Below are 72,089 nucleotides of genomic sequence, written 5' to 3'. Positions count from 1 at the left end.
ACTCTATATTATTCTCTACTCTACAATCTCTGTAATTTTCATTCATATATTATTGTCCAAAATATTGAAATAATTTCTTCAAAATCCAATCTCCAATTATTTGTCCAAATTATTGTGAATTAATTTCTTCAAATTCCAATATCTAATTATTCTCTCTAATTTTTTTATTCAATTTTCCAAGTTACATATTATTTTCCTATAATGGCAAGTAGAGAAAACTCAAGTTTCACTAAGGGCAGTGGAAAGATTGGAGAAACATAATATTCATTTATCCCTATAAACGACATCTTCGATTTCACTCCTGACGAATATAAATAAATTACGTTCAAGCATTTTTAAACGAAAAATAAATTAAGTTGAGGACTTTTTTTTTTAAAAAAAAATTAAGTTGAAAACTTTTTTTTTTTAAAATAAATTACGTTCAAGTCTTTTTTTAAAAAAAAACTAAATTTGATGTAGACATAATCAGTTCGCTGAATTCGTTGCTCTCCACAAAAATAACCTTTACAAAAAAATAAAAAAAGAAAAAAAAAGAAAAAAGAAAAAACACACATCTAATCTTTATCATCCTCATCCTTGTAGTGATTGATTCAAGATTTTGGGCTAGATTTTTCATTTTCTTCTCCTTTCTTTGTTGCTCCTCCCTCAACCTTTACAAGAGCAAAGTGAAGCCTATTTTCAACTCTGAAAGACCATACTTGAATTAGATCCTCTTGATGGAGTCCATTCTTTTTCTTAAGAGAATTCCAATGAGTTCTAAACACATAAGAAGAAGTTGTATTCCCATTTTGCTTTGGATAATCCCATTGCTTGAGTATCATATCACTAACATCAAGGCAATGCTCAATAATCTTCACTTCTATTTTTTTTTTTTTAATCTCATCCATTTCAGCTTCGTTCAAAAACTCACAAAAAATTTGATATTTTGGCATTGAAAAACGACTGTTACCATCTCCTTCTTTTCTCTATTAGTAACTTCCAATCATTACGTCTCATCTCTATAATCTTTTTCTTGAATCTTTGAGGTAGTTCAGGTTGTGAATTCTTTATTGTAACTTTCCTTTTCTTGCTTTCAGTTTTAGTTTCTCCTTCTGCTTCTTCTTTTTCTTTTGATGAGCTCCTTCAGATTTTCTTTGTCTCTTGAAATGTGTACTGAAACCTTTTTCTTTTCCTGGAAATCTGCTACCCTCTTTAAAGATTTTAATTTAATCAACCTTTGAAGCTTTTCCTCTTTCTCCAATTTAACAAAAGCAACGTGTGCAACTAACACTAAAGTATTAAACTTTGACCTGTCTCTAGTAATATTTGCATTGTTAGCCTTCAAATCTTCAAGAGTTATCTCTACACTATATTATTCTCTACTCTACAATCTCTGTAATTTTCATTCATATATTATTGTCCAAAATATTGAAATAACTTCTTCAAAATCCAATCTCCAATTATTTGTCCAAATTATTGTGAATTAATTTCTTCAAATTCCAATCTCTAATTATTCTCTCAAAATTTTTTATTTAATTTTCCAAGTTACATATTATTTTCCTCTAATGGCAAGTAGAGAAAACTCAAGTTTCACTAAGGGCAGTGGAAAGATTGGACAAACATAATATTCATTTATCCCTATAAACGACATCTTCGATTTCACTCCCGACGAATATAAATAAATAAAGTTCAAGCATTTTTAAACAAAAAATAAATTAAGATGAAGAATTTAAAAAAAAAAAAATTAAGTTGAAAACTTTTTTTTTAAAAAATAAATTACGTTCAAGTCTTTTTTAAAAAAAAACTAAATTTGATGTAGACATAATCAATTCGCTGAATTCGTTGCTCTCTACAAAAATAACCTTTACAAAAAAATAAAAAAAGAAAAAAAAAAGAAAAAAGAAAAAACACATATCTTATCTTTATCATCCTCATCCTCGTAGTGACTGATACAAGATTTTGGGCTAGATTTTTCATTTTCTTCTCCTTTCTTTGTTGCTCCTCCCTCAACCTTTACAAGAGCAAAGTGAAGCCTATTTTCAACTCTGAAAGACCATACCTGAATTAGATCCTCTTGATGGAGTCCATTCTTTTTCTTAAGAGAATTCCAATGAGTTATAAACACATAAGAAGAAGTTGTATTCCCATTTTGCTTTGGATAATCCCATTGCTCGAGTATCATATCACTAACATCAAGGCAATGCTCAATAATCTTCACTTCTAATTTTTTTTTTAATCTCATCCATTTCAGCTTCGTTCAAAAACTCACAAAAAATTTGATTTTTTGGCATTGAAAAACGACTGTTACCATCTCCTGCATCAATTTTGTTATTCTTTTCTCTATTAGTAACTTCCAATATTACCTCTCATCTCTATAATCTTTTTCTTGAATCTTTGAGGTAGTTCAGGTTGTGAATTCGTTATTGTAACTTTCCTTTTCTTGCTTTCAGTTTTAGTTTCTCCTTCTGCTTCTCCTTTTTTCTTTTGATGATCTCCTTCAGATTTTCTTTGTCTCTTGAAATTTGTACTGAAACCTTTTTCTTTTCCTGGAAAATCTGCTACCCTCTTTAAAGATTTTACTTTAATCAACCTTTGAAGCTCTTCCTCTTTCTCCAATTTAACAAAAGCAACGTGTGCAACTAACACTAAAGTATTAAACTTTGACCTGTCTCTAGTAATATCTGCATTGTTAGCCTTCAAATCTTCAAGAGTTATCTCTACTCTATATTATTCTCTACTCTACAATTTCTGTAATTTTCATTCATATATTATTGTCCAAAATATTGAAATAATTTCTTCAAAATCCAATCTCTAATTATTCTCTCTAATTTTTTTATTCAAATTTCCAAGTTACATATTATTTTCCTCTAATGGCAAGAAGAGAAAACTCAAGTTTCATTAAGGGCAGTGGAAAGATTGGAGAAACATAATATTCATTTATCCCTATAAACGACATCTTCGATTTCACTCCCGACGAATATAAATAAAATAAAGTTCAAGCATTTTTAAACGAAAAATAAATTAAGTTGAAGACTTTTTTTTAAAAAAAAAATTAGGTTGAAAACTTTTTTTAAAAAAAATAAATTACGTTCAAGTCTTTCTTAAAAAAAAAACCAAATTTGATGTAGACATAATCAATTCGCTGAATTCGTTGCTCTCTACAAAAATAACCTTTACAAAAAAATAAAAAAAGAAAAAAAGGAAAAAAGAAAAAACACATATCTAATCTTTATCATCCTCATCCTCGTAGTGACTGATACAAGATTTTGGGCTAGATTTTTCATTTTCTTCTCCTTTCTTTGTTGCTCCTCCCTCAACCTTTACAAGAGCAAAGTGAAGCCTATTTTCAACTCTGAAAGACGATACTTGAATTAGATCCTCTTGATGGAGTCCATTCTTTTTCTTAAGAGAATTCCAATGAGTTCTAAACACAGAAGATGAAGTTGTATTCCCATTTTGCTTTGTATAATCCCATTGCTTGAGTATCATATCACTAACATCAAGGCAATGCTAATTAAACTTCACTTCTAATTTTTTTTTCATCTCATCCATTTCAGCTTCGTTCAAAAACTCACAAAAAATTTGATTTTTTGGCATTGAAAAACGACTGTTACCATCTCCTGCATCAGTTTTGTTATTCCTTTCTCGATTAGTAACTTCCAATCATTACCTCTCATCTCTATAATCTTTTTCTTGAATCTTTGAGGTAGTTCAGGTTGTGAATTCTTTATTGTAACTTTCCTTTTCTTGCTTTCAGTTTTAGTTTTTCCTTCTGCTTCTCCTTTTTTCTTTTGATGAGCTCCTTCAGATTTTCTTTATCTCTTGAAATCTGTACTGAAACCTTTTTCTTTTCATGGAAAATCTGCTACCCTCTTTAAATATTTTACTTTAATTAACTGTGAACCCCTCCCCCGAAAACATAGGCATATAAATGCATATGACTAAGGGCAGAAGTGCACGTGAATGTATGAGTCGCCACCTTGTTTAATTATTTTAGGGTAAACTAGGAAAAAACCCTAAGTTGACTCCAATTTTAATTACCTACTTACTAGATTAATTATCCTAATGTTTAAGGCATGGTTTGCGAACCCGAGGTGGATCCCGAGACTATGTCATGCTGATGAACTAACCGATGAATGAATGCTTTGTAGGTTAAATGATGTAATTGGACCAATGAAAAGCGTTTAAGTGATTTTGACTTGCCGCTCGGGGTTAAATCCCGAATGTGCCTACGTACTTCCGTTTGAATGGAAGATCAAAGTCAACGTAGTTCGATTGGTCTTTTTTAAAAGGGCTTTGAATGGGTATGCTTTATGCATGAGTGTGTGTATGCTTTGTGCATTTTGTTTAGGCATTTTGCCAAAATTTGATTGATTTGATTAGGCGTTTGTTGCCAAAAATGTTGATTTAAGGCTTTTAGCCAAAGAGATTGATATAGGCAATTGTTGCCAAAAATTGATGTGATTTAGGCGATTGTCGCCAAAATTGGTTATTTGAAGGCTTTTAGCCAAAAAGAGTTGATTTAGGCAATTTGTTTGCCAAAAAGGTGTTGATTAGGCGATTGTCGCCAAAATTGATTGATTTAAGGCAATTTACTTGCCAAAAGTGATTAATTGAAGGCTTTTGCCAAAAACTTTAATTTAAGCGATTTGTCGCTAAAAAATGGTTAATCTACTTATACGCAATTTGTTTGCCAAAAGAGATCAATTGAATTGCAATGTAGGCAATTTATTGCCAAGAAAAACGTGTTTAATTAAGGCTATTTAGCCACAATTATCGATTAATTGGGCTTAAGACGAACCGTTCGAAATAAAGGCGATTATACCATAGTCATTAATTAACGAGGTACTTTTAGCCAATATTGTCGGATTTAGGCTTTAACACCACGATTATTAATTAACCGGGCATTTAAGCTTAATCATATTTAATTGAGGCAGTTTATTTGCCTAATGATGGCGTGAATGCATTTATGCAGTTGTAGAATTAGGAGTAGAAGAGAAACATGCATGAAGTGCTAAAATTAAATAGATAGGGTTTAGTTATTACCTGATTTAATCGACGACCGCTTCTTAGCTTCAACTTGAAAACTCCGAATTAAGCTCCTCGTTTGGAGAATATTAATTAATTTAATTCAATTTAAGTGACCAAGTATCACAACAATAAAATAATAAAAGCTTATGCTAAATGCAGAAAAGCAGTAAAGAATCGCAAGGAGCGTAAGGGAGAAGGAGCGTCCGTCAACACAGACTGAGTGAGTCAAAACGGAGTGCTGGGGACAATATTTATAGGCAAAAAACAGACTGCAGGGCGGCAGCTGCCGCCGGGAGGGCGGCCGCTGCCGCCGAGGAGTGCGGCAGCTGCTGTTGCGTCAGGCGGCCGGAGCCGCCGTGACCGGCGGCCGCTGACGCCCTTTCGGCAGCCGAAGCCACCGTGTCTGGCGGCTTGGGCCGCCGGGACCGGCGGCTGGAGCCGCCGTGTCCGACGGACGCCGCCACCGTGGCTGGCGGGTTTGTTAATTTTTCATTCTGGAGGCTTTTTCAGGAGTTTCGGACCTCCAAAAAATATTCCGGGACTAGTTTCGCGATCCTCGCGACGTCCCGGACGTTTTAAGTACCATATTGGCATACTTTCGGTAAATTTCCAAAATGACCTCCGGTCCGGCCAGACTGTTTGCAGGTCGGGAAAACTGGCTTTTTGAGCCTCAAAATTTGAGTATTCACAGTTGCCCCCCACTGGCTATCATAAAAATGATTTATGAGAGCGAATGGCTGTCTGAAGGAGCAAATTTTGAGGATGGGCAGAGGAGGAAACCCCGCCATTTTTTTTTTTTTTCTTTGAAATGAAATGATCAAATGCATGGATTTATGTTTGCAACTTAAAGATGTTTTTGCCTCTTTGAGGACTTAAAAAGAAAATTTGCCTCTTAGAGGACTTGAAAAAGATGTTTTCCCCTTAATGAGGGCTTGAAAAGAGATTTTGCCTCTTAGGGACTTGGAAAGATGTTTTGCCTCTTAATGAGAGTTTGAAAAGAGATTTTACCTCTTAGAGGACTTGAAAAGATGTTTTGCCTCTTAATGAGGGCTTGAAAAGAGATTTGTTTTATTTTTGTTTTTTTCTTTGAGAACCAAGGGTCCACCTAAAGTCGAAATGATCAAATGGCTTGGTTTTGGATGGAAAAATGGTTGGTTATTGGTTAGGGTTTCACCCTAGGTTTTATGTAAAAAAAAAAAAAAAAAAAAAAGGTTAACCATTAACCAGGTTCTACCCTGGGTTTGTGTAAAAGAGATTGACGATGGTTGGGTTTCACCCTGGGTTGTGTGTGTGTGTTTTTTTTTTTATAACACTTGCCCCTGAATCCGACTTGGAGGATTTTGCCCCCTGCTCGAGAGAATTGATGCCCTTATTAGCTGAAATAGAATTTCTTCTTAATGAAAGACTAAAAATTCCATGATTACTTCTGTGATGGGAGAATGGTGAAGGTTCTTATCACTTCTTGCCCCCAAAATGGTGCTGACCATGGAATACTTCAAAACATTGGTGTTGCACTTGTCCAATCGATTGAGGAATCAAAGAGAACAAACCAGTTATATGACTCGAGGAAACGGACAATGTGGATGACATCGCTCGTCTGAAAGGATTGAAGAAACGATGGTCCGAGTGGAGACGAGGTATTAAAGAATTACCTCTCAACGATTGTGTTTGACATTTTTTTTAGGGTTGTTTTGGAAACCCCGGGGATTGAATTGACATTTTCCTCTCTCTCTTTTTTTTCGAGGAATGACTCAAAGAGTGACGCTTTCAAAATGAACTTTTGAGAATGACTAGATTTTTGTGACTCGTTGTGGAATGACCACTGGTGATGGAGACTTGATTTTAGAGACTCATTGGAGACTCGATTTAGAGACTCAAATTTTTCTTGTAGCGAATTTTGACTCGAAGGAACTCAGTGATTCCTGGAAAAAATGATTTATATACTCCCAAGGAGACCTTTGAAAGGGATTTTTATTTTTTATTTTTGCCTTAACTTTTGCCCAGTAGCCGCCCTTTCGGGTTTTCGACTCTAGCAGGCTCTTTGCCCTAACTTTTGCCTAGACCGCCCTTTCGGGTTTCAGCCTAGCGGGCTCAATTCTTACCTGAAGTCGTCCTTTCGGGTTTTCAACTCCAGCTTTTATTTTTCTTTTCTTCTCTCTTTTTTTTTATTTTTATTTTATTTTTTATATTGGCAAAGAGAAAATGCTATTTATGATGCAAACTTATGTTTGTGACCGCGCTTTTGCGGCTGCCTACGTATCTCCAAGAACTCTTCGGGGGATGGGGAGAATCAGGTCTTTCGTAGTTCCTTTCGGGATGCGAACTCCGTGCTCGGCTGGTGCGAAATTCATCTCCGACTTGATGTTAGTGCGGAATTCCTTTCCGTCTTGGTGCGGAATTTATTTCCGACTTGCTGTTGGGGCAAAATTCAATTCCGACTTAATGCTGATTGTGGAATTCATTTCCGATTTGATTTCTTCGGGATTCCTTCCCGACTTGATATTAATACAGAATTCATTTCTGACTTGATTTCTTCGCGGGATTTCTTCCCGGCTTGATGTCTTTGCGGGATTCCTTCCCGACTGGATGTCTTTGCGGGATTGCTTCCCGACTTGATGTTGATGCAGAATTCATTTATGACTTGATTTCTTCGCGGGATTCCTTCCCGGCTTGATGTCTTCGCGGGATTCCTTCCCGGCTTGATGTCTTTGCGGGATTCCTTCCCGACTTGATGTTGATGCAGAATTCATTTCTGACTTGATTTCTTCGCGGGATTCCTTCCCGGCTTGATGTCTTTACGGGATTCATTCCCGACTTTGATGATGTTGAATCAACTTATTGACTCGAGCTCGTATGATAGTGATGACCCTAGGCGAATCTGACTTTGTTGTTGTAGTGGTTTTACCACTGGTTGACTGAAATATGACTTGTATTCATCACAAAGAGTTTTGAATACCCACATTGTGGTGGTAACTTGAGTGGCTTGAGTGTTGAAGAAGCTTTTATGCTTTGAGTTTGTGGCTTCGCCATGTTTGAATTCTTGAGGTTAACTTGATCCCTTTTCTTGAACTTTATCTTCCTCCGAATTTGAAACTTATTTCCTCAATGGTTCTCCTCTCCATAAGGAATTTTGAGGAGACTCTTCCTTTTCCTTGTTTTGAGAAATGATCCTTGTTTATAAGGACACTTGTACTTGTGCCATGCCTGGCGCTTGATTTTCAAGGTGTTTGTTGTCATCCAATTTGTGGACATGACTGCTTCTTTTAACTTGCTTTTTCAAAATGTGAGCAGCCGCTTGGTCTTTGTCCTTATGGCTGAAATGATTTGTCATCTACCCTTGATGGGCTTGAATTTAACAGAGAGCTTGCAGTTGACCCGTTTTTGACAACTTGATTTCCTATAGCTTTGTCCTTGATTTCTTTCTTTTGTGCAGAAGTTCCTTTTGACCCATTTTTTTCTTTTGCTTTGTTTGCTTCCTTTTGACCAGGGGTTCCTTTTGTCCCGTTTTTCCTTTTGCTTGCTTAGAAGCAGCCTCTCCATAAAGAATTTCGAGGCAACTTGATTATGAGATGACTTGAGTAGTGTATGGATAGCATTGTGACTTCGTGCAGACCCAACCCAATTCTAAACATAACTTCTTTATTCTGTCGCTTTTAAGCTCAAAATTCAGACACCTCTTTGTCGGAGCATCTTCCATTCCTAGGTTTTCGGAGAAACCATTCTGGCCCTAACCCCTTCAGCCGGCTTTGCCTTGGTACTGTTTGAAGTCTTGCGCACCCTTTGCTGGATCCTTTCCATGATTACCCTTCAAAACTTCCCCTTTGATGGTGCTTCTTAGGATGCCCCCAACTTTGATTGATGCAGAGCAAATGAATGCATTTCTCTTTGCCAATTTTTATTATCTTTTTTTATCATCATTTTTTTTAATATTTTATTATTTTTTTTCGATTTTTTTTTTTGCTTTCACAGGAAAGGATAGGGAAAGAGTATAAACATGATTGGAATGTAAACTGATCCCTTTTTATTGATAAGACAAAATTTGTGTACAAAAGACACTTAGATTTATAAATTTGAATTGAATGAAAACTTGAATGGAAATGAAAATGAAAAGAAAAAACTAGACCCTAAAAGATAGACTCTAGGTGGACTGTGATGGACTAGGATTGGATTGACTGTAGTGACTTTATTCTTCTCGATGCTTAAATCGATCAGACAGGTTGTTGTTGGTCTTGAACAATTCCTTTGTTCTTTTGGAGGTTTGATCTCAACCTTCTCAGACACAAACTTCATTCATTTCTAAGAAAGGTTCGAAAGGATCGAACGATTCTTGTTCAACAATTTTTTTTTGCATTAATCCCATGGTTAGGCAAGGGATTGGTTGATGTTCAGCTTGCTCTTGGGGATGATGGACCCATTGTCAACTAGGTCTTGTAGACGGTTTTTCAAAGTCCAGCATGATTCGGTCTTATGCCCATGTCCATGATGGTACTCACAGTATTCATTGGCTTTGAAATTCCGGGGCAGGGGGTTTGGTAATGGCCTTGCTTCTAAGGGCTTCAGTAAATTTGCTTTCACTGCTTCTCGGAACACCAAAAGGATTGGCATGCTGAGATCAGTATATTGCCTCCTTGGCTTATTGTTTCCCAAATTCCCAACACGTAAAGGATTCGTGGGGATTATACTGGCTCTTTCATTTGTCTCACTGGACCCAGCATGATTCTGCTTCTTGTATGAGTCTTCTTTGAGTTGACCCAACTAGATTAAGTCTTCCACCTTAGTTGCAGTTGCAATGAGCGATTGGAACGTAGGCAAGTACTGTGTTTGAAGCTGTGACTGGTAGACAGGCAGTAAATTCTTGATTATTATGTCAACTTGTTCCTGTTCAGAGGGTCGGTTGATCATTTGAGCAGCTTTGGCTCTCCACCTCAAAAGGAACGAGGAGAAGGGCTCATTGTTCTTTTGTTTAGTGGTTTCCAGCTCCCTCCGAGTAACATCCACTTCGATATTATAATGGTACTGCGTGTTGAAAGCATTGCATATGTCCTCCCAATTCTTCATTTTGGAACGATCCAAGCTTACAAACCATCTTAATGCAGCACCAGTCAAAGATTGCTGAAACAACTGAGCAAGGAGCTCGCTGTTCAGGCCAAACGGGTTTAGGGCACCCACATACATTTTCAGGTGCGTTTTGGGACAAGTGGTTCCGTCAAACTTGTCCATGTTAGGCATCTTGAATTTTGTAGGTAATCTTGCTTCGGGGAACAAGGACAAGGAGTCCATGTCCACCACTTCCTTGTGTGTCTTTGAGGGCAGTAATAGACCTTTCCAACAATTCCAGCTTCTCTCTCATTTTCTGAGCTTCCAGCTTAGAAGCAGTTCCAGAGGGCATGTCATCAAGGGCAGGGTTTGGGGACGTCGGTGCAGCACCGGGTCCCTAATTGGAGGCAGCAGGATCATTTCCCCCAGCTAAAGCCCCATTTCCATTACCACTACCTAGTTCAGCTATTAGGGCAGTTCTCTGGGCAGCTAATGCCTCATTCATTCTAGTCTCTATTCTGGCTTCGAGTTGTTCCATGAGATTTTGGATGTCAGACAGTGATGCCATTGGTGCAGTCGGGGTTGTTGGACTTGTGGGTGAGAGCTCAGTTGGTGTTTCGGGTACAGGTGGTCTTTGGAGGGGTACCTGTGAAAGGACATAGTCAAAACGATTAGACTATCCTATATAAGGTGTTTTCATAGGGTATGTGAGATAGTGTGAGGTAGGGTAGTGTATGGGTAAGGTATTTGGACTTGACCCTTATGATGTGGGGTGGTATGACCAAACAATGTAGGGTAGTGTTGGTATAGGGAAGAATGACTTGACCCTATGAGATGGGACGGTTTGACCCTGTGTGGTAGGGTAATGTTGGTATGCTAGGACACCTAGGATAGGACCCAATGGGATGTGATAGGTAAGGTAGAGTGCTTAGGGCTAGACACCTCGACTTTTCGAAAGGCCCTAAGTTCTCAAAAATTTTTTTTTTGGGCCTTAGGAGCCAAAATGTGAATTTTTGGGCCTAAGGACCAAAATGTAATTTTCCAGTCTCAGGGACCAAAATGTAATTCTTCAGGTCTCAGGGACCAAAATGTAATTTTTCAAGTCTCAGGGACCAAAATGTGATTTTTCAGCTTTGAAATGGAATTTTTTTTTTTTAAGATTCTCTTTTTTATCATTTTCCAGACCCCTTTTTTTTTGTGAAGTATGGGATGAATGCGTGAATGCACACAACATCACAACATAATTCATTTTAATGGAATGATTCAGCATCATTGGGTGCATACAGCCCTAAAGGATAGGTTCTATAGGCTATGACACAAATAGAGGATTGGCTTATTAAGGGACCCTTGAACCTTGAGCATGGATATACCTAACTACATGTGAAACAAGGAGTTTCGCGTGGGTCCGACAGTACGCATACTCATGGGCCACCCCTAAAAGGATTAGGGATGGTTTGCGGTAACAGGGAGGACGCTTTGGCTGTCCATCGACATAATCAAAGAGACCTGCCGATCAGCGCTACTTGCTATCCAGACTCAGAAGTTTGAACAGAGAGAGAAGAAATTCATTTTTTTATGCAATGGAGAAAAGGATTCTCAATCGTGCAAATAAATCAACAAGTTAAAATGTTTTAATTAAATTGTACAAATTGAGTCCAAATTTCCTCATCTCGTATTCTTAAAGAAAGAATACTCGAGTCACGTTAGGGTACCCTGCAAAACAAAGCATAGTAAAATAATACCCTAAAGAAGGGCAGGTTAGTTTACACAACAATCGTAGTCCACTTTTATGCAAAAAGATTACATATATCTCCCCAGTGAAGTCGCCAAACTGTGAACCCCTCCCCCGAAAACATAGGCATATAAATGCATATGACTAAGGGCAGAAATGCACGTGAATGTATGAGTCGCCACCTTGTTTAATTATTTTAGGGTAAACTAGGAAAAAACCCTAAGTTGACTCCAATTTTAATTAACCTACTTACTAGATTAATTATCCCAATGTTTAAGGCATGGTTTGCGAACCCGAGGTGGATCCCGAGACTATGTCATGCTGATGAACTAACCGATGAATGAATGCTTTGCAGGGTAAATGATGTAATTGGACCAATGAAAAGCGTTTAAGTGATTTCGACTTGCCGCTCGGGCTTAAATCCCGAACGTGCCTACGTACTTCCGTTTGAATGGAAGATTAAAGTTAACGTAGTTCGATTGGCCTTTTTTAAAAGGGCTTTGAATGGGTATGCTTTATGCATGAGTGTGTGTATGCTTTGTGCATTTTGTTTAGGCATTTTGCCAAAATTTGATTGATTTGATTAGACGTTTGTTGCCAAAAATGTTGATTTAAGGCTTTTAGCCAAAGAGATTGATTTAGGCAATTGTTGCCAAAAATTGATGTGATTTAGGCGATTGTCGCCAAATTTGGTTATTTGAAGGCTTTTAGCCAAAAAGAGTTGATTTAGGCAATTTGTTTGCCAAAAAGGTGTTGATTAGGCGATTGTCGCCAAAATTGATTGATTTAAGGTAATTTACTTGCCAAAAGTGATTAATTGAAGGCTTTTGCCAAAAACTTTGATTTAAGCGATTTGTCGCTAAAAAATGGTTAATCTACTTATACGCAATTTGTTTGCCAAAAGAGATCAATTGAATTGCAATGTAGGCAATTTATTGCCAAGAAAAACGTGTTTAATTAAGGCTATTTAGCCACAATTATCGATTAATTGGGCTTAAGCCGAACCATTCGAAATAAAGGCGATTATACCATAGTCATTAATTAACTAGGCACTTTTAGCCAATATTGTCGGATTTAGGTTTTAACACCACGATTATTAATTAACCGGGCATGAATGCATTTATGCAGTTGTAGAATTAGGAGTAGAAGAGAAACATGCATGAAGTGCTAAAATTAAATTGACAGGGTTTAGTTATTACCTGATTTAATCGACGACCGCTTTTTAGCTTCAACTTGAAAACTCCGAATTAAGCTCCTCGTTTGGGGAATATTAATTAATTTAATTCAATTTAAGTGACCAAGTATCACAACAATAAAATAATAAAAGCCTATGCTAACTGCAGAAAAGCAGTAAAGAATCGCAAGGAACGTAAGGGGGAAGGAGCGTCCATCAACACAGACTGAGCGAGTCAAAACGGAGTGCCGGGGACAATATTTATAGGCAAAAAATAGACTGCAGGGCGGCAGCTGCCGCCGGGAGGGCGGCCGCTGCCGCCTTGGTCGGCGGCTGGCGCCGCCATGTCCGGCGGACGCCGCTGCCGTGGTTGCGGGTTTGTTAATTTTTTGTTCCGGAGGCTTTTTCGGGAGTTCCGGATCTCCAAAAAATATTCCGGGACCAGTTCCATGATGCTCGCGACATCTCGGACGTTTTAAGTACCATATTGGCATACTTCTGGTAAATTTCCAAAATGACCTCCGGTCCGGCCGGACTGTTTGCGGTCCGGCCGGACTGTTTGCAGTCCGGGAAAACTGGCTTTTTGAGCCTCAAAATTTGAGTATTCACATCAACCTTTGAAGCTTTTCCTCTTTCTCCAATTTAACAAAAGCAACGTGTGCAACTAACACTAAAGTATTAAACTTTAACCTGTCTCTAGTAATATATGCATTGTTAGCCTTCAAATCTTCAACAGTTATCTCTACTCTATATTATTCTCTACTCTACAATCTCTGTAATTTTCATTCATATATTATTGTCCAAAATATTGAAATAATTTCTTCAAAATGCAATCTCCAATTATTTGTCCAAATTATTGTGAATTAATTTCTTCAAATTCCAATCTCTAATTATTCTCTCTAATTTTTTTATTCAATTTTCCAAGTTACATATTATTTTCCTCTAATGGCAAGTAGAGAAAACTCAAGTTTCACTAAGGGCAGTGGAAATATTGGAGAAACATAATATTCATTAATCCTTATAAACGATATCTTCGATTTCACTCCCGACGATTATAAATAAATAAAGTTCAAGCATTTTTAAACGAAAAATAAATTAAGTTGAAGACTTTTTTTTTAAAAAAAATTAAGTTGAAAACTTTTTTTTTTAAAAAATAAATTACGTTCAGGTCTTTTTTTAAAAAAAAAACTAAATTTGATGTAGACATAATCAATTCGCTGAATTCGTTGTTCTCTACAAAAATAACCTTTACAAAAAAAAAAAAAAAAAGAAAAAAAAAAAAAGAAAAAACACATATCTAATCTTTATCATCCTCATCCTCGTAGTGATTGATACAAGATTTTGGGCTAGATTTTTCATTTTCTTCTCCTTTCTTTGTTGCTCCTCCCTCAACCTTTACAAGAGCAAGGTGAAGCCTATTTTCAACTCTGAAAGACCATACTTGAATTAGATCCTCTTGATGGAGTCCATTCTTTTTCTTAAGAGAATTCCAATGAGTTCTAAACACATAAGAAGAAGTTGTATTCCCATTTTGCTTTGGATAATCCCATTGTTTCAGTATCATATCACTAACATCAAGGCAATGCTCAATAATCTTCACTTCTAATTTTTTTTTTAATCTCATCCATTTCAGCTTCGTTCAAAAACTCACAAAAAATTTGATTTTTTGGCATTGACAAACGACTGTTACCATCTCCTGCATCAATTTTGTTATTCTTTTCTCTATTAGTAACTTCCAATCATTACCTCTCATCTCTATAATCTTTTTCTTGAATCTTTGAGGTAGTTCAGGTTGTGAATTCGTTATTGTAACTTTCCTTTTCTTGCTTTCAGTTTTAGTTTCTCCTTCTGCTTCTCCTTTTTTCTTTTGATGAGCTCCTTCAGATTTTCTTTGTCTCTTGAAATTTGTACTGAAACCTTTTTCTTTTCCTGGAAAATCTGCTATCCTCTTTAAAGATTTTACTTTAATCAACCTTTGAAGCTTTTCCTCTTTCTCCAATTTAACAAAAGCAACGTGTGCAACTAACACTAAAGTATTAAACTTTGACCTGTCTCTAGTAATATCTGCATTGTTAGCCTTCAAATCTTCAAGAGTTATCTCTACTCTATATTTTTCTCTACTTTACAATCTCTGTAATTTTCATTCATATATTATTGTCCAAAATATTGAAATAATTTCTTCAAAATCCAATCTCCAATTATCTGTCCAAATTATTGTGAATTAATTTCTTCAAATTCCAGTCTCTAATTATTCTCTCTAATTTTTTTATTCAATTTTCCAAGTTACATATTATTTTCCTCTAATGGCAAGAAGAGAAAACTCAAGTTTCACTAAGGGCAGTGGAAAGATTGGAGAAACATAATATTCATTTATCCCTATAAACGACATCTTTGATTTCACTCCCGACGAATATAAATAAATTAAGTTCAAGCATTTTTAAACGAAAAATAAATTAAGTTCAAGACTTTTTTTTAAAAAAAATTAAGTTGAAAACTTTTTTTTTAAAAAAAATAAATTACGTTCAAGTCTTTTTTAAAAAAAACTAAATTTGATGTAGACATAATCAATTCGCTGAATTCGTTGCTCTCTACAAAAATAACCTTTACAAAAAAATAAAAAAAGTAAAACAAAGAAAAAAGAAAAAACATATATCTAATCTTTATCATCCTCATCCTTGTAGTGACTGATACAAGATTTTGGGCTAGATTTTTCATTTTCTTCTCCTTTCTTTGTTGCTCCTCCCTGAACCGTTACCAGAGCAAAGTGAAGCCTATTTTCAACTCTGAAAGACCATACTTGAATTAGATCCTCTTGATGGAGTCCATTCTTTTTCTTAAGAGAATTCCAATGAGTTCTAAACACATAAGATGAAGTTGTATTCCCATTTTGCTTTGGATAATCCCATTGCTTGAGTATCATATCACTAACATCAAGGCAATGACCAATAATCTTCACTTCTATTTTTTTTTTAATCTCATCCATTTCAGCTTCGTTCAAAAACTCACAAAAATTTGATTTTTTGGCATTGAAAAACGAGTGTTACCATCTCCTGCATCAGTCTTGTTATTCTTTTCTCTATTAGTAACTTCCAATCATTACCTCTCATCTCTATAATCTTTTTCTTGAATCTTTGAGGTAGTTCAGGTTGTGAATTCTTTATTGTAACTTTCCTTTTCTTGCTTTCAGTTTTAGTTCTCCTTCTGCTTCTCGTTTTTTCTTTTGATGAGCTCCTTCAGATTTTCTTTGTCTTTTGAAATCTGTACTGAAAACTTTTTCTTTTCCTGGAAAATCTGCTACCCTCTTTAAAGATTTTACTTTAATCAACCGTTGAAGGTTTTCCTCTTTCTCCAATTTAACAAAAGCAACGTGTGCAACTAACACTAAAGTATTAAACTTTGACCTGTCTCTAGTAATATCTGTTGGATTTAATTTTCTATTGTGGGCTTAATATGTAAAATTAAATATGTACAGCAGTCTAATTGTAAAGTCAATTTCAAATGTGGTCTTGATTGTGAATAATTGACTATTGAGGTATCAACTAATTATAGATATTAAGTGTAGAGACCATTATATAATTTCTATTTCGTTAAAGGACCGAAATAGGAATTGTACTAACGCTACAGGTATATAAAGGTCGTGGTCCCCAGAGGAGTTGAATACGATTCAGTTTTACGTTCCTTTCGTACTGCTTCCGCTAAAATCGATTCTTCAATTCTCTGAAAGGCTGCAAACCTAATTCTACACATCAAGATCGACGAACAACGATGTCAGGTACGCAACCTTTTCTTATTCAATCTATTTTGTTGAATCTAGTGGTTTGCACGATCTAGGTTATTGTGGAATTATTTGAGATTAATTCATAACAAGTGGTATCAGAGCCTTGTGCATAATTGCTAGATTTTAGATTGATTTTCGTATATTTTTTTTTTTTATTTGTTTACCCTACTGTTTACGGATTGAGGGTTTTGTTTAATAATAAAAAAAAAAAAAATTTTTTGTTCTCACTGTTCTTCGGATTCCCCAAGAACAGGTAAGAGGTTTTGAACTAACGCCATTGACGATTAATTGTTCGTTTGGTATTTTGCTTTTTTTTTTTGCTGGCCGGATCTTGTTTAAAAAAAAAAAAAAAAAAACAGTTCCTGGTTTTCTTTGAAGAGAGTCGGCAGAAAGGAGTTTCCATCTCTGATTGTTTTTTTGGTTTTAAGGTTAGGGATGGAAAATTACGGTTAGGTCCCTAGAAAATTTCGTATTAGGCCCCTAAGTTTCTGTAACTTCAGATTAGGCCCCTAATTTTCTGTAACTTCAGATTAGGCCTTTAAGTTTCTGTAACTTCAGATTAGGCCCCTAATTTTTTGTAACTTCAGATTAGGCCCCTAATTTTCTGTTTTTTTCGTATAGACCCATGGACATATATTTAATTAAATTAGACCCCCGAACTTTATTTATTCAAATTTATTTAGTCCAATTTTATAACTTAGTCTCTAATTTAGTGACTTAAAGACTAGATTATATATATATATATATATATATATATATATATATTTTTTTTTTTGGGCTAAATAATTTTAGATTATTAAATATTTAGACAATCAATTCATTTAATTGCAATTGTTTTTTTTTAATTACAATTAAATGAATTAATTTGTCGACTTGAGATTAAATTTTGGAGTGATTAAGTCCCTATTGTGTTTGATATTTGTTAAAATAAATTGATTTGATCAATAAGTCACCAAAGTGACCTCTATTGCTTGAATTGATTTATTTTAGAATATTAGACAGGTGTATTAGAATTCGTTGCGGATAGTTAATCGGCCCAAAGGAAGGTTACTATCTGGCTGAGTTTTGAATACATGTTTGGCAATAAATATCTGATAATTGTTTGATTATTTTCCATGATAATGATATATCGGCCCAAAGGAAGATTTATTATTTGTCAGGACTATGTTATCGATATTTGATTGCTGCGTTGAGATACTAATTACAAGTTAATGTTTTACATCCAAAGATGAGAATATTAATGTTGTGTTTGTATCTTATTTCCATTTTTGATCTCTACTTATGTGAATTGTTTCATTTGTGGATTGTGAGCTTATACTTATCTATTTGTTTATTTTCTCTGATGTCAGCTAACATGTCATTTAATCTTGATTGTGTCCCTAAACTTGAGGGATCAAATTTTGAGTCTTGGAAATCAGACATTATGATTTTTCTGGGCTGTATGGATTTGGATCTTGCATTCAGGATGGACGAACCTGCTCCTCTTACTGATACGAGCACTGATGTTCAAAGGGTTCAGTATGAGAAGTGGGAGCGTTCTAATCGCTTAGGTCTGATGATCATGCAGAAAGGAGTCCCAGAACATGTTCGAGACTCTGTCTCAGCTGAAAAGGACAATGCTCAAAACTATCTTGCCGAGCTGGAGAGGGCTTATGTCAAGAATGACAAAGCCGAAGTGGGAACACTTTTAGGAAAATTAACCTCCATGAAGTTTGCTGGCAATGGTGGTGTTCGGGAGCATATTCTTAGCATGTCTCAGATTGCATAGAGACTGAAGGCGTTGGGTATGGCTTTACCAGATGACCTTTTAGTCCATTTGGTTATGAATTCTCTTCCTTCTCAGTATGGACAAATTAGGACTTCCTATAATTGTCAGCCGAATAAATGGACTTTTAACGAGCTCATTTCTCATTGTGTTGATGAGGAGGAAAAGATGAATTCTAACAAAAGAGAGAGTGCTCATTTTGTTTCTTCAGCTGGGAAGGGCAAGAACAAGAAAAGAAAGAGGCCTTCTGCAAAGACTGTTGAAAAGGCTATTGAGAAACCTGCTGCTGCTACTGCTGTAGATCCAGTACAAAAGAAGCCTTATGTGCCAAAATGCTTCTTTTGTGGAAAGACGGATCACTTGAGAAAGGACTGTCCTAAATTTGCTATTTGGCTTGCAAAGAAGGGTAACTACCTTGTTTTAGTCTGTTGTGAAGTTAATTTAACTTCAGCTCCTAAAAACACTTATTGGATGGATTCTGGTGCTACCGCTCATATAAGTGTTTCATTGCAGGGCTGCCTCAACTACAGAAAGCCAACTGACGGTGAAAAATACGTCTATGTGGGAAATGGCGATCCGGTTGAAGTAGAGGCAATTGGACATTTTAGATTATGTTTAAGTACTGGTTATTTTTTGGATCTTATAGATACTTTTGTTATTCCCTCTTTTAGATGGAATTTGATTTCTGTTTCCTTTTTGGACAAATCTGGTTTTCATTGTTCTTTTGGAGACAGTGTATTTACTTTATCTATGAATTCAAAAGTTTTGGGTACTGGTTGCTTGAATGAATGTGATAATCTATATATGTTAGACATTGATACTAGTTATCATGAATCCCTGCATGTTACTATAAGAGGTACCAAAAGAAAGTTGAATATTGATAACTCAGCTGTACTTTGGCATAGACGTTTGGGTCATGTATCCAAATCAAGAATTGAGCGTCTTGTTTCTGATGGTATCTTAGATACACTTGATTACACAGGTTTAGATTCTTGTATTGAGTGTATTAAAGGAAAACAGACTAAACAAAAGAGACTAGGAGCCATTCGGTCATCCAATGTTTTAGAACTGATTCATACAGATATTTGCGGTCCATTCCATATTGCAGCTAGAAATGGCCAAAGATATTTTATATCATTCATTGATGACTATTCTCGTTATGGTTACTTATATCTCATTCATGAAAAATCTGAGTCTTTGGACGTGTTCAAATCTTATAAAGCCGGAGTTGAAAATCAACTAGGAAAGAAGATTAAATCTGTTCAATCTGACCGTGGTGGTGAATATTATGGTAAATATGACGGTTCAGGCGAACAACATCCAGGACCTTTTGCGCTCTTCCTACATGAATGTGGAATTGTCCCTCAATATACAATGCCTGGTACTCCCAGCATGAATGGTGTATCTGAGAGACGTAATATGACTCTTATGGATATGGTAAGGAGTATGATTAGTCATTCTACTTTACCAGAGTCTCTGTGGGGTGAAGCGTTAAAGACAGCAGCTTATCTTCTCAATAGGATTCCATCTAAAGCAGTTGCTAAAACACCTTATGAACTTTGGACTGGACGTAAGCCTAGTCTAAAGCATCTTCATGTTTGGGGATGTCCAGCTGAAGCAAGGCCTTACAAGCCGAATGAAACAAAACTGGACTCCAAAACTATCAGCAGCTACTTTGTTGGATATTCTGAGCGGTCTAGGGGTTACAAGTTTTATAATCCTACTTCCAGAACTTTTTTTGAAACGAGAATTACAACATTTTTTGAAGATGTTGATTTTGGAGGGAGAAATAAATAAAGAAACATTGTCTTTGAAGAGGAACCAAGTAAGGATGATTCGGTTCTCATTCCTTTTGTTGTTTCTGATAGCGTACAGACTCCAGTTGCTCCTGTCGCTATTCAAGATCCAATTCAAGAGAATGCTATTCTTCCTCAAGAACAAATTCAACAACCTCAAGAATTAGAGCCTGTTCAAATGCCTTTGAGAAGATCTACTAGGGAAAGAAGAAGTGCTATTCCAGATGATTATATAGTGTTTCTTCAGGAACAAGAGGATACTGTAGACATGATAGATGATGATCCAGATAGTTTCTATCATGCCATGCAGAGTTCTGACTCTCATAAGTGGATTGAAGCAATGAACGAAGAGTATAAGTCTATACAAGACAATCAAGTTTGGGATCTTGTTCAATTACCTGAAGGAAAGAAACCCATTGGTTGCAAATGGATATTTAAAACCAAAAGGGATTCTCAAGGTAATGTGGAAAGATATAAAGCACGTCTTGTAGCAAAAGGCTTTACTCAAAAGGAAGGGATTGACTATAAAGAAACCTTCTCTCCAGTTTCTTCGAAGGATTCTTTTAGGACAATCATGGCCTTAGTTGCAAATCTTGATCTTGAGCTTCATCAAATGGATGTTAAGACTGCGTTTCTCAATGGTGACATTGATGAAACAATATATATGGTGCAACCAGAAAATTTTGTAATTGGAGATCCAAAACATCTAGTATGCAAATTAAAGAAATCCATTTATGGACTCAAGCAAGCTTCTCGTCAATGGTACTTTAAGTTCAACCAAGTAATTGTCTCGTTTGGCTTTGAGGCAAATGCTGTTGAAAATTGTGTGTACCATAAGTTCAATGGGAGTAGATTTATCTTTTTGGTCTTATATGTGGATGACATACTTCTTGCTACTAATTGTAAAGTTTTGCTGCATGAAACCAAAGTTTTTCTTTCAAAGCATTTTGAGATGAAAGATTTAGGTGAAGCTTCTTTTGTTTTAGGGATTCAGATACATCGAGACCGTTCTCGAGGTATTCTTGGATTATCACAAAAGAGCTATATTGATAAAGTGCTCAAGAGATTTAGTATGCAGAATTCTAGACCATTGGATATCCCTATTGCAAAAGGTGATAAATTTAGTAATCAACAATGTCCAAAGAGTGAACTTGAAATTCAGGAAATGCAAAAGGTTCCTTATGCGTCAGCTATGGGAAGTCTTATGTATGTTCAAGTTTGTACTCGTCCAGACATTTCTTTTATAGTTGGCATGTTAGGTAGATATCTCAGCAATCCAGGAATGGATCATTGGAAAGCAGCCAAAAGAGTCATGAGATATCTTCAGAGGACTAAGGGACATATGCTCACATATAGGAGATCAGATCAGCTTGAGATCATTGGGTATACTGATTCTGATTTCGCTGGATGCCAAGACAGTAGAAAATCCACATCTGGCTACGTTTTTCTATTGGCTGGTGGTGCTATTTCTTGGAAGAGTGTGAAACAAACTCTAGTAGCAACCTCCACCATGGAAGCTGAATTTGTAGCATCTTATGAGGCATCCAATCAAGCTATTTGGCTGAGAAACCTTGTCACTGGGCTGCGTGTAGTAGGTGGAATAGAAAGACCACTGAAGTTGTATTGTGACAGCAGGTCAGCCGTTTTATTCTCCAACAACAACAGGAGCTCTTCTCGATCAAAACACATTGAGATTAAGTTCTTGGCTGTGAAGGAGAGGGTACAGAGTGGACAGATATCCTTAGAGCATATTGGAACAAACTCTATGATTGCGGATCCGCTTACAAAGGCAGTGATACCGAAAGTTTTCCATGAGCACACCGCTCATATGGGTATCGTTTTTTTTGAGACTGTCTAGTTTTAGTGGGAGTTTGCTCTTTATGTATACATTATGTTTTTGAATGCTCTATTTTGTTTGGATATGTTTTATTATGAAATTTTGTTGAGTACTCATTTTGGTTGATGGTTACACTCTATATTATTATTATTGTTTTGCTTGATCTCACTTTTGTTGGTGACCAGTTGGAAACAGACATGATGATCACATTGCATGTAGTTTTCATGCTACACTTCTATAATGAATCTATGTCATTTAGGGGTATTGGTAATGTAGTTGATGATGAACTTAGTCATGAGATCTATGGCGAATGTTTCTTCAGCTCTTTATCAATATAACTAATGGACGAGATTGTTTTTGGATACCTTGTATGACTGCGTTTGTTGAGCTCATTTTGGTGTATGTATTTTATTTAACATATGTTCGCCCAAGTGGGAGATTGTTGGATTTAATTTTCTATTGTGGGCTTAATATGTAAAATTAAATATGTACAGCAGTCTAATTGTAAAGTCAATTTCAAATGTGGTCTTGATTGTGAATAATTGACTATTGAGGTATCAACTAATTATAGATATTAAGTGTAGAGACCATTATATAATTCCTATTTCGTTAAAGGACCGAAATAGGAATTGTACTAACGCTACAGGTATATAAAGGTCGTGGTCCCCAGAGGAGTTGAATACGATTCAGTTTTACGTTCCTTTCGTACTGCTTCCGCTAAAATTGATTCTTCAATTCTCTGGAAGGCTGCAAACCTAATTCTACACATCAAGATCGACGAACAACGATGTCAGGTACGCAACCTTTTCTTATTCAATCTATTTTGTTGAATCTAGTGGTTTGCACGATCTAGGTTATTGTGGAATTATTTGAGATTAATATCTGCATTTTTAGCCTTCAAATCTTCAAGAGTTAAAAATCCACTTCCTTCCTTATTATCATTATTCTCCCTCATTCTCTCTTCTTATTTAGAATCTAATATTAAAAAAAGAAAAAACCTTTAGCAAGATTCAAACAAGAAAAAGAATTGCAAACCTTCATGCACGCACCTCTGTATAAGCGCCAAAATAGGTAATGAGGCTTATCAACTTCGTATTCAAGTGAACCAGAGTGTAAAATCAAGAGCTTTTATGGCTGATTGAATTTCACGATTTTAAGGCAACAAGGGGTTTCTGCACCGAATCTATCTTTCGCTATCTAAAGTTCTATATATATAAACAGAGAAAAATCCTAAAAGATTAGTAAATCCTTGTATGAAAAGGCAATTGGCAAATTCTTATGTTGATACGACTAGGATTAAATTTTAATTTTTCCTAAATCAACTAAGATTAGGATTAGGCCCTTCTTCACCGTCTTCTCGCTCAAGCTTCTCTCTTTGCTTCGCAAACATAGTCACGTCCTAGTAAGCTCTTACTTATATGTATATGTATGTTTATTGGATGTATTGTATCTAGGGATTTGAACAAACTTAAATTAACATGGGCTGTCTAAATTTTAGTTATTTTCGTTTGTTAATTCTGATAATGTGTGTATATTATTGTGGAAGCTCCTTTTTAGCTTTTTATACTAATACAAGTTCCATGTTAATAATATATTGCTATTCATATTTAGTGTGATTTTCGCTGTGGATGAGGGCTTTTGCTTCTGGGTTTTGAGGTACTTCTGGGTTTTAGCTCATTAGTGAAGTGTAAGACTATTTTAGCCATTAGCCCATTACTAAAATTTCAATTGCGTTAGATCGGGTTTTGGGTTTCTGGCTCCATTTTAGCGGAGAGCTCCCTTTTGAGCTTTTGTGAGGGAAAGATAAAAAAATCCCAATCCACAGTTGCAGGTACTCTCTCGCATTCTGTATTTTTAGTTGTATATGCATTTTCTGTGTCATAGAATTCAAATGAGCATGCCATCCTCTGATCAGAACTCCATTTGTTTTCTGAGAAAATTAAAGGAAAAATAGTTATTGTATTCTCTAAGCTACTGAAATAAATTTCGGTTCCTTATATGTTTTCCTTTCCTTTCCTTTTTTTTTTCTTGCTAAACTATAGAAATAGAGTTCCACTTTTTAACGTTTTGTATTGTTTTTGGTACTTGATAGTTCATTCTTGTTATATAACTTCAGTTTAATGAACTTTGAGCGGTATTCAGTATATGTTTGGTCCCAATTATGGTGAAACTATATATATAGGCTAACGTTATGTTGTTTGCTGTTAAAGACCAATTTCTGTACAAGGGAAATCATCAGATGAACACTATAGTACATGGAACTCCCAAATCCCTAGGAGACGGTCGCTATTTTACCAAGATTTGGCAACACCTGTCTCTGCTCGTAAATGGAAATTCTCAAGTCCAGGTCAGGCATAGAGAATTTTGGTGGTTCAGACAGTGGCGGACTCGAGATTTCAACTTAGGGGCGAAAGTATATACAATGATACTGTCACGACCCATTTCCATGGACCGGACCGGCACTAGGACCTGGGTGGGCTTAAGGCCCCCGAAGCCCGTAGTAAGCCTATATTATGCAAATCTCATTTACTATTCATAACTGTGGATACAGGCCCAATAATTTATTTCAATTATGTATCACTAGTACAGTTCATCTACAACCCACTAGAATACAATTGCGGAACTCTACCTGTACATTTACATCATCATTTATTTATCGTTTACAGTCTTCTATACTTATGTCTCAACTCCATAGGATTTTTCTTTCTTCTATTACCTGGAAAAAAAAAAGGTAGGCAGGGGTGAGCGCCAAACTCAATGAGTAGGGTTAGATAACCCTCTCACCCCACACAATCATACAGATGCTAAAATATTTTTATTTGTTTATCGATTAAATTTATGATCATGCAGTGTCACACAAATGGCAATACAACAGCAACCACAATTATTATCACCTTCATATAATCACATCACGTGGAAATTAGTCAATGGCACCACCTAAAACCACAACGAGCCGTCCTCACACATGGCTCGCCCTCTCATACATGTGCACCAGGGAGCCGACCCCCATACGGCCAACTGGTCTAATCCTCCCTGACCAGTCCTCTCATTGTTTTTCCATTCTCTCTCTCTCTCTCTCTTTTTTTTTTTAAAAAAATGCCAACAGGAGGCAACCCGGTGGTCTCCATCCAATCTAGATCATCAAGTGCTCACAACAGGAGGCCACCCTGCGGGCTACAATCAAATCTAGATCATCAGGTGCGCAACAACAAGAAGCCATCCTGTGGTTTTCTATATAATCCATATCATCAGGTGCACACGGGAGCGCCGATCTCCCATTTACCCGGCTGACGGTCAAATTCATATCATATCATATTCAGGATCCATATCACATAGACCGTCCTCACAAACCCATGGTGGTCCACTTCATCCCAATTCCACACAAACAAGGCACAACAATATCACATCACAGGTAATCAAGCATTATTTAATATCAACAAATAGTGCATCACAATATAGCAATAATGCATGATAACATTTAGCCGTGAATGCATGAATGCAGGAGGATGAGGCGAATTATCTAACACTACTCACAGTTCTTTATTGTCCTTTAAAGGACTGTCTTTATAGCCACATGCTTCCAGCTTTTGTCCTCGCATTTTGGTATTCTATAAACCTTTAAAATAAACAAGAAAATTCTAAATAAGAATTTTAATTCAAAAACTTATATTTCACATTCATTTATTTATTTCGGTTACCGGTCATTTAATTCACTTGTTATATACGCATATATATATCTGGGTCTTCTCATTCTAAATTTTTTTACGTAATCTACTCTCGATATTAATTTCAATTTTTATTTTTCTACCGAACTCTATTTTACTTTCTACCGAAATTTATTTTATTTTTCTACCGAAATTTATTTTATTTTTCTACCGAAATTTCGGCGACATCTCCCCTAAAAATTGGACTATTCACCTGTTAAAATATCAACAGTTCATCAAATATTTCAAACCACACAGCCCATCCATCGGGCAATCAATCAAGTCAATTTTTTCCCATCCTCCATATTTTCCATATCAACATAAATTTATAAATGTTTCTTTAATTCTATATATCATCATTTCCTAACAATTTATTTATTACACGAATTTAATTTTAATTATTCAAGTAATTTTTATTAATCAATGGATCAACACTAAATTAAATTAATTTAGTAGATCTAACCAAATTAAATTCATTTAACTAATCAAAATTGCTAAATCAAATTAATTAAGCAAGATTACTAAAATCGATTTAATTCACTAAAATTACTAAAATCAAATTAATCAACTAAATTATTAAAATTAAACTAACATGACTAAATTTAATTAACTACCATGAATAAAATTAAATTAATTAACGAAAATGCATTTAAATTAATTTATACCCCAAATATAATTTTTTTGTCGAATTTCTGCTAGATCGGAAATTTCCACGCGTGCCGGATCGGAGAGCAGTGGCTGTTGGTGGTCGGAGGCGCGCTGGAGCGGCGGCTAGGCGGTGGCGATGGCGCGACGCTTGCCCGACCGAAGGCAGAGGGAGGTTGGGTCTGCTCGTGCCGCGCGATCTGACCCAGGAAGCTGGCGGAGGCGCTACAACGTGGAGCGACTGGACGTGGCGCTGGAGCTGCGTACGGTGGCGCTCGGTGGTCGATCGCCTCTGCTGGAGCGGCTGGAACACAACGCCGACGCATATCCAAGGAAGAAGAAAGGAAAAGGAAAGAAAGAAGAGAAAGAAGAAGAAGAAGAAGAAGAAGAAGAAGAAGAAGGAGAAGGAGGGAGGGGAGGTGGAGGAGGAGCGGCGCTGCTCCTTGCATGCGCGAAGAAGAAGAGAGAAAAAAATAAAAAGAAAGGGAGTGATTCTAGAGGTTTCAAGGCCATTCCGGTTCGATTTGAACCGGTTTGGTCCAACTCAATGATTTAGCTCGATTCTTATTTGATTTGTAGGTTTTTCACTTGGTTTTCAGATTATCCGTGTGGTTTTCGAAAAATCGCTTTGATTCCCGAGTTTGGTTTGATTTAATTTAATTATTTAGTTAGGTCAGAAAACATTCCCTTCATTTACTCAATAATAATAAAAATAGTAACAGTAATAATATTTGATTTTAGTTTATATACCAATTACATACATAATCATATATTTAAAATCAATTACTAATTTGTATCCTATTTTACTTCATCAAAATTTTAAGCATTGTCCAATCGAAAATCCCGAATAATCCGTTTTGGGCTTGGGCCCAATTCAAATTTGGACTCAAAGTTAAAATTGCTCGATCGTAACAACCCATACTATCAAAAATTCAGATTTTTGATTTAATAAAAATTCCAAAGTTTTGAAAATAAAAATTCGGGGTATTTCAATCTCCCCCCTTAAGACAATTCGTCCTCGAATTGAATCTAGTGGGAAAGAATAAGAATGGATGCATGGGAAATTTTAAAGTTGCAAGAAGTTGCTTCCAATACCAAAGAGACAGCTCAAAAGCGAAAATACATATCGAGAAAACAAAGTGAGTGGGGGTATTCTGATTGTACTTCTACCGCCAATTATTGTATTTAGAATAAAATTTCGTTCAAGCTGCATAGTACCACCTAGCTAAAGCTTATTTATTTTCATTTGAAAATTAATTTATTGCGCATTCTTTTACGAAAACCAATTATATAATTTAACAAGGCAAAACAATTTGACATTCAATTTATTTATAATAAGAATTGATTCATTTAATTTACATATGTTATGACTAAATCGTTTACTAATTAAGGTTGAAAAATTGTTATTTTAATCCAAAATTTTAAAAAAAATTCTCTTGTAATGTTCATTGTCTATAATATCGCAGGGTTATTCGAACTCACTTTATCAGTTCTTTTTATACAAGTTCTATTCTTATAATATTTTTACGGTACACTAGTGCAATTATTTAAATAGTTCATTTACTAAGGACATCCCTGCACTATTAGTTTTCTTACTCTATATGGATTCCCACATTTTTTTCTATTTAACCGACCGTCCCTCCGTCTAATGCTTATTCCTTAAATTATCTTCACATTTATCATTAAAAGTTGACTTTTATAATAACCTCTAATTTCACTTATGTTGCTTATTAATTCATCCCAAGGATATTGAAGCATACTTGTTAAGTATTCCTTCCAATTAGTTTCTTTATACTACGAATCATGATTTTTTTCACAACTTATCCTATTACTATTGTTTCAATCTAATCTTTATTATTTTCTTAAGTCCCGATCTAACGCTTTCTTACAATTTCGACATCACACCAATTAAGAAAACATCAATAACTCAATTTCTTTCACCCAAATCTGCGTCAACTAAATAATTTATTTGTTTCCATATGAAAGTTCAGTTTATACTTTATTTATGAAATAATAGCAAGGTCCTACTCCACATTTATAATACATAAGCTAATTGTTAAATTTTCCATCCAAGTTTTAAAATATAGTATCAATTTATCTATCTCATCTTTTCTTATTTATGTCTAGCAAGGTATTTACAACTTCCTTAAATTTATCCATTTAACCTTACCATTTCTAGTTTCTCAGGTTAGCACACTGCCACCTGTTGTTATCATCTCAACCTCAACTAATAACTGTACATTTCACTAATTTAACCTCTTGAAGTTTAATTGTTTAATCCATTAATGGGTTGTTTACATCTACTACTGTTATCATTTTCAGATAGCCCCCTAATCAATTTAAGTCAAAGCATTGTCTCATAGAAGAGTCAACTTCGAATATTCTTTTTCTTTACCGACAACCATCCTGTCAGGATTTAAATTAATTAATTTTAATATTTATCGAAGACTTCGGAGAAATTAATTTCCACATGTTTCAATTGTACTTTATTAACATGTCTTTTAACTCCAAAACATTCCCTAAAGTTGCATAATTTTCTTATGATCTAGCAACTACCCAAAACTTCAAATTTAAATATCACGACTCTCTAGTTCTGATTTGTCACAAGTCATTATAGTCTAAAAGGCATAATACTAAAAATTACAGTTCTTAACGTATCTATCTTTAAATTTTTATTGATTTCTATTTCTTATTTTGAGAAAATTTCTGCCTCATCAGATTCACTTGTACTAATAGTCTACAATACTAGCTATCTCTTGTGCATTTCATCGAATGTGTGTACCAACTAAGGAGTTTTGAGTAATTTAAGAATCCTCATTTATTAATACTCCCACTATACATTGTTTCACTGACAGATTAATCGTTTATTCAAAATTCGACTAATGAGTTGACGACTACACTCTAGGTCGACCATCCTATGGGTAACTGACCATTACAGACAATTTCAAAATAATTTTCCTTTTCCACTGTTAAAAATATCGGCATTTCGCTCATATATAACTTTGAAATTGTTATAATAGAAATTTGCATTTCACTTTTATTTCCTTCAAAAACCAATATCAATGGTAATATAAAATATTTTCGAAAAGTTTGAAAATCAACACCCATTGTATTTTCTAAAATCTTTTTGTATTTAACACAAAAATGAATTGTCTATCTCCACGAGGACAGTCCTCAACTCATCTAGTTCCAGTCTACTGTTACATATTTCATCCCTAAATAATCCTCTTAAACCAAAAATATTCTAATCTCCATTATTACTATTCCTTTCTCTATTATTAGTCTGTCAAATAGACTGGTCCACACCTTAAATTTTTTCCAAAAGTTATTTTCATTAGTGATTTATTATTTATATTTATATTTTATTATTATTATTATTATTATTATCTTATCTTTATTTATTTAGTCATTTATTTTAGCATCATTTTTTTTTTCTTATGCATATTTCTTACATCTGAATTTTGCTTCTTTCCCAATTTGTTTCTAATTATTTATTCTAGTATTTCACAGTAGATAAATTAATTGACCATATTATCATCATCGATTTTACTACCATTTAGCATCCCTTAGTTTTATCCAAGTTCTTTAGATTTTTTTTTTTCTTTTATCCTCCATATCTTCTTAGTGTACCCAATCTCATTTAAGTCTTATCGTAAAAGAGCTTAATTATGGGTACATGAATCGTAAAACCAGCATTCTACACGAAATGGAATTCCATCCTAAGGTCATTGCTTCTTAAATGTCCTTAGTCTAATTCTTCAATCTCTACTTCAGTATGAGTTATCTTTGACCTTTATCCCTTTCCAAATGTTATTAAATCTTTATTTCATTCTATTTAGCACCTCGATCTAATTTTCATCCTTAATTCTTTAAAGTAGATTTTATATAAGTTTTCTTATAAGTAACTTAGATTAATAAATGATATTAGTCATTTCTACAGAACTCTCTACCTAGATACATCCAATTACCTTAATTTATTAAGTTTGTTTTCCTATAGCATGCATGTTTCTTTCCATTTGAATTTTATGTATTATTTATTTATTTTTTATATGTATACTCTGATTAATTCATTCCCGATTTATAATTTAAAGTTATTCATCATCTTCTACATTCCTTTTATTATAATAGATTCACGAACTTAGTCTAGCCCATTAAGTATCCTACATGTGCTAGGATCTTAATTAGATAATGTCTAATAAATTTCTTACAAACTGAACTTTCACCTTATAATTTTTTTTTTTTCTACCAACTATCCCTTACATACACACTAGTTACATAAGTCTATTAACGATTCAATCTAATTGCTCATTTTATTATAATAGATTCATAATTATTTTATAGCTTATAATTATTTCTATTAACTATTAGCCCATCCTTTCCATTTAAAATAAGTTTTTTTTTTTAATTCAAACTTTTGCCCAATTATTCACTAGCCACTTTTGATTTTACTTAAAAGTACTACAATCTTACCCGTCGTACTAATTTCTCCAAAGGAAATTTTTACATGCTTCTTTATTATGTCCAGTTATTCTGCCTCACCTCAATATGACATATCCAGTTAACATTATTTTCTTTCACATAATTAATTCACCTTTTTCTCTTTTATATTGTTTTAATTATTCCATCTAAATTCTACATGTCAACATCCACCTCAATCAATACCTTTAATTATCCTTAGACACAATTTATCGTTTCTACATCTGATTCTTTTTAATTATGCCTCTAGGTCTCTATTCTCCTTAATGTTATACTTTAAATAATTTACAAATTTTCTCTTTTTACATCCTTAAATTTCGCCTCAGTTAATTGAGGATTTCTTGTCTAGTATGATTATTTGTCCTAAATCCTCCTTTTCTAACCCTTAATTTAATTTAAATTACAATTTCCACTTTTTATTACCTATCCGTAACATTTCTAGAATTTAATCTATATCTTAATTGAAATTTTCATTCAAATTCATATTCTATACCATTTATTATTAATTTATCAGTATCAATTTCTGTAAGCCTAATTTAGTCCTCGGGATAGACAATAAAATAAATCAAACATGTAATCCTTGTAAATCATTTAAATTCTAAAATCAAACAAATTTTGACATGCCGACAGAATAATAAAACCAAGCAATTAATTGAAACTTCACAATAAAAACGAGTTCCAATATGCAAATAATCAAACATTTTTTTTTCTCAAATCATATTTTAAATAAACTCACGTTCTTATTGTCTTTAAAACTCCCAATTCTTTTCTAAACAATTTCAAATAATTTTTGAAGCAGTGTCTCTTGTCGAATCAAGGTGTACTGGGTGATCAGGCCATTACACCAATTTCCAACTGATCTTCTGCTTCAAAATAGATGGAGGGGATTTAGCAAAACTCAAAGTATTTATTTTATAAACGTCAGTTACCCAGACCTATTTATAATTTCCTATTATTTATGTCCCTTTAGTTCTCATCCTAAGTTTCATACAAATTTCCTTCCATTCTCGTGCACGATGCGTCCACCGGCACTAAAATGGAATTCAATCCAGACTACAACCCCTTTGTTGGTTACGACCGATCCCAACATAGGAGTCCTATACTTCTTTTCCTATGTTCTGCAATTGATTCCTAAGGCCTAACTTATGCTCTGATACCAACTTTGTCACGACCCATTTCCATGGACCGGACCGGCACTAGGACCTGGGTGGGCTTAAGGCCCCCGAAGCCCGTAGTAAGCCTATATTATGCAAATCTCATTTACTATTCATAACTGTGGATACAGGCCCAATAATTTATTTCAATTATGTATCACTAGTACAGTTCATCTACAACCCACTAGAATACAATTGCGGAACTCTACCTGTACATTTACATCATCATTTATTTATCGTTTACAGTCTTCTATACTTATGTCTCAACTCCATAGGATTTTTCTTTCTTCTATTACCTGGAAAAAAAAAAATAGGTAGGCAGGGGTGAGCGCCAAACTCAATGAGTAGGGTTAGATAACCCTCTCACCCCACACAATCATACAGATGCTAAAATATTTTTATTTGTTTATCGATTAAATTTATGATCATGCAGTGTCACACAAATGGCAATACAACAGCAACCACAATTATTATCACCTTCATATAATCACATCACGTGGAAATTAGTCAGTGGCACCACCTAAAACCCTAACGAGCCGTCCACACACATGGCTCGCCCTCTCATACATGTGCACCAGGGAGCCGACCCCCATACGGCCAACTGGTCTAATCCTCCCTGACCAGTCCTCTCATTGTTTTTCCATTCTCTCTCTCTCTTTTTTTTTTTTTTTTTAAAAATGCCAACAGGAGGCAACCCGGTGGTCTCCATCCAATCTAGATCATCAAGTGCTCACAACAGGAGGCCACCCTGCGGGCTACAATCAAATCTAGATCATCAGGTGCGCAATAACAAGAAGCCATCCTATGGTTTTCTATATAATCCATATCATAAGGTGCACACGGGGGCGCCGATCTCCCATTTACCCGGCTGACGGTCAAATTCATATCATATCATATTCAGGATCCATATCACATAGACCGTCCTCACAAACCCATGGTGGTCCACTTCATCCCAATTCCACACAATCAAGCATTATTTAATATCAACAAATAGTGCATCACAATATAGCAATAATGCATGATAACATTTAGCCGTGAATGCATGAATGCAGGCGGATGAGGCGAATTATCTAACACTACTCACAGTTCTTTATTGTCCTTTAAAGGACTGTCTTTATAGCCACATGCTTCCAGCTTTTGTCCTCGCATTTTGGTATTCTATAAACCTTTAAAATAAACAAGAAAATTATAAATAAGAATTTTAATTCAAAAACTTATATTTCACATTCATTTATTTATTTCGGTTAAAGGACTGTCTCGATTCTTATTTGATTTGTAGGTTTTTCACTTGGTTTTCAGATTATCCGTGTGGTTTTCGAAAAATCGCTTTGATTCCCGAGTTTGGTTTGATTTAATTTAATTATTTAGTTAGGTTAGAAAACATTCCCTTCATTTACTCAATAATAATAAAAATAGTAACAGTAATAATATTTGATTTTAGTTTATATACCAATTACATACATATATTTAAAATCAATTACTAATTTGTATCCTATTTTACGTCATCAAAATTTTAAGCATTGTCCAATCGAAAATCCCGAAATAATCCGTTTTGGGCTTGGGCCCAATTCAAATTTGGACTCAAAGTTAAAATTGCTCGATCGTAACAACCCATACTATCAAAAATTCAGATTTTTGATTTAATAAAAATTCCAAAGTTTTGAAAATAAAAATTCGGGGTATTTCACATACGTGAAACTAAGATTATGAAAAAATATCATAAAAAAAAATATGCTTTAAGATTTCCTTAATGAATCATTTACAATTGTTTTATGAAGAATACAACTCCAATGAATTTTTTTACAAATTGGACTTATTATAGTCAAAGGTCAAATTGTTGAATTAAATAACATTTTTAATTTGGTCTTAAATTCTAAATATTACTGATGAGTAATCAAAAAATTCGATCAATGTATGATTAGTCCAAACAATAATAATAAAATTAAGAAATTTAAATAGATGACTGAGTGGAAACTCTCTGATAGGGATAACCCTAACAAGGAAAGAATTGATGAGGATCCTACAACGTAGAAGGTTAAACATCGTGATAAGGACGATAGAAACAATAAGGATAAGGGGTTTGACTCCTCACCCAATTCTTTCCCGCAGATGTTTCGAGATAAGATTGTTCAGGGTATGGAGGTAGATAATGATAATGATCTGCTTGAGGACCCGGATTATATCCTTTTCTCGAAGGATGTTCAGATTGATCGGACAGGAATGGTGCTAGAGGTTAGAATTTCTGAGACACTTCAAAAGAATCTTACTCTGAAATGGTCAAGAGCTGCTGTTGTGCACCTATGGGGAAAGAGAATAAGTTACAAGGCCTTTTGCTCTAAACTAGAGATTTTATGGAGACCTAAGGGACATCAAGTTTTAGACTTGGGCACTGAATATTTTCTGGTTATATTTGAGCTAGTAGAAGACTTTCATAAAGTAATGTTAGATGTCCCCTAGACAATGGCAGGTAGCTACCTTGTGGTGCAGCCATGGTATTCTTCTTTTAATATTCACAGTTTCTCGTGAAAGGAGCTGTGGTTTGGATTTGTTTACCTGGCCTTCCACTTCACCTCTATCATAAGAAAGTTTTACGTACCATAGGGGATGTGGCGGGTCGTGTTATTAAGGTGCATTATAATACGGAGGACCTCCTTAGGGCAAGTTCACTCAGTTAGCCGTTTTAATTAACATGGATTCTCCCTTAGTTTCTAAATTCTTGATTAATGGTATGTTGCAAGTGGTTGAGTATGAAAGCATTCATGAGTTATGTTTTCACTGTGGTCGTGCTGGTCACCGGAAAAATTCATGATTTTCGTAAGTGTACAAAATCGCAACAAGTAGTATAGAGTGAAAGAGTATCGTATCCATAGAGATTGTATATCAATTACCAAAATTATGTTAACCTATTATTATTTAAACGACAATAAGAGAGATTTGTTATAAGAAAAGTAAATTCTAAAATAAAACAGAAAGAAATCAAGCAACAATATTTAAATGAAAAGAAATCAAGGATTTTAAAACTACTAGGGATTTTGATTTCACTTAACTTTATCCAATTTATTTTATTAGTTTGTTAATCAATTTTAATTACTCAAGTAGGGAAAACAACCCTAAAATCACTAACAAGCTCTCTCGATGTATTGTTAGCTATTTTAACTCGGTCTAATTACCTATCTTCCAATAGCGCAATCAAACATGAATTAAATCATTAAGTTTTATGGTTTGTTTTGTGAATTCATAACCTAAGATCATTAACTTATGAAAACCCCCCATGAGTCAAACCATATAGCTTCCGCATCAAGTTATTATTCTCATGTAATTTATTACCTTTTTCATATCAAAAACCCTTCTTCCGATAGTGATTAATGAAATAAATCAATCCAGGGGAGAAACTCTGCCTAGAAGCATTAAGTTCAATAATAAATTATATCATGAACAAGGGAAAGCAAATCTAATATTATAAATTGGAATCCAATTAAGCTACATCAAATCCCTAGTATGAGAGTTTAGTTCGACATAGTAATTAAATAAAACTCAATAATACTTGAATAAAACTTCATAATCAATAATGAATAATGAAAAGAAAGACAAGATTAAGAGTTTAGAAATAAAAACTAGACAACAGCTATGTGGATGGCTTCCTTGAATCTTGGCACAAATCTTAGATGCTTGAAATCTTTGAGAGAGAGAGAACTATGTATAAAAAAAAAATACTAGAACTTGAGATAGCCTATACAATGAATGGTTCCTCTCTTTATATAGACCTCATGGGAGAAAATCTGACTCCGTTTAGGAATTAGAATCCTTATTAAGTACGAAATCTTCTTTGGAGATTATAAACTGATTCGGCTTTGGATTTCTTCTTAATTAGGACTCTTTTCTTTTCCTAAATAGGCTTAGATCTTGTTTTGCATGTTTAGGAAAATATCTGAGGTGGGCCCAAGTGAGTTAAAAAGTCTGGCTTGCGTTTTTATTCAAGACTGCTTCGCCTTCGTAGCACGGGCGTGCCATATAGCATGGCTTGGGCGTGCTAGAGTCTGGATCTCTGAATGATTCAACACGGGCCGTGCTCTGCAACACGCTCAGAGGAGTTACTATGGCACGGGCGTGCTAGATAGCACGGGCAGGGCGTGCTAGGCTCTGACTTTCCAAGATAAATTGCAGCACAGGCGTGCTAGGCGAACACGCCCTGAGGTTCTTTTAGGCACAGGCGTGCCAGATAGCACGGGCTAGCCATGCTAGAGTCTGACTCTCCACTTGATTTCTCTTAAGTTTAGCACGGGCGTTCTCGAGCCTGAGTATTTTGTTTTATAATGCTCTTTTCTATGTGAAAACCCTGCAAATTTCTTTAAGATCAAGTGGATTATGATTCAAGGAAGGTTTGAGCAAAATTATAATTAAAACGAAGTAAAAATTAATTAAAGTGATAAAATTTACTAAAATTCTAAATAAAACTATACTAAAAATACTGTAAAAATAACACCTATCAAAATTCCCCGAACTTAAACCATTGCTTGTCCTCAAGCAACAAAACTAAAAATAAAAGAACAAAACAAATTGTCAAAACTAGCTTACTATGGTTGGAAATAGTTATTCACAAGTTTCAAAAGATATCAAATTTATTAATATGCGAATAAATCAAGTGTTTTCCATGCTAATTTATTTCTAAGCGAGAATTCAATTTTTGATAAAACACATTCCTTGATTTCAACATAAGTTAAGAAGATTTTCCAACACCAAAATTTATTCAACCTATGATAAGTAGAATATGAAATTTCAAAAATTTTTTAATCCTTCTTAACATTCCCATATGCAGAATTAGTCATCCTTTCTCCATAATTGAAATGCTTACAATTTTAAAAGATCAAAAGGTCTTTATTTAGGTTGTAATGAGGTTTTCGAGGTATAAATTTAGCTAATCAAAGAAAAGGATACAAAGATAGACAAGGAGTACAAAAAAAATGTATAATATCAAGATTTTCATTATACCAAAACAATATTTGATTAAAGGGAGTTTTAATCTTGAAATTCCTCACTAGCTCATGATTAGAGATATTTTGGCAAAGTCTTTTCATAATATTTTGATAATTTCTTCCTTGCTTTTGATTCCCCAAACTTGAGTTCTTGCGATTGATTGCTTCTTATATGGGGTATTTCTCTTTGATTTTTCTAATTGATCCACTTGCTAGTATTAATGAAATTTTCTCCCTTTTTGTTGCTAGGTTTTAATAAAAATCAAATCCTGTAATTATACATTATTGCACTTAGGGTAGGAATTAAAATGAGTTTAATGGCTAGGATTAATAAGGGTGAACAATAAGATTTGGATATAGGCTTCAAATTGGTTGCAAGAGTCATATTTTAACTTAGTTGGCTTAGGCTAAATAAGGAGTTCAACAAAGAATGCCAAAATCATCTCTTTCTAAATGTAAGCATTTAAAAATTTTGTCTCAAAGGGAATTCTAATTTGTTCTAGGAATGCCAAGGTTAAATAAATTTTAATTAAAACATATCTATATATCATAAAATTTTTTTAAAAAAATTGGTGTTTATAATCTTAGAAACAAATAGTTAAACCAAAGAATCATGTTAAGTCAAAAATTAAAATTAAAGCTCAAACATACTAGACTATAAAAAATAACTAAATTTATCACAAGTTACTAAATTACGATAATTTTCAAGCTTGCTCACAATTATTCCAACCATTTTAAGCAAAAATAAAAAATAAAATTTTAGCTAAAATTTTTCCTTCCCCCAATTTAATCGACACATTGTCCCCAATGTGTTCAAAATAAACCTACTTCCCCAAACTTATTACATTAACAAAAGAAAAGAAATAAGAGAGTGGAGTAAGCATTACCAAAATTGTATTGAAAAATACAATAGAGCTGAGTGTTGGAATGTGTCATAGTTAAAAGACCAGAAACACATTAAAAGAAAAAGCTACTAAAAGATAAAATATTCAAAGGAATGGAAACATTAGCAAAAGGAAGTAAAAATTCAAGACAGAACATTCAGTATATGAGAATAAAAATCAAAATAGAAAAACACAAAAGGAAATCAAAAATCCATCAGGATTCCGGTGGTGGAGGGGGATGTGGCTGCAATAACTGAATGACAGTCTGGAGTTGGCCTTGCAATGTATCCATGCGAGAATCGAGGCTCCCATGCATAATCTCGATGGATTGGAATCTGTTTGCAATCATGGATTCCATCCCGTTAAGGCGTGTGTCGAACATTTCCATTCGGGACATCATCCGTGCAAGGATTTCGTCATTGGACATACTCGATGTTCCTTGAAAGGATGGACTAGCGCCAGAAGTACCTGCACTAGAAGAAGGAACAAAAGGAGTCGGATTACCCTCCTCCATGTTAGCATCACCTGCGTCCTCAGCTTCCTCATCCTCAGAACTGTCATCTCGAGCACCCACTACTCGATATGAATCTCCCACTTTTTCAATAAGCCTCATGTGGATCATAACATCTAAATCTAACCGGGTACCTTTTCTTCCTCCCACACTATCATAGATTGGTCTAGTCGGGTTCCAAACTCGCACATACGCAGCAATTCGGTTCACAAAACACCCCATCATAATAGCCCCTTTTTCCGCTCTAGCTACCCTCGCCCATCTTTGGCATAGCTAATAACCAACATTTAGCAAAATTCCCTGATCAATCGCCCATATAAATTATAATTTGTTTAAGCTTAATACTCCATCACTCTCACTCCTTCCAAAAACAGTGTTAGATAATAAATTGTGAATGTATCTCAGGGCAGGATTTCTTAATTTTGATGCCTTTGAATACCTAGGATTATAATTATTTTCTCCGATCAAATCTTGCCATGTACTGCGTTCATTAAAATCCTTAGGTATTTGATTTTGAGCATTTTCAGTGGGAAATCCAAAAATATGGCTAATCTCATTGACAGAAAAATCAAAAGTCCTACCAAATAACCTGAAGCGAATTTTGCTTGGGAAATCGACAGGCAATAAACGAATGAGAGAAGAATAGGAACTCAAACATTCTAAGGTTAAAGGTGCATAAACCAGATCCTTCATCTCAATAAACTGTCCCCATCCTACACGCCTAAGTGGTTCTATCACAGCATCCCTAAGCTCTGCTTGCGCTAGAGCAGACTCATTAATAAATCTATTTGGTAAAATAGGGCGAAGGGATAATTTATTGTACCTCTCTTGCTGCTCGGGTGAAGCGATCTCAAATGGAGGAGGAGTTGGCATTGAAGGAGGTGGAACCGATGGAGCAGGAGCAGTGGAGGATCGAGCGATGGGCCATTGTCTAGCGGCAACTGAGGAGGCGGGTCTACTGCGCTTGTATCAGTGAGGCATGGTGTAGAAATTTGGTGTGGAGTGTGTTTGGTTTGAGAGAAAAGGAAGAAAAAGAGAGCGAAATGGAGAGGAAGGGTGTGGTGGCTAGGGCATGCTGATGAGAATGAGGGGTGGTTAGGGCGTGCTCTTTAAATAGAGGCGCGATTTAATGCGCTTGTCTGGTCATGGCACGGGCATGCTTTGTGGCACGGCCAGACCATGCGCGCTAGTTAGGCTGTGAGGATGTTTGCGCGCACGGGCATGCTGGACGGCACGGCTTGGGCGTGCTAGCCTCTGACCTGCAAGGAAAAACTAAGCGTACCTGGCACAGGCGTGCTAATGTGCACGGGATGGGCGTGCTAGCCTCTGACTTGCGAAGTAAATTTTTGCTCACCTGGCACAGGCGTGCTACCTGACACGCCTCAAGTGTGCTAGCCTTTGGCTTTCAAAGCGTTTTTCTCCTTTCTTGATGCACGGGCGTGCTGTGGCACACGGTCAGGGCATGCTTAGTTGTCATGTCTTGGCACGGGCGTGCTTCTTAGCACGGTCTGGGCGTGCGAGCCTCTGATCTTTAAGATATGATTTTCATTGTGAAGCATGGTCGTGTTGCTAAGCACGACTTGGGCATGTCATCCTATGGATTTTAACTTGATGCTGAAAAAATTTTGACTAAAACAAGAGAACAATTATGGAGAAAATTTGGGAAAATTTGTAACAGAAATAATAAAAATAAATGGAAATAATAAATTTGAGAAAGAAAAACATGGGTTGTCTCCCACAAGCGCTTTTGTTTAAGTCGTTTAAGCTCGACGCACTCAACCTAGTTCAGGTTAAATGAGATTGATCGTATTTTTTACAGGATCAAAGTTGTCATTTTGATAAACTTTCAAACACTGAGCATTAACTTTGAAACTTCGATTACAATTACCATCTACTATTTCGATGGCCCCATGTGGAAAAATTTCTTTGATTGTGAATGGACCGGACCATCTAGAGCGTAACTTACCAGGAAAGAGACGGAGTCTAGAATTATAGAGCAATACTTGTTGTCCTATTTTAGATTCCTTAAGATAATATGTTTATCGTGCCATTGTTTGGTGCAGTCCTTATATATTTTGGCACTCTCATAAGCATGAAGGCACATTTCATCCATCATATTCAATTGAAGCAACCGTTTTTGACCAACTTCTTTAGTATTAAAGTTAAGAAATTGAATTGCCCAATATGCTTTGTGCTCTAACTCAATAGGAAGATGACAAGCCTTACCGTAGACCATGCGATATGGAGACATACCGATCGGTGTTTTGAATGCGGTTCTGTAAGCCCATAGAGCATCATCGAGTTTCTTGGACCAGTCCTTCCTAGATTGTCCAATAGTGGTCTCCAGAATCTTCTTGATTTCCCTATTGGTGACTTCTACTTTACCACTTGTTTGAGGATGATATGGAGTACCTACACGATGAGTAACACCATATTTTGCAAGAAGGGAATCTAAATATTTGTTGCAAAAATGCTTACCTTCGTCTGTGGTTATTGCCCTAGGAGTGCCATGACGTGTGAAAATATACTTCTTGATAAAATTCATTACTCTTTTGCCATCATTATTTGAAAGAGCAATAGCTTCTGCCCACTTTGACACATAGTCCACCGCCACTAGAATGTATTGGTTAGGTTATGATGATGGAAAAGGTCCCATGAAGTCCAAATGCCAAACGTCGAAGATCTCGACTTCAAGGATGCTATTTAAGGGCATCTCATGTCGCTTCGAAATGTTACTTAACCTTTGACAGCGATCACAAAGACAAACAAAGTTAAAAGCATCTTTAAATAAATTAGGCCAATACAAACCGCTTTCCAATATACGTGCTACTGTCTTGTTTGCTGCAAAGTGTCCCCCACATTCCATTGAATGGCAAATTTAAGGAGACTCTCCATTTCTGCTTCCTGTATACATCGCCGGAATAGCTGATCACTACAATATTTGAATAGAAAGGCCTCCTCCCAATAGTAGTATTTGATATCATGGAAAAACTTTTTCTTTTGTTGATAAGAAAGATTGGGAAGAGTGATTTTGCAAGCAAGGTAGTTAACTATATCAGCATACTAGGGAGCTTGTGTGTTTGCCAATAGTAGAAGTTGCTCATGGGGAAAGTTTTCATTGATTTGTAATTCTATTGTATCTTCTTCCCCTAATTCTAGCCTGGAAAGGTGGTCAGCCATAAGGTTTTCTGTTCCCTTCTTATCACGAATTTCTAGATCAAATTCCTGCAATAAAAGCACCCAACGAATTAGTCAAGGTTTTGCATCTTTCTTTTCTAGCAAATATTTGATAGCCGAATGATCAGTGTAAACTATTATTTTGGCTCCAATTAAATAAGCCCTAAATTTGTCAAAAGCAAAAACAATAGCTAGCAGTTCTTTTTCAGTGGTGGCATAATTTAATTGTGCATCATTCAGTGTGCGACTAGCATAATAAATGACGTGCAACTTTTTTTTCTTTCTTTTCCCAAGACCAGCTCCAACAACATGATCACTAGCATCACACATAAGCTCAAAGGGAAGAGTCCAATCTGGTGTAGCAATGATAGGGGCTGAGATCAACTCCTTCTTCAACCTGTTAAAAGCATTTAAACACTCTTTGTCAAAATTAAAAGGAACATCTTTAACTAGTAAGTTACAAAGAGGTTTTGTGATTTTGGAGAAGTCTTTGATAAATCTCCTGTAGAATCCTGCATGGCCAAGGAAGCTCCTTATTCCTTTCACTGAATTAGGAGGATGTAGCTTTTCAATTACATCAATTTTGGCTTTGTCCACTTCAATCCCTTTTTGAGAGATTTTATACCCTAGGACAATACCTTCACTAACTATAAAGTGACACTTTTCCCAATTCAAAATAAGGTTAGTGTCCTCACATCGTTACATTACTAAGGATAAGTTATGAAGACATGCATCGAAAGAGGAACCAAATACAGAGAAATCATCCATGAATATTTCAATAAATTTCTCTACCATGTCAGAAAATATGGACATCATGCATCTTTGAAAGGTTGTAGGGGCATTGCATAGTCCAAAAGGCATTCTTCTATAGGCAAAAGTGTCATAAGGGCAAGTGAAAGTGGTTTTCTCTTGATCTTCGGGAGCAATATGTATTTGGAAATATCCTGAATAACCATCTAAAAAGAAATAATAGGGATAACCTACAAGTCGTTCAAGCATTTGATCGATAAAGGGTAGGGGAAAGTGGTCTTTGCACGTTGCTTTGTTCAACTTCCTATAATCAATGCACACATGCCAACCTGTGACTATTCAAGTGGGAATTAATTCATTGTTTTCGTTAGAAATTACAGTCATACATCCCTTCTTTAAAATGACTTGAACATGACTTACCCAACTACTATTGGAAATTGGATAAATAATGTCGGCATCCAAAAGTTTTATGATTTCAGCCTTGACCACCTCCTTCATATTCGGGTTCAATCACCTTTGACGCTCGATTGAAGGTTTATAGTCTTCTTCCATCAGGATCTTATGCATGCATACACTCGAGCTTATCCCCTGTAGGTCTGAAATTGACCACCCTAATGCCTTCTTATGTTTTCGAAGAACCTGCAATAACCTTTCCTCTTGATCAAGTGTTAAGTGAGAAGAAATAATAACAGGAAAAGAATGATTCTCACCTAAGAATGCATGTTTTAAATGAGATGGAAGTTGTTTCAGTTCTTGCTTTGGTGGTTCACTCTCTTTCTCATTCATGATGCTTGATTCATTAATGTCATCTTTAGTATGCAATGTGTTTTCCACACATTCATCAACAACATCAATTCGAAAACAATCACTATAGTCCATAGAAAGTTTACATGATTTAAGAACGTCAAAAACAATTTCTTCCTGTCCAACTCTTAAAGTTAATTTACCTTCATACACATCAATTAATGCTCTTACAGTTGCAAGAAAAGGCCCCCCAAGGATTAGAGATCCTTCCCTGTCTTCATCAATATCAAGAATAACAAAATCAACAGGGAAGATGAATGTACCTACCTTTACAAGCACATCTTCTACAATTCCTCTTGGATATTTGATTGATCGATCTGCTAATTGTAGAGACATCCTTGTTGGTTTGAGCTCTCCCATGCCTAGCATCTTAAAAACTTCATAAGACATAAGGTTAATGCTAGCACCTAAATCTGCTAAAGCTTTTTCAAAATCAAGATTACCAATATTGCAAGGGATAAAAAAAACTTCCTGGATCTTTAACTTTGGAGGCAATTTGTTTTGGATAATTGCACTGCACTCCTCAGTTAACATTATCGTTCCTTGATCATCGCTTTTCGTTTCTTGCTCAGGATATCTTTTAGGAATTTCGCATAACTAGGCATCTGAGCAAGGGCTTCAGCAAAAAGAATGTTGATTTGAAGCTTTTTAAATACATCCAGAAACTTTAGGAAGCTCTTGTCATCTTGTGCTTTCTTTAACCTTTGTGGGAAGGGGACAGGTGGAACATATGGTTTCACTTCTTCTTGCTCTTCTAGGTCAATGATGGGAATCTTTTTCTTCTCTTCCGCTTTCTTTTCTTTCTTTGGTGGTTCTTCTAACTGTTTGCCACTTCTCAAGGTGATAGCCTGTACCTGTTCTTTAGGATTCTTTTTAGTATTACTAGGTAACGTACCTTGAGGTCGGGATGCCATCATGTTGGCGAATTGTCCTAGCTGAATCTCCAAATTTCTTATCGCCGCTTGTTGGATTTTGTGGTTTTCTCTGGTTTCGTTCATGAAATCCATGTGCGATTTAGAAAGGGCAGTAAGGAGATCATCAGGAGATTTCTTCTCTTGAGGAAGAAAGCCTGGTGGTGCGTTCAAAGCGTTGTTAGGATTCCCATATGACAGATTAGGATGGTTTCTCAATCTGTTATCATAGGAATTGGAGTATGGGTAATTCTTCCTTCCTTGATTCATTACATAGTTTACTTGTTCCAAGGTTTGCGGATTCAAGGAGTCTATCATGCATTCTCCAATCCCATGTTGCCCATTACATCTGTCACAAACTTGCACAATAAAATTGACAGGATTAGTAGTTAATAGATCCAATTTTCTTACCATATTATCTACCTTGGCATTGAGTGCTGTAATGGCATCTATTTCATAGACTCCTGCAGTCTTCTTCCTTTCTGAGTTATTTTGATAGTGGCTGTTGCTTGCCATCTCCTCTATCAAGTCGTATGCATCATCAATCCCTTTTCTCTCAAAAGATCCACCTGCAGCTGCATCTAGAGTGATTTTAATGTTAGGAGATAATGCATTATAGAAAGTTTGTACCTGCAACCATTTAGGCAAACTATGATGTGGGCACTTTCTCAACAAGTCCTTGAATCTTTCCCACGCTTCGTACAAGCTTTCTTGATCATGGTGAGCAAATGTCATTATCTCATTGAGAAGTTTTGTGGTTTTAGAAGATGGAAAGAATTTTGCTAAGAACTTTTGGGCTAATTCTTTCCATGTTGTAAAACTTCCAGCGGGGCATGATTATAACCAAGATCGTGCTTTGTCTCTAAGAGTGAATGGGAAAAGTCTCAGTTTTATGGCATCTTCGGAAACACCGTTCTGTTTGAAAGTATCGCAAATTTCTAGGAAATTTGTGATATGAGCATTAGGGTCTTCACTTGGTAAACCTCCATATTGAATTAAGGTGGAAAGCATTTGGATAATTGCGGGTTTAATTTCAAAATTGTTAGCTTCCACCCTAGGTCTTGTAATACTCGAGGTTGTCCCATTAAGATTAGGTGTTGTATAGTCTCACAAGGTGCGGACCGGATGTTGAGGTGGAGGTCCGTCTTCTATTTCGTTTTCGTTGACCATGTCTGCTTGTTGTTCGGGTTTGCTTTCATGTGTTCTTCTTGCGGCGTTGTTCCTGCGACAAGTTCTTTCAATTTCTGGATCAAAGGCTAGGGGTTCAGTCCTACCTGATCTTTTTTGCATAAACACCTGAAATAATTCTTAAAAGAAAAATTAAATAAAACAAAAAAAAGGTGTTTAAATTAACAATAGGGTAATTAGTATTGATATTGATAATGCCAATCCCCGGCAACGGTGCCAAAAACTTGACAGTAATTTTTGCAAGTGTACGAAATCGCAACAAGTAATATAGAGTGAAAGAATATCGTATCTACAGGGATTGTATATCAAGTACCAAAATTATGTTAACCTATTATTATTTAAACGACAATAAGAGAGATTTGTTATAAGAAAAGTAAATTCTAAAATAAAACAGAAAGAAATCAAGCAACAATATTTAGATGAAAAGAAATCAAGGATTTTAAAACAACTAGGGATTTTGATTTCACTTAACTCTATCCAATTTATTTTATTAGTTTGTTAATCAATTTTAATTGCTCAAGTAGGGGAAACAACCCTAAAATCACTAACAAGCTCTCCCGACGTATTGTTAGCTATTTTAACCCGGTCTAATTACCTATCTTCCAATAGTGCAATCAAACATGAATTAAATCATTAAATTTTATGGTTTGTTTTGTGAATTTATAACCTAAGATAATTAACTTATGAAAACCCCCCATGAGTCAAACCATATAGCTTCCACATCAAGTCATTATTCTCATGTAATTTATTACCTTTTTCATATCAAAAACCCTTCTTCCGATAGTGATTAATGAAATAAATCAATCCATGGGAGAAACTCTGCCTGGAAGCATTAAGTTATATAATAAATTATATCATGAACAAGGAAAAATAAATCTAATATTATAATTTGGAATCGAATTAAGCTACATCAAATACCTAGTATGAGAGTTTAGTTCGACATAGTAATTAAATAAAACTCAATATATACTTGAATAAAACTTCATAATCAATAATGAATAATGAAAAGAAAGACAAGATTAAGAGTTTAGAAATAAAAACTAGACAACAGCTATGTGGATGGCTTCCTTGAATCTTGTCACAAATCTTAGATGCTTGAAATTTTTGAGACAGAGAGAACTATGTATAAAAAAAAATACTAGAACTCGAGATAGCCTATACAATGAATGGTTTCTCTCTTTATATAGACCTCCTGGGAGAAAATCTGACTCCGTTTAGGAATTAGAATCCTTATTAAGTACGAAATCTTCTTTGGAGATTATAAACTGATTAGGCTTTGGATTTCTTCTTAATTAGGACTCTTCTCTTTTCCTAAATAGGCTTAGATCTTGTTTTTCACGTTTAGGAAAATATCTGAGGTGGGCCCAAGTGAGTTAAAAAGACTGGCTTGCGTTTTTATTCAAGACAGCTTCGCCTTCATAGCACGGGCGTGCCATATAGCACGGCTTGGGCGTGCTAGAGTCTGGATCTCTGAATGATTCAACACGGGCCGTGCTCTGCAACACGCTCAGAGGAGTTATTGTGGCACGGGCGTGCTAGATAGCACGGGCAGGGCGTGCTAGGCTCTGACTTTCCAAGATAAATTTTATCACGGGCGTGCTAGGCGAACACGCCCTGAGGTTCTTTTAGGCACGGGCGTGCCAGATAGCACGGGCTAGCCGTGCTAGAGTCTGACTCTCCACTTGATTTCTTTTAAGTTTAGCATAGGGGTGCTATGGTGCACGGGCTGGGCGTGCTCGAGCCTGAGTATTTTGTTTTGTAATGCTCTTTTCTGTGCCAAAACCCTACAAATTTCTTTAAGATCAAGTGGATTATGATTTAAGGAAGCTTTGAGCAAAATTATAATTAAAACGAAGTAAAAATTAATTAAAGTGATAAAATTTACTAAAATTCTAAATAAAAACTATACTAAAAATACTATAAAAATAACACCTATCAATAAACATAAAATTTATGATAATTAAACGGCAACATAGTGCCTTGGTTATATACTCGTTGCTACTAAACTTAGTATTATTGACGCAAAGGTGAAATTAAGATGAAATTTCTACTCGATTTAGGACAAAATAGTACATTAAGCCAACGGCCTAGGAAGCAAAGTGTATAAAACGGTGCATTTTAGGCGATTGAAAATTAAAATGAATGCAAACCTGAGCAGAAAATGGCAATCCCTATCCAACAATTCCATCCAGGCGCAAATTGAATTACATATTTCAAACAAAATAAACAGAGGCTTTCTCCTTCGAATCGCGTCTTCTCTACCATCATCTCTTTCAGTGATCCTGAACCAACCACACCATTCTCTCAAAATCAAAACTCAGATGCTTCTTCTACAGCATCAGATTCGTCTCCTCCAACAATCCTCTAGCTTCCAATACCTGCTGCCATGGCCTTTTCCCCCAACGCACACTCAAAAGAAAGAGCTTTTCTCTCAATCTTTCTCGAAACTTTTCCCAATCTCTCAATTCTGCATTTAACAAGACAGATGGCCCTGGCCTTCACCATTTTGTCGCTCAGGCTTCTCTCTCTGCTACGGAAATGCAGTCACAGCCCCAGTAAGTTCTTACTTGTATGCATATGTATGTTTATCGAATGTATCGTATTTAGGGATTTGAACAACTTAAATTAATATGGGCTCTCTAAACTTTAGTATTTTTGCTTGTGAATACTGATAAAGCTTGTATTTTGTTGTGGAATCTCTTTTTTAGCTTTTTAATGCTGCTAATAAAAGTTTGATGTTAATATTTTTTGCTATTCATATTAAGTGTGCGTTTGTTTATTTTTTTTAGCTTTTGGGTGTTGAAATACTGCTTATTTTGACATGAAACTATTATATGTGTCGAATATATGCAGATAACTGTTGCAATTATGTGGCGTCATTGTTGCATATCTTAGCTCAAATTTTTCGTTTACCTTTCATATGAAGTTAAATTAGATTAAAAATTTGTGTTAATTATATTTAATTTATAAATTTTTACTAGCATTAACTAAATTTGATGTAGACATAATCAATACGCTGAATTCATTGCTCTTTACAAAAATAACCTTTACAAAATTATATTCAATTGATGTAGCCTATTTATCATTTAATTTAAATTTTATATTCAATAATTATATTTTAAAATTAATATTCATTTATAATAAAATTATCTATATCTATATTTCAATTTTGAATTTTGAATTTTTTTTTCTTTTTTCATAAGATGACTTAAGATGCATAAATAAAACTTACATTTTCAGCTTACATAATATTCACAAAATTTTATAAATTAATTCGAAATGTTATATTTGCATCAGTAGCAAATTATAATTGGATAAAATATATTGATTTCTAAAAATTAAATACTAATTAACACTTATCCTTTTACTTTTGTAAAATAATTGTGATGTATAAATAAAAACTCAAAATTTAAAAATTTAAACAAACTTAGTTTAAATTTATTTTTATCTAAAATACTTCCAGTTAATTTTATTATTCATTTAGTATAGAATATGAATAAAAGTATTTTCAAAACAAAGGACAATATATAATAAATAGAGCAATCCGCGCAACGCGCGAAGCTTCGCCTAGTTATTTATATATCAAAAACTCAGAATAAGATAGAAAACTTAAAAATTTATAAAAAAAAAAAAGATAAATACCAACACTGAATGGGGAGAGTGAGTGCCAAGTTAGCTTTATGAAGATCTTTTTTTTACTTCAGGATTATATAAATATATAGAGAGATAATGATAATAGAAATAATGGAAGAATAAATAGTCTCGACAACAATAATATTCAATTTAAAAAATGTAAATATATTTTTACAACATCACATTACACAATACATATCAAATAAAATTAATAGTTATATTTTCATTAAAAAAAAAGGAAAAGAAATGCTAGTCAAAAGATGAATCCATCATATCTATGTTCATCCTCACATTATTATATCAATATTTCTTAACCTCCTCCGTATGACTAATGTATGTTACATTAATTAGATCTAATTCAAAACTATGTGATTTGTAATCTAACCACATATTCATAATTTCATTTCACTATAGAGACATAACCGTTAGCCAAAAACTATATCATAATGTTGCAATTTATTTATTGGTATTATAACGTTTAAAATAATAGGTATTTAAATTATTACATTTAGAATAAAATACAATAAAAATAATGAATACGACAAAGAAATTACATGCCATTAGAGACAGATAACTATTTAGATTATAGAAGATGGCTTCATATGTAATTATTTCTGAATTTAACATTTTTTATGTATTTTTCTCCCGGCTTGCCATTGATAAAGTAAACTACTGGAAAAAGAGACTAGTTTGGTCAAAGAAACAGATGAAAATGTGATATGCTCTAAATCAATGGTGGTAAATTTAATTGAATTAATTTATTGAATTTACAAAAAAAAAAAAAAAAAAAAAAAAAAAAAAAAGAAAAGAGGAAAAGTTAGCTGAAGAGGAAACAGGGATTGAAGCAGATCGAAGGCACAACTGGAGTTGCTTGTTGTTGAGAATATAAGACTGAACTACGCAATTGAGCAAATGTTGAAGAGGCATTAATGAAGTTTTTATTTGCAGACATTGTGATAATATGTTTATTTCTGGGCGTGTGTCCTTTGTTCTACTCTGCCAAAATCGAGAGTTTTATATGTGATGAGGTGAACCTGAGTTAAGTTAACCCATGGTAAAGAGTGGGCTCCACATGAATGTATTTCTACTTTGCTATTTAATCTCTGATTGTAATTTGGAGTGTTAATGCCACAAAAGGTGATAATTAGAGTGAAATTGGTATAAAGTTCAGAGTGAAAGAGTGCCCCTTCTGTGGGAGTACAGAAACAATTTTACACGCTCTATGTTTGTGTGAGAAAAGTCGTTGGTGCTGGGCAACTGCAGGATTTAATTGGTCAGATGCTGCTAATAATTTTGCAGATTTGGTGCTGCATATATTGAACGCCAGAAATGATGACAGGAGCTGCTCTTTTGCTATGCTAAGTAACTTCTTATGGTTTGACAGGAATAAGCGTATCTGGCAGCAAGCTCAAGCTGATGCCTATAGTATTGTGGTTTCAGCAGCTAGTTTTCTTCGTGAATGGAGGAATGCTCAAAAGAAGGAACAGCAGAGGTCTAGTGTTGCCCCTGTTCAGGGAGATTGCCGCTGGGTTCCGCCATCTATTGGTTGCTTCAAATGCAACGTCGATGCAATGGTTCATATTTTTTAATCACTACTTATTCAAAATAAAAATTGAAATGTTTTTAATTTTTAATTTTATTATCAACTTAATCAAAACGATGTAGTTTTAAGAGTCGGTTTATTTAATTAATTTGATTAAATTAACTTTTAACTGAATCTCTAATTGAGCATTGAAAATCTATATCTTTTTTTATCGAATTTTCAACTGAACAATAATTCACATAAACAAATTGGCAAAACCAAATATTCACCCCTAATGATTTATACTTTCTGACTTTCAGTTGCATTGCAAACACAGAAAATGCACTAAGGTGAAGTTAATCACCATTTCTTCTCAATAAGTTAAAGTTCTTACTAAATCTCCCCAGATATTCAGTCTTCAAATTTTATTTCTGGTACAGGACTTCTAGTAAAAAAAATAAAAATTTCTGGTGCAGGACTCAAAATCTAGATATCTCGACTCGAGCTTGAAAATAATTACAAGTATGCAAAAAAAAAAAAAAGAAGAAGGTACCTACATGAGAGTTTTGAAGTCTCCTTAACTGTGTTAGAAAATTGTAAGTTTTGGTTATATGCCAATAAATGGTATATTTTCAAAATTTATGTAATTATAATTAAGTGAATAAATTAGCTTTTTTTGCACACAAAGGAATAATTTAATGGTAAGTGTATGTAGAGCCTGATAATATGTTGCTGATGTATTTGAATCACTTGCAGTATGGTGACAAAGGAATTAATTATTATATTGTTAGTATAAATTACGTGATTTTGATTTACTTACATATAAATATGGATTAATAAAAAATGTGTTTATTAAATTTTGATAAGTAAATGAAAAGTATCAAATTACTTTAAATAAATTAAAATAATTAAAAACTTATTATTACAGGTTCAAAAATCAAAAGATCGATTAATCAATCTAATTTAACAAGTTATCCTACAATCAATTATTTGGTGTTATCAGTCTAAATAAATAAAATTTGAAAAATTAAAATTCATGTAATTGATTAATTAATATCAATATTTGCTAATGGAGTATAAATATCCCAATTAATATAAACAATAAAATTGGTAACGGAGTCCATGTGTAAATCTAGATATAGCAACCATTGAGTTATTCTAATAAGATTTTAATTAAATTAAATTTTAATTAAATGACTTACTGAAACAAATAAAATTGGTATATTTTTGTTTCAAACGAAAGTTTAAGACTAATTATTTCAATTAAATTTTTTATTCATTTTAGATACTTATCTATCCTAAGAGATTCTTAAAATTTATATGTAAATGCTTTTCGTATTTCACATTTTATGAGTTAAATATAATATTTATTCGTTTACCTTTTGTATGAAGTTTAATCAAATTAAAAATTTGTGTTAATTATGTTTAATTTATAAATTTTTACTAGTATTAACTAAATTTGATGTAGACATAATCAATTCGCTGAATTCGTTGCTCTCTACAAAAATAACCTTTACAATAAAAAAGGAAAAAAAAAAGAAAAAAGAAAAAACACATATCTGATCTTATCATCCCCATTCTCGTATTGACTGATACAAGATCTTGGACTAGATTCTTCATCTTCTTCTCCTTTCTTTGTTGCTCTTCTCTTAACCTTTACAAGAGCAAAGTGAAGCCTATTTTCAACTTAGAAAGACCATACTTGAATTAGATCCTCTTGATGGAGTCCATTCTTTTTCTTAAGAGAATTCCAATGAGTTCTAAACACATAAGATGAAGTTGTATTCCCATTTCGCTTTGGATAATCCCATTGCTTGAGTATCATATCACTAACATCAAGGCAATGCTCAATAATCTTCACTTCTAATTTTTTTCAATCTCATCCCTTTTAGCTTCATTCAAAAACTCACATAAAATTTGATTCTTTGGCATTGGAAAACGACCGTTACCATCTCCTGCATCAGTTTTTGTTATTCTTTTCTCTATTAGTAACTTCCAATCACTACCTTTCATCTCTATAATCTTTTTCTTGAATCTTTGAGGTAGTTCAGGTTGTGAATTCTTTATTGTAACTTTCCTTTTGTTGCTTTCAGTTTTAGTTTCTCCTTGTCCTTCTCCTTTTTTCTTTTGATGAGCTCCTTCAGAGTTTCTTTGTCTCTTGAAATCTGTACAAAAACCTTTTTCTTTTTTTGGAAAATCTATTACCCTCTTTAAAGATTTTTCTTTAATCAACCTTTGAAGCTTTTCCTCTTTCTCCAATTTAACAGAATCAACGTGTGCAACTAACACTAAAGTATTAAACTTTGACATGTCTCTAGTAATATCCACATTGTTAGACTTCAAATCTTCCAGAGTCAGAAATCCACTTCCTTCATTATTATCATTATTCTCCCTCATTCTCTGTTCCTATTTAGAATCTAATATTAAAAAAAAAAAAAAAAAAACCTGTACAGAAAAAGAATTGCAAACCTTTATGCACGCACCTTTGTATAAGTGCCAAAATAGGTAATGACGCTTATCGACTTTGTATTCAAGTGAACCAGAATGTAAAATCAAGATCTTTTATGGGTGACTAAATTTCACGCTTTTAAGGCAACAAGGGGTTTCTGCACCGAATCTACCTTTCTCTATCTAAAGTTATATATATATATATATATATATATATATACACACACACACACACACATACAAACAGAGAAAAATCCTAAAAGATTAGTAAATCATTGTATGAAAAGGCAATTGGCAAATCCTTATTTTGATAGGACTAGGATTAAATTTTAAATTTTCCTAAATCAACTAAGATTACGATTAGGCCCTTCTTCACCGTCTTCTCGCTCAGGCTTCTCTCTCTGCTTCACAAACACAGTCACGACCCAGTAAGCTCTTACTTATATGCATATGTATGTTTATTGGATGTATTGTATCTAGGGATTTGAACAAACTTAAATTAACATGGGCTGTCTAAATTTTAGTTATTTTCGTTTGTTAATTATTATAATCTGTGTATATTGTTGTGGAAGCTCTTTTTTAGCTTTTTATACCAATACAAGTTCAATGTTAATAATATATTGCTATTCATATTTAGCGTGATTTTCGCTGCGGATGAGGGCTTTTGCTTTTGGGTTTTGAGGTACTTCTGGGTTTTAGCACATTACTGAAATGCAAGGCTATTTTCGTTATCTAGCCATTATCCCATTACTAAAATTTGAATTGCGTTAGATCGGAGTTTTGGGTTTCTGGCTCCATTTTAGTGGAGAGCTCCCTTCTAGCTTTTGGGAGGGAAAGACAAAAAATCCCAATCCACAGTTACATGTACTCTCTTGCTTTCTATTTTTTTAGTTGTATATGCATTATCTGTGTCGTAGAATTCAAATGCGCATGCCATCCAGAAATCTCATCAGAACTTTGTTTGTTTTCTGAGAAAATTAAAGGAAAAATAGTTATCGTTTTCTCTAAGCTACTGAAATAAATTTTGGTTCCTTATACGTTTTCCTTTCCTTTCCTTTTTTTTTCTTGCTAAACTGTAGAAATAGATTCCACTTTCTAACGTTTCGTATTGTTTTTGGTGCTTGATAGTTCATTCTTGTTATGTAACTTCAGGTTAATGAACTTCGAGCTGCATTTAGTATATATTTGGTTCCAAATTGTGGTGAAACTATATATATAGGCTAACCTTATGTTGTTTGCTGATAAAGATCAATTTCTGTACAAGGGAAATCATCAGATGAACACTATAGTACATGGAACTCCCAAATCCTCTAGGAGTCGGTCATTATTTTACCAAGATTTGGCAACACCTGTCTCTGCTTGTAAATGGAAATTCGCAAGTCCAGGTCAGACATAGAGAATTTTGGTGGTTCAGCCAGTGGTGGATCGGGGATTTCAACTTAGGGGCGAAAGTATATACAATGAGACATGAAACTAAGATTATGAAAAATTATCATAAAAAAATAATATGCTTTAAGATTTCCTTAATGAATCATTTACAATTGTTTTATGAAGAACACAACTCCAATGAATTTTTTACAAATTGGACTTATTATAGTCAAATGTCAAATCGTTGAATTAAATAACATTTTTAATTTGGTCTTAAATTCTAAATATTACTAATGAGTAATCAAAAGTTCGATCAATGTCTGATTAGTCCAAACAATAATAATAAAATTAAGAAATTTAAATAGATGAGTGAGAGGAAACTCTTTGATAGGGATAACTCTAACGAGGAAAGAACTGATGAGGATCCTACAACGTAGAAGGTTAAACATCGTGATAAGGACAATAGAAACAATAAGGATAAGGGGTTTGACTCCTCACCCAATTCTTTCCCGCAGATGTTTCGAGATAAGATTGTTCAGGGTATGGAGGTAAATAATGATGATGATCTGCTTGAGGACCCGGATTATATCCTTTCCTCGGAGGATGTTCAAATTGATCAAATAGGAACAGTGCTAGAGGTTAGAATTTCTGAGACACTTCAAAAGAATCTTGCTCTGAAATGATCAAGAGCTGCTGTTGTGCACCTTTGGGGAAGGAGAATAAGTTACAAGGCCCTTTGCTCTAAACTAGAGATTTTATGGAGACCTAAAGGTCATCAAGTTTTAGATTTGGGGAATGAATATTTTTTGGTTAAATATGAGTTGAAAGAAGACTTTCATAAAGCAGTGTTAGATGTCCCCTGGAGAATGGTAGGTAGCTACCTTGTGGTGCAGCCATGGTGTTCTTTTAATATTCACAGTTTCTCGTTAAAGGAGGCTGTGGTTTGGATTCGTTTAACTGGCCTTCCACTTCACCTCTATCATAAGAAAGATTTATGTGCTATAGGGGGATGTTGTGGGTTGTGTTATTAAGGTGGATTATAATACGGAGGACCTCTTTAGGGCAAGTTCACTCACCTAGCTATTTTAGTTAACATGGATTCTCCCTTATTTTCTAAATTCTTGATTAATTGTACGTTGCAAGTGGTTGAGTATAAAAGCATTCCCGAGTTATGTTTTCACTGTGGTCGTGCTGGTCGCTGGAAAAAAACTCATGCTCTATTATATCATGACACAATTTAAAAATTGCATTTATAAACATGAAATTTATGATAATTACCTGGGGACACAGTGCCTTGGTTATATACTCCTTGCTACTAAACTTGGTATTATTGAAGCAAAGCTGAAATTAAGATGAAATTACTACTCGATTGAGGACAAAATAGTACATTAAGCCAACGGCCTAGGAAGCAAAGCATATTAAACGGTGCGTTTCAGGCGATTGAAAATTAAAATGAATGCAAACTAGAGCAGAAAATCGCAATCCCTATCCAACAATTCATCCAGGCGCAAATTGAATTACATATTTCAAACAAAATAAACGGATGCTTTGTCCTTCGAATGGCGTCTTCTTTACCATCATCTCTTTCAATGATCCTGAACCAACCACACCATTCTCTCAAAATCAAAACTAGATGCTTATTCTACAGCATCAGATTCCTCTCCTCCAACAATGCTCTAGCTTCCAATACCTGCTGCCATGGCGTTTTCCCCCAACGCACACTCAAAAGAAAGAGCTTTTCTCTCGATCTTTCTCCAAACTTTTCCCAATCTCACAATTCTGCATTTAACAAGACAGATGGCCCTGGCCTTCACCATTTTGTTGCTCAGGCATCTCTCTCTGCTTCAGAATCGCAGTCACAGCCCTAGTAAGTTCTTACTTGTATGCATATGTATGTTTATTGGATGTATAGTATTTAGGGATTTGAACAACTTAAATTAATATGGGCTCTCTAAACTTTAGTGATTTTTGCTTGTGAATTCTGATAAAGCGTGTATTTTGTTGTGGAATTTTGATAAAGTTCGATGTTAATATTTTTTTGGCTTTTGGGTGTTGAAATGAAACTATTATATGTGTCGAATATATGCAGATAACTGTTGCAATTATGTGGCGTCATTGTTGCATATCTTAGCTCAAATTTTTCGTTTACCTTTTATATGAAGTTAAATTATATTAAAAATTTGTGTTAATTATGTTTAATTTATAAATTTTTACTAGCATTAACTAAATTTGATGTAGACATAATCAATTCGCTGAATTCATTGCTCTCTACAAAAATAACCTTTAACAAAAAAAAAAAAAAAAAAAAAAAAAAAAAACATATTGACTGATACAAGATCCTGGACTAGATTCTTGGTCTTCTTCTCCTTTCTTTGTTGCTCCTCTCTCAACCTTTACAAGAGCAAAGTGAAGTCTATTTTCAACTCTAAAAGACCAGACTTGAATTAAATCCTCTTGATGGAGTCCATTCTTTTTCTTAAAAGAATTCCAATGAGTTCTAAACACATAAGATGAAGCTGTATTCCCATTTTGCTTTGGATAATCCCATTGCTTGAGTATCATATCACTAACATCAAGGCAAGGCTCAATAATCTTCACTTCTAATTTTTTTTTTAATCTCATCCCTTTCAACTAACACTAAAGTATCAAACTTTGACATGTCTCTAGTAATATCCACATTGTTAGCCTTCAAATCTTCAAGAGTTAAAAATCCACTCCCTTCATTATTATCATTATTCTCCCTCATTCTCTGTTCTTATTTAGAATGTAATATTTGAAAAAGAAACCTGTAGCAAGATTCAAACAAGAAAAAGAATTGCAAACCTTTATGCACGCACCTCTCTATAAGTGCCAAAACAGGTGATGGCGCTTACTAACTCCCTATTCAAGTGATCCGGAATGTAAAATCAAAAGCTTTTATGGGTGATTGAATTTCACGCTTTTGAGGCGAAACGGTTTCTGCATTGAATCTACCTTTCTCTATCTAAAGTTCTATAGATATATATATATAAACAGAAAAAAAAATCCTAAAAGATTAGTAAATCCTTGTATGAAAAGGCAATTGGCAAATCCTTATGTTGATAGGGCTAGGATTAAATTTTAATTTTTCCTAAATCAACTAGGATTAGGAAATTGAACGCTATTCAGTTGCAAACAACTCATCATGAAATTACCAATAGCTGTTGTCATCCCAAATAAGAGGTTACTAGGAAAATGAGCATCATATATAATTGTGTTTTAAGTAGGAAAATCAACCACGGAACTTCATAAGATTAAGTTAGGCAGTTCCTTGTCTCAATTTCAGAGCCAAAATGAATTTTGGGCAACAACCTCATCACTCTTCAAGGTACAGTATGCCCTGTCTGCAAGTATACCTGGTTTAGTATGCACAGGTGCATGTAAACTGTATAGATAGGATATTCAATGCATCGATGGATATATAATCAGTAAGATAATTGAGTGGTGACCGACAGACTATATGCTTCCTTTTTGGCCAAGAAAAGAAACCTTTTAAATCAGGTTTCTAGAAAATATTTTATATTTCATGACAGTTTATTAAGTCATTAAGAAAGAGCAAGAATGAACTATGCAGCTCAACCAGAATTTAAGGTTAAAGGGGGTTTAACCAGCGTTCGTGTGATAACATCCATAATCAAGCTCGCACCTTCATATTCTTAAGTCAAACTGCAATTACTTGCACCTTCATATTCAATGCAAGCTGATAATATCCAAGACAGGATCAATTAACAGGTTGTAATGTTATATCAATTTATTCACAGCAGCTAAATAATCCCCATCTACTTTCTAACTTGCCAAAGCATTTCTCCTAACAAAAGAATAAGAATCCAGTCTCTTCAAACTGAAAATATCCGTCAGTTTCTCAATTTCACCATGACAAAGTTAATGCCCGCTTTTGTACATTTACTGAAAGCTATATCTGCAATTTGTAGTGCAACCCAGAGTCCATTTTCTTTTCTCATCTAAATCATTTAATAAAATCCTGACAACATCTAAGTTGATTGTTCAAATTGAACCATTGGTGGGCATTGAATTAAATTGTTATCTAATGTACTGCAATTTACAGGAATTAATAAGCAACAAATAATGATAGCTAAATATTAAACCTACATCATTCCTAACAAGTATAGCATGTAATGATTTAAAAAGAATATCAAATGCTGCAACATTAAAGAACCTTCCACAACACACTCGCATAAGCATATGGTAGAGGTCAAGACAAACCCACCAATAACAGGTTGCATTGATAAAAGAAGGTCAATGAGCGGTTATGCTCATAGGTGGAATAACAGCATCACCTCATCAAAAACTGGCACACTTCCACCTACAAGACCAGTATTTCCACCTTCTGGAACAACAGCCAAGTGCCTCGAATTACAATATTTAAGAATCTGGGAGACCCGCAGACAAAATGAGTACAGAAATATTATTTCCTCAGATATATAGTGGCAGATCAAGGAATTCTTCAGTGGACGCCAACCTAAAAATATTATTTCATCGTGCTAAGAATGCCAAAAGGAAAAATTGAACTTACATCATAGGAAAAATATAGTATGTGAAACGCTCTCATTTTAAGAACCCAAAAGATCAAAGGCTCCATTTCATGTCCTGTAACCTCCTCTCAACTCTGAGTACAACATCTCCTCCCAATCTAAATAGCAATTGATGCTCTTATAATGATTTTTATTTTCGTCAAGCATAGTTTTTTATCCGTAATTCTATCATCTCATTTATTTGCAACTTGTTTATTTCCGTCAATCTGAGATTCTAGAGTTAGGGTTTCACTCTAATTTCCTTAATTAAAAAGAAGTCTTTGTTGTCTCAACCTTTAATTAATCAAGGACTAATCAAATAAATAGAAAGTGGTGTTCATGTGCTCTACACAGCAAAAACTAGAAGCATAGAAAAAAATCTTTTATCTTCTTTAAAAAATCAAGCAGTGGACATTGAAGCAAAGTTTAAGGAAAACAAGTGGAAATCAAAAGGTTAATGAATTTAAAGGAGATAACAATTAGAAATTCAGAAGCCATAGTTGATGAGCTGAAGACTGCGCAAAGAAATTTGGTTAAAGATGTTATAAAGTTTTGTCAATGGAAATGAAAATTTTCTGAGTTTCTATGGGTTAGAGGATTAGTCAGTTCTGTAATGAAGATGTGCAACTGATTGGTACCTTGGAAAAGATAGTGCAATCCCTTGATGATATTTGAATCTCGTTCGGCTTTAAAATGTGATACTGAGGTTTTAAAATCGGTGAAGGATAATCCTTCACCTACGACAAAGAAATTACAGGCTATTAGAGAGAGATCACTATTTAGATTATGGAAGATGGCTTTATATGTAATTATTTCTGAATTTAACATTTTTTTATATATTTTTCTTTCGGCTTGCCATTGATAAAGTAAACTACTGGAAAAAAAGAGTAGTTTGGTCAAAGAAACAGATGAAATGTGATCTGCTCTAAATCAATGGTGGCAAAATTTAATTGAATTAATTTATTGAATTTACAAAAAAAAAAAAAAAAAAAAAAGAGTAGCATCAAGTTTCATTAAAAGAGGAAAAGTTAGCTGAAGAGGAAACAGGCACTGAAGCACATCGAAGGCACAACTGAAGTTGCTTGTTGTTGAGAATATAAGACTGAACTACGCAATTGAGCAAATGTTAAAGAGGCATTAATGAAGTTTTTATTTGCAGACATTGTGATAATATGTTTATTTCTGGGCGTGTCCTTTGTTTTACTTTGCCAAAATGGAGAGTTTTACGTGATAAGGTGAACTTGAATTAAGTTAACACAAAGTAAAGAGTGGGATCCACATGAACGTATTTCTACTTTGCAATTTAATCTCTGATTGTAATTTGGAGTGTTAATACCACAAAAGGTGATAATTAGAGTAAATTAGTATAAAGTTGAAAATAGAGTAAAATCGCAACAAAATTAAAAGTTCAGAATGAAAGAATACAGTAGATCTTCCAAAATATAAAGCGGGAATACAAAAGCAAAGGTAAGGAGGGTATTTCAATAATTAAATGATAAAAAATGACATTTTCCAACATAAACGCCTCACTTTCTTTCCAATTTGGAAAGATTGTATATGTGGGGGCTCGGATAAATTTTATAAGATATTGTACTTCCTCCCTTATTTTCCACTCTCTTCCCAAATAAGGTAAAATGACATTTCCTTCATATTTTCATTCCTCCCATAAAATCCTTCCATCCAAATAGATTGTTAGGAAAATTAACTATTACATTCCTATATATTGGTTAAATGCACCGATTAGAACTTCCTTTTGTAAAATACATTCTTTTTGTAAATACTGAAACGCAATCAAAATAGAGATAAAACTTTTTTATGACTAAAAACACCCTTAAACACTAACTCTTCATTGTCCTCTCATCTCTCCATACCATTCTTTCTATTTTCTCTCTCTACCCATTGTAATATAACCCATACAGAGGAAAAAAAAAAAAACTTGCCTTTACCCATATCTCTCACCTAGCCCTTGGTAGCTCTTGGCCATAACCATGATGTGGTGGTCTTACTTTGTTGTTTGATATAAAGGCAAATGTAATATGAGCCTTTATTTAGACTCGGCCAAATTACAGTTTTCAGAACTGGAACTGTCGGTTCCGAACTGGTGGGAACCCAAACCGGTCTGAGCTGAAATTGAAATCGGTGGCCTACGGTTTGGTTTCAATTCCACCAGTTTTGGAACCGTGAACCGGTCAAACGGTCCGAAACCGGCAGTTTTTTGAGCCGGTTAGAACCGTCGGTTTCAATCGGCAGTTGGAACCGTCAGTTTCGATCGGCAGTTGGAACCGTCAGTTTCAATCGGTGGTTGGAACTAACGGTTTGAACCGGTGGTTCCAAGAAAATTTTAAATTTTAAGCTGGGTTTATTTATTTTTCAAATACTTTGTGAAATGCCCAAATTACCCCTCCTAATAACTATAAACGGCTAATTTCAAGGGTATTTATGGAAAAATGATTTTTTGGATTTATTATAAATATCTCATTCCATTTACAATCCCCTCACACAAAATAATCTCTACTCTCTCTACTCTATATTATTCTCTACTCTACAATCTCTCTAATTTTCATTCATATATTATTGTCCAAAATATTGAAATAATTTCTTCAAAATCCAATCTCCAATTATTTGTTCAAATTATTGTGAATTATTTTCTTCAAATTCCAATCTCTAATTATTCTCTCTAATTTTTTTTATTCAATTTTCCAAGTTACATATTATTTTCCTAAAATGGCAAGTAGAGAAAACTCAAGTTCCACTAAGGGCAATGGAAAGATTGGAGAAACGCAATATTCATTTATACCTATAAACGACATCTTCGATTTCCTTCCCGATGAATATAAATAAATTAAGTTCAAGCATTTTTAAACAAAAAATTAATTAAGTTGAAGACTTTTTTTTTTAAAAAAAATAAATTAAGTTGAAGACTTTTTTTTTTAAAAAAAAAAATTAAGTTCAAGCATTTTTTTAATTTTTTAAGAGTATTTTTTAGAAATTATTTTACAAATTTTTAAATTCTAAATTTTGAAAAAAAAAGTTTTCTATTTTTTTTATTTTATAATTATGCGATTCGTCGAAAAACCGATCGGAGAACCGGCTGAAACAGTCGGTTCTGGAACCTTTAAGGAATTGGATTCGAAACCATAACCGTTTGGTTTTAAACCGAAACTGGAACCGTCAATTTTTTGTTTGGATTCGGAACCGAAACACAAACCGGCGGTTCCGGAACCATGGCCAGGTCTAGCTCTATTTCTCTAAATTTCTCTTTTTAAACCCTGTTTATTTTCAGGAAAATATTTTAACCAAAGGGTGAAGCTGACGCTTTGCTCTTCAAGAGCTATTCTGATTGAATGCAAAGACAACTCTTTACCAAGATCAATATCTATTGTTATGTCTCTCTCTCTCTCTCTCTCTCTCTCTCTCTCTCTCTCTCTCTCTCTATATATATATATATATATATATATATATATATTCTGAATATTCATTTAATTAAGAGTGTAAAGATGTTTATATATATTTTCAGTGAAAATTAGACATCAGAAGGTTTAGCTCGTTGGGTGACTTTGAGCTATGAATTTGCTTTATCTTTGTTATAAGTTAGGCTTTCTATTATCAAGTTCACTTTTCTATACATAAAAATTTCTCTTAATTTTTTTTTATTATGGGTTTTTGTTGTTAATTACAGAGAATATGATAGTTATGCTGAAGGCAATTCTAAGTTTAAAATAGTGTATTTTATGGTTTTGAAGTCTATGGAATATAATGCAGTTTATATCAGGGTATTTTCATTTTTTTTTTTTTTTTTGGTAATCTAACCAAAAAATCCATAAAAAATGACAGAAGGACTAAAGTATCTGACCGAACAATAACATACAGACATAATCGAGTATTTTACAAAAAATAAATCATGACTAGTGTATTTAACAAATATATAGACACGTAATAATAATTTTTTCTTATAATTTTATGTTGTAGTTGCCATAAATTACTAGTTTATCCTTGCATTTTAAAAAATACACTACAATATCTTTATAGTTTGGTTTCGTTACACACTTTTGTTCTCTTGTTCATTTTTTATTAATTTTATCATAAGTCAAAGGAAAAAATAAACAGTAAGAAGGGAGATTTTTTTTGCCCAAGATGCCCTTAACAGCTCTCTTCTTTATTGCAGTTTCATTAATTCAAATTCAAACCCCTGTTTCTCTATAAAATATCCTTATTTGAACTCTTCATCTGCCAAAACTATAAAAATATTCTCAACTTTTCGACTTGTTATAAAATCACTCTAAATTGACCTTTATAATCTATATACCTCAATTTTTAAACGTAGATATATTAGCATCCTAAAACTATATTAAAGTTAAGACTGTGAATAAAAAAATATAAAAGTGGACTCTCTCATCTGAGCTCGGATTAAATTAACCAAAGTTCAGTTACATAATAAAGGCACAGTTCCATTAGAACTCAGAACCCGTACTTTCTTCCCTCTCAACTCGATTGACAACTTCTATCTTTGCAATCCACCATTATAAACTAATCTATGAAGAAAATAATAGATCTTAACCTAGATCTAAAAATTTTGAATCTTCTTTCTCATACAGATAGGCAACATTTAGAGCTTTTTATCTTAATCAATCAATCTTTTCCTCTTCCTTTTTTCATCTCCATATTCAATCATCTGCAAAAAAATTATTTCCTTCAAGAGTCAACACAATAAATAAAAGAATATTTGGGGATTTTTTTTATTTTCTATATCTTTGGTTTGGTGTTTGTCATTTAGCGGTGTTTGAGATTTTCTATATCTTTAGATTTCTATTTCTCATTAACCGTGTAATAATAACTAACGAAAATTTGATTTCATACCCTGTTGCATGTTTTCAGCTTCCTTTCAAAGTATCTAGACCCTTGGTAAAAGAATCAAGAAAAGACAACATAAATTACATAAAGAAATGTATTTAATATTGTGATAATTCCAATTTTGGTGTATACTACATTCTTTTTGTAAATACTAAAACGCAATCAAAAGAGAGATAAAACTTTTTTATGACTGAAAACACCCTTAAACACTAACTCTTCATTGTCCTCTCATCCCTCCATACCATTCTTTCTATTTTCTCTCTCTACCCATTGTAATATAAGCCATATAGAAGAAAAAAAATACTTGCCTTTACCCTTATCTCTCACCCAGCCCTTGGTAGCTCATGGCCATAACCATGATGTGGTGGTGTTACTTTGTTGTTTGATATAAAGGTAAATGTAATCTGAGCCTTTATTTAGACCCGGCCAAGTACGATGTTCGGAATCGGAACTATCGATTTCGAACTGGTGAGAACCCAAACCAGTCCGAACTGAAACTGAAATCGGTGGCTTACGGTTTGGTTTCGATTCCACCAGTTTTGGAACTGTGAACCGGTCGGAACCATTTGGAACCGACGGTTTTTTCAGCCGGTTAGAACAATCGGTTTCAATCGGCAGTTGGAACCGTCAGTTTCAATCGTCGGTTGGAACTGACGGTTTGAACTGGCGGTTCCAAGCAACTTTTAAATTTTAAGTTGGATTTTTTATTTTTCAAATAGCTATTAAAATCCCCAAATTACTCATCATAACAACTATAAACGGCTAATTTCAAGGGTATTTGTGGAAAAATCATTTTTTGGATTTATTATAAATATCTCATTCCATCTACAATCCCCTCACACAAAATAATCTCTACTCTATATTATTCTCTACTCTACTATCTCTGTAATTTTCATTCATATATTATTGTCCAAAATATTGAAATAATTTCTTCAAAATCCAATCTCCAATTATTTGTCCAAATTATTGTGAATTAATTTCTTCAAATTCCAATCTCTAATTATTCTCTCTAATTTTTTATTCAATTTTCCAAGTTACATATTATTTTCCTATAATGGCAAGTAGAGAAAACTCAAGTTTCACTAAGGGCAGTGGAAAGATTGGAGAAACATGATATTCATTTATCTCTATAAACGACATCTTCGATTTCACTCCCGATGAATATAAATAAATTAAGTTCAAGCATTTTTAAACGAAAAATAAATTAAGTTGAAGACTTTTTTTTTTAAAAAAAAAATTAAGTTGAAAACTTTTTTTTTAAAAAATAAATTACGTTCAAGTCTTTTTAAAAAAAAACTAAATTTGATGTAGATATAATCAATTCACTGAATTCGTTGCTCTCTACAAAAATAACCTCTACAAGATTTTGGGCTAGATTTTTCATTTTCTTCTCCTTTCTTTGTTGCTCCTCCCTCAACCTTTACAAGAGCAAAGTGAAGCCTATTTTCAACTCTGAAAGACCATACTTGAATTAGATCCTCTTGATGGAGTTCATTCTTTTTCTTAAGAGAATTCCAATGAGTTCTAAACACATAAGATGAAGTTGTATTCCCATTTTGCTTTGGATAGTCCCATTGCTTGAGTATCATATCACTAACATCAAGGCAATGCTCAATAATCTTCACTTCTATTTTTTTTTTTTTTAATCTCATGCATTTCAGCTTCGTTCAAAAACTCACAAAAAATTTGATTTTTTGGCATTGAAAAACGACTGTTACCATCTCCTGCATCAGTTTTATTATTATTTTCTCTATTAGTAACTTCCAATCATTACCTCTCATCTCTATAATCTTTTTCTTGAATCTTTGAGGTAGTTCAGGTTGTGAATTCTTTATTGTAACTTTCCTTTTCTTGCTTTCAATTTTAGTTTCTCCTTCTACTTCTCCTTTTTTCTTTTGATGAGCTCCTTCAGATTTTCTTTGTCTCTTGAAATCTGTACTGAAACCTTTTTCTTTTCCTGGAAAATCTGCTACCCTCTTTAAAGATTTTACTTTAATCAACCTTTGAAGCTTTTCCTCTTTCTCCAATTTAACAAAAGCAACGTGTGCAACAACACTAAAGTATTAAACTTTGACCTGTCTCTAGTAATATCTGCATTGTTAGCCTTCAAATCTTCAAGAGTTAAAAATCCACTTCCTTCATTATTATCATTATTCTCCCTCATTCTCTCTTCCTATTTAGAATCTAATATTAAAAAAGAAAAAACCTTTAGCGAGATTCAAACAAGAAAAAGAATTGCAAACCTTCATGCACGCACCTCTGTATAAGTGCCAAAACAGGTAATGATGATTATCAACTTCGTATTCAGGTGAATTAGAATGTAAAATCAAGAGCTTTTATGGGTGACTGAATTTCACGCTTTTAAGGCAACAAGGGGTTTCTGCACCGAATCTATCTTTCTCTATCTAACGTTCTATATATATAAACAGAGAAAAATCCTAAAAGATTAGTAAATCCTTGTATGAAAAGGCAATTGGCAAATTCTTATGTTGATACGACTAGGATTAAATTTTAATTTTTCCTAAATCAACTAAGATTAGGATTAGGCCCTTCTTCACCGTCTTCTCGCTCAAGCTTCTCTCTCTGCTTCGCAAACACAGTCACGGCCTAGTAAGCTATTACTTATATGTATATGTATGTTTATTGGATGTATTGTATCTAGGGATTTGAACAAACTTAAATTAACATGGGCTGTCTAAATTTTAGTTATTTTCGTTTGTTAATTCTGATAATGTGTGTATATTATTGTGGAAGCTCCTTTTTAGCTTTTTATACTAATACAAGTTCAATGTTAACAATATATTGCTATTCATATTTAGTGTGATTTTCGCTGTGGATGAGGGCTTTTGCTTCTGGGTTTTGAGGTACTTCTGGGTTTTAGCTCATTACTGAAGTGTAAGGCTATTTTAGCCATTAGCCCATTACTAAAATTTCAATTGCGTTAGATCAGGGTTTTGGGTTTCTGGCTCCATTTTAGTGGAGAGCTCCCTTTTGAGCTTTTGGGAGGGAAAGATAAAAAAATCCCAATCCACAGTTGCAGGTACTCTCTCGCATTCTGTATTTTTAGTTGTATATGCATTTTCTGTGTCATAGAATTCAAATGAGCATGCCATCCAGAAATCTGATCAGAACTCTATTTGTTTTCTGAGAAAATTAAAGGAAAAATAGTTATCGTATTCTCTAAGCTACTGAAATAAATTTCGGTTCCTTATACGTTTTCCTTTCCTTTCCTTTTTTTTTCTTGCTAAACTGTAGAAATAGATCCACTTTTTAACGTTTTGTATTGTTTTTGGTGCTTGATAGTTCATTCTGGTTATGTAACTTCAGTTTAATGAACTTTGAGCGGTATTCAGTATATATTTGGTCCCAATTATGGTGAAACTATATATATAGGCTAACGTTATGTTGTTTGCTGATAAAGATCAATTTCTGTACAAGGGAAATCATCAGATGAACACTATAGTACATGGAACTCCCAAATCCCTAGGAGTCGGTCGTTATTTTACCAAGATTTGGCAACACCTGTCTCTGCTCGTAAATGGAAATTCTCAAGTCCAGGTCAGGCATAGAGAATTTTGGTGGTTCAGACAGTGGCGGACCCGAGATTTTAACTTAGGGGCGAAAGTATATAAAATGATACGTGAAACTAAGATTATGAAAAAATATCATAAAAAAAAATATGCTTTAAGATTTCCTTAATGAATCATTTACAATTGTTTTATGAAGAACACAACTCCAATGAATTTTTTTACAAATTGGACTTATTATAGTCAAAGCTCAAATTGTTGAATTAAATAACATTTTTAATTTGGTCTTAAATTCTAAATATTACTGATGAGTAATCAAAAATTTGATCAATGTATGATTAGTCCAAACAATAATAATAAAATTAAGAAATTTAAATAAATGAGTGAGTGGAAACTCTCTGATAGGGATAACCCTAACAAGGAAAGAATTGATGAGGATCCTACAACGTAGAAGGTTAAACATCGTGATAAGGACGATAGAAACAATAAGGATAAGGGGTTTGACTCCTCACCCAATTCTTTCCCGCAAATGTTTCGAGATAAGATTGTTCAGGGTATGGAGGTAGATAATGATAATGATCTGCTTGAGGACCCGGATTATATCCTTTTCTCAAAGGATGTTCAGATTGATCGGACAGGAATGGTGCTAGAGGTTAGAATTTCTGAGACACTTCAAAAGAATCTTACTCTGAAATGGTCAAGAGCTGTTGTTGTGCACCTATGGGGAAGGAGAATAAGTTACAAGGCCCTTTGCTCTAAACTAGAGATTTTATGGAGACCTAAAGGACATCAAGTTTTAGACTTGGGGAATGAATATTTTTTGGTTAAATTTGAGCTGGAAGAAGACTTTCATAAAGCAATGTTAGATGTCCCCTAGACATAGGCAGGTAGCTTCCTTGTGGTGCATGTAACAGACTGATTTTTCTTTTAGTGTCGAAAATAGTGATTTACCGGTCTGTGAATAGTACCATCAGTCCGGGACTTGGTATTATTTTAGTCCGGAAAAATTACTATGCTTAGTTAATATTTTATTTACTATTTTTGGAGCATGTTTGCATGATTTAGGTGGGTAGAAAATATTTAATGAATATTTTTGGAGAGTTTATGTATTAAATGCATAATATTTCTAGTGTGGTATATTAAGAAATAAATGAGGAATTATTTTAGTGGAGTTAATTTAATTAATTGGTGGAGTTAAATAAGAAGTAGAAGAGAATTATTTGAGGAATATTTAGAGCCATTGGATGAGATTACTTAGGACTTGATCTTAGCCACACATTTTGCATGATTTTAAAAAGTCAAATTTGACTTTGGCACTTAAAAGTAAACACCACAACATTTTTGTCTTTCTTCTCTTCTCTTCTCCACGCCATTTCCATTTTCTTCCTTCTTCTTTCATTTTCTTCATTTTCTTACCTCCAAATTTACCACCAAACTACCTAATTAAACCATAGAATAGGACTTAATGCTTAAGAATTAAGGAGTAGAAGTTGAGATTTGTGATTAAAAGCAAAGAGAAGTGAAGTTACCATTGAAGCAAGTAAGTTGTGGTTTTTGAGTTTTGTGAATTGTTAAGTAGAATTCATGGTTTAGACATGTTATTGATGCATTAAATCATGCTCCAACTATTTCTTTTGTCAAGTTTTGCTTGTAATGTTGATTTTTCATGCTTTGAAGAGGTTGGAGAACCATCCTCAAAGGGGAAAGAGAAAGCCAAGGAGTAAGGCTTTCCAAGCTTATTCAAGCTTGTTAATAAGGTTAGTGCAATCATAATTTCACTTGTTTAAGTTGTTTTTACATGGTTAGGGTTTTGAATATATTTTGGGAACATTGTATGTTTTGTTGAAATTGCTGAATTTTAATGTGAGATGTGTTCTGCCGTGGGATTGGAACTCACTTTTGACCCCTTTATACTTCCCATTTGTTTCTGACTTCTTCATGAAAGTTGTAGCTCTATTTCTCAGCTTTCCAAAACATATTCTTATGTCTAATTCCAATACTTGTAGCTCAACTTATGATTGAAATACCAAAAATGGTTCTGTTATGATGTCTTACCTGTATATCCGAAATTATTGTCCATTTTGACTAGTCAAATGGCAAAATAATGTCTTATGTTCTTCATAAAAGTTATAGATTTACTTCTTAGCTTTCCAACCCATCCTCTTGTGTCCAAATTGGAGATACATAGCTCACCTTATGGCTGAAACACCCAAACTGACTCTGTTGTGTCGGGCCACATGTATTACTAAATTGAGTGCCCATTTTGACCACTATAATGATAAGATTAGGTTCTGAGTTCTTCATAAAAGTTGTTTCCCTGTGTCTTGATAATTCTCTCGTTCTATATTGGTTTCATTTGAGTGTTTGGTGAATTAGGAATTCAAGAAACATTGGACTTGGTTCTGCTGAATCAGGTTTGATCTGTTGTTCTGTGTTCTGAGCTTTTGTTTGTTATCTTACTCTGTGATCTGGGCTGTGGTCCCTTCTGAACATTTGTATCATTTTGTCTTAGCTTTCTAATGAATCTGATTTCATTCAATTTGGAGACCCATAACTCAAATTATGTGTTAAAAACCCAGCAGAGGTCAAGTTTTTGGAAATGCTGAAAAGTTCTTGATTTATGTACTTTTATACTATATTAAGTATATATACATTTATAGTGTTTTGAGTAAAACTTTTGAACTGATGAGTACTAAATGAAGAGGTTTTGATTAAGAATTATTGCTTTTGTGAAAGAATGATTTTGATTTGGGCTCTACTATGCATGATTGAGACGTGGTATGATGAGATGGATTTTGTTATTATGAAGCTATGATCATATGCTAGGGTTATCAGCCCTTATAAATAGGCGGACGCACTTATTTGTGTGATGGGGTGGTGCTTTCATAGGCCACGGTGGTGCTTTCATAGGCCACGATTGTGTGATGGGGGTGGTGCTTTCATAGGCCACGAGTATGTGATGGGGGTGGCGCTAACATAGGCCACGATCAAATCTGCTTATGTTCATTCTGCATGAGTACGAGCCTCAACAAAAAAATGAAATTTTATTGTTGCTATAAAAGAATGAAGACATATTTGTATTTATTTATAATCTTCTCATTGCTTTCAAAGTATTTGAATTAAATGAATGCGATTTCGGTATTTACATAGTTGAGTAATTTCAGATTTGACTTGGCTTTTCTATTTAATTTAATTGTTGGTTATTTAGCACCACTGAGTCTTCCATTCAGCGCGTTGATTTTTATCACGCGCAGGTTAGGAGCGGAGGGTGTTCTTCAAGACCAGAGGACAAGCATCAGAGTAGAGATCACATTTTGGGTAGGATATTTTGTAAATGGTGATTTTTGGCATGTATATAAAGATTGTATTATGGAGGTTGTATATAATAAGTTTATAATGTATTAAGAGTTATGATTATTGAAGGAAATAACATTTTATTATATTTTTGGTGTATGATGATTATATATTCCTTGAAAAGAATGTGTTTAGACTATGATGCGTATGTTGTTGGATATTTAGAAGTGCTTGTGGTATGTTATGTTGAATTGGAGTTTTGGGGTTTGGAGAAAATTGGAAGTGTGTATATTTTCTTTGTGTGGCAAGTTAATTTTTAGGGGAAACTCTTGCGAAATTTTCGTAGGAATTTCCTTAAATATTATTTTCGTTAACAAAAAAAAAACAAAAAAACAAAACAAAATGTTAATTACTTGCCTCCTTATGAAAATTTAACCACTTCTAATTTGTGATCTAGCTTTAATAAGTGACATAAGACGGTGCTCCGACACCGATTGTGGCATCCGCCGTCTGGTTCTCCGAGATTGGCCGGTGGGTGTTACAGTGCAGCCCTAGTGTTCTTTTTTTAATATTCACAGTTTCTCGTGAAAGGAGGTTGTGGTTTGGATTCGTTTACCTGGCCTTCCACTTCACCTCTATGATAAGAAAGTTTTACGTACCATAGGGGATGTGGCGGGTCGTGTTATTAAGGTGGATTATAATACGGAGGACCTCCTTAGGGCAAGTTCACTCAGTTAGCTGTTTTAATTAACATGGATTCTCCCTTGGTTTCTAAATTCTTGATTAATGGTACGTTGCAAGTGGTTGAGTATGAAAGCATTCATGAGTTATGTTTTCACTGTGGTCGTGCTAGTCACCGGAAAAATTCATGATTTTCGCAAGTGTATAAAATCGCAACAAGTAATATAGAGTGAAAGAGTATTGTATCCATAGGGATTGTATATCAAGTACCAAAATTATGTTAACCTATTATTATTTAAACGACAATAAGAGAGATTTGTTATAAGAAAAGTAAATTCTAAAATAAAACAGAAAGAAATCAAACAACAATATTTAGATGAAAAGAAATCAAGGATTTTAAAATTACTAGGGATTTTGATTTCACTTAACTCTATCCAATTTATTTTATTAGTTTGTTAATCAATTGTAATTACTCAAGTAGGGAAAACAACCCTAAAATCACTAACAAGCTCTCCCGATGTATTATTAACTATTTTAACCCGGTCTAATTACCTATCTTCCAATAGCGCAATCAAACATGAATTAAATCATTAAGTTTTATGGTTTGTTTTGTGAATTCATAACCTAAGATCATTAACTTATAAAAACCCCCCCATGAGTCAAACCATATAGCTTCTGCATCAAGTTATTATTCTCATGTAATTTATTACCTTTTTCATATCAAAAACCCTTCTTCCGATAATAATTAATGAAATAAATCAATCCAGGGGAGAAACTCTGCCTAGAAGCATTAAGTTCAATAATAAATTATATCATGAATAAGGGAAAGCAAATCTAATATTATAAATTGGAATCGAATTAAGCTACATCAAATCCCTAGTATGAGAGTTTAGTTCGACATAGTAATTA

At 34.1% G+C, this 72,089-nt stretch overlaps 2 long non-coding RNA genes and 1 other non-coding gene across 3 annotated transcripts; 1 reads left to right on the top strand and 2 right to left on the bottom strand.

Annotated features, from left to right (window-relative positions):
- Positions 1 to 24,640: 24,640 nt before the first annotated feature.
- On the bottom strand, positions 24,641 to 26,873 carry LOC149496710 (uncharacterized). The gene is made up of 3 exons (XR_016320562.1): positions 26,499 to 26,873; positions 25,664 to 25,745; positions 24,641 to 24,845 (listed from the first exon to the last, which is right to left on the bottom strand). It is a non-coding gene; the product is annotated as an uncharacterized LOC149496710 (long non-coding RNA).
- A 5,326-nt stretch (positions 26,874 to 32,199) lies between these two features.
- Positions 32,200 to 33,279, bottom strand: LOC149496709 (uncharacterized). Its single transcript, XR_016320585.1, has 2 exons — positions 33,193 to 33,279; positions 32,200 to 32,404 (listed from the first exon to the last, which is right to left on the bottom strand). It is a non-coding gene; the product is annotated as an uncharacterized LOC149496709 (long non-coding RNA).
- Positions 33,280 to 44,764: 11,485 nt separating this feature from the next.
- Positions 44,765 to 44,871, top strand: LOC119369142 (small nucleolar RNA R71). Its single transcript, XR_005176827.1, has one exon. It is a non-coding gene; the product is annotated as a small nucleolar RNA R71 (small nucleolar RNA).
- Positions 44,872 to 72,089: the final 27,218 nt, after the last annotated feature.

Source organism: Jatropha curcas, chromosome 4, assembly GCF_041381405.1.
Source record: "Jatropha curcas cultivar XTBG-Jc1 chromosome 4, XTBG_Jcur_1.0, whole genome shotgun sequence".
NCBI classification, from domain to species: Eukaryota; Viridiplantae; Streptophyta; class Magnoliopsida; order Malpighiales; family Euphorbiaceae; genus Jatropha; species Jatropha curcas.
The sequence above is the reverse complement of the archived record's forward strand: the minus strand, read 5'-3'. Positions and strand labels throughout refer to the sequence as shown.